Source organism: Gossypium hirsutum, chromosome D13, assembly GCF_007990345.1.
Source record: "Gossypium hirsutum isolate 1008001.06 chromosome D13, Gossypium_hirsutum_v2.1, whole genome shotgun sequence".
Taxonomy (NCBI): domain Eukaryota; kingdom Viridiplantae; phylum Streptophyta; class Magnoliopsida; order Malvales; family Malvaceae; genus Gossypium; species Gossypium hirsutum.
In genome coordinates this window covers 7,600,514-7,672,602 of record NC_053449.1, presented here as the reverse complement: position 1 = coordinate 7,672,602, position 72,089 = coordinate 7,600,514, and the positions used below count along the sequence as shown (strand labels likewise).

The 72,089-nt window shown below is 32.7% G+C and overlaps 4 protein-coding genes and 2 long non-coding RNA genes across 11 annotated transcripts; 4 read left to right on the top strand and 2 right to left on the bottom strand.

Annotated features, from left to right (window-relative positions):
- Positions 1-11,292: 11,292 nt before the first annotated feature.
- Positions 11,293-13,404, top strand: LOC107919408 (uncharacterized). Its single transcript, XM_016848880.2, has one exon. The coding sequence runs from the start codon at positions 11,293-11,295 to the stop codon at positions 13,402-13,404; it is 2,112 nt and encodes a 703-aa protein (XP_016704369.2).
- A 10,473-nt stretch (positions 13,405-23,877) lies between these two features.
- Positions 23,878-24,706, top strand: LOC121225739 (uncharacterized). The gene is made up of 2 exons (XR_005923610.1): positions 23,878-24,286; positions 24,377-24,706. It is a non-coding gene; the product is annotated as an uncharacterized lncRNA (long non-coding RNA).
- Positions 24,707-43,969: 19,263 nt separating this feature from the next.
- On the bottom strand, positions 43,970-45,854 carry LOC107919407 (uncharacterized). Its single transcript, XR_005923609.1, has 3 exons — positions 45,365-45,854; positions 44,923-44,949; positions 43,970-44,316 (listed from the first exon to the last, which is right to left on the bottom strand). It is a non-coding gene; the product is annotated as an uncharacterized lncRNA (long non-coding RNA).
- Positions 45,855-49,331: 3,477 nt separating this feature from the next.
- LOC107919406 (pollen receptor-like kinase 4) lies at positions 49,332-51,737 on the top strand. Its single transcript, XM_016848878.2, has 2 exons — positions 49,332-50,457; positions 51,076-51,737. Exons 1-2 carry the CDS (start codon positions 49,332-49,334, stop codon positions 51,735-51,737), a joined length of 1,788 nt encoding a protein of 595 aa, XP_016704367.2.
- A 791-nt stretch (positions 51,738-52,528) lies between these two features.
- Positions 52,529-57,544, top strand: LOC107920552 (uncharacterized CRM domain-containing protein At3g25440, chloroplastic). Of its 3 annotated transcripts, none has more exons than XM_016850311.2 (6): positions 52,529-52,962; positions 53,426-53,527; positions 54,496-54,598; positions 55,128-55,529; positions 56,058-56,198; positions 56,882-57,544. In XM_016850311.2, the coding sequence occupies exons 2-6, from the start codon at positions 53,478-53,480 to the stop codon at positions 56,912-56,914; spliced, it is 729 nt and encodes a 242-aa protein (XP_016705800.1). In that variant the 5' UTR covers positions 52,529-52,962; positions 53,426-53,477; the 3' UTR covers positions 56,915-57,544. The 3 variants fall into 3 exon arrangements, with proteins under 3 accessions (XP_016705800.1, XP_016705798.1, XP_016705799.1); XM_016850309.2 differs by having other exon boundaries at positions 54,496-54,922; XM_016850310.2 differs by having other exon boundaries at positions 52,567-53,037; positions 54,496-54,922.
- A 2,129-nt stretch (positions 57,545-59,673) lies between these two features.
- Positions 59,674-62,821, bottom strand: LOC107918493 (uncharacterized). 4 transcript variants are annotated; one of them, XM_016848063.2, is made up of 7 exons: positions 62,671-62,821; positions 61,825-61,928; positions 61,627-61,689; positions 61,380-61,427; positions 61,192-61,248; positions 60,064-60,121; positions 59,674-59,980 (listed from the first exon to the last, which is right to left on the bottom strand). In XM_016848063.2, exons 2-7 carry the CDS (start codon positions 61,888-61,890, stop codon positions 59,937-59,939), a joined length of 336 nt encoding a protein of 111 aa, XP_016703552.1. In that variant the 5' UTR covers positions 61,891-61,928; positions 62,671-62,821; the 3' UTR covers positions 59,674-59,936. The 4 variants fall into 4 exon arrangements, with proteins under 4 accessions (XP_016703552.1, XP_016703553.1, XP_016703551.2 ...); XM_016848064.2 differs by having other exon boundaries at positions 61,192-61,245; positions 62,671-62,819; XM_016848062.2 differs by lacking the exon at positions 62,671-62,821 and adding an exon at positions 62,218-62,412 and having other exon boundaries at positions 61,192-61,245.
- Positions 62,822-72,089: the final 9,268 nt, after the last annotated feature.

Below are 72,089 nucleotides of genomic sequence, written 5' to 3'. Positions count from 1 at the left end.
TCAAATCAGTAACTTGAAGAAATTTTTGAATAATTATCTTTATTTCACTTCCACCCAAGTCTTGAATGCAATCATTGAATGATTGTGGCATATTCGAAGGTGGTTCCAAACCCATTTCCATAAACTTTTTCGGATCTTCTCTATTTCTCTAATTATTAATCTTTTGCTTCTTCTTTTTGTTGCCGCTCGTCTTTTGATTCTTTAACTCCAACTTCATGACAAGATTTGAGACCCTCTTTCTCAACCATCCTCTTGTTCTTCATCTCCGTGACTAGACGAGCTGTAAATTTGGATAATACCATCTAAGTTAATTTCTATAGCTTCTCGCTTTCACTAGAAGTAGATGCTTCAACACTATTCAATAGCTCCAGCCATGGACGATCACTATCATCAACTTTCTCTTTACCCTTTAACTTGAACATCTTCGATTCTTCAAAACTTATTTCAACAATTGTAGGAGCCCAATTTTGCCCGGGCCCAATAATAAAAAAACCAAATAATAAAGTCCATTTACAAATAGCCCAAAATAAAACAAAAAAAATCTAATGGCCCAGTGGCCCACAACCTAAACTAAGTTTTCAAAAAATAAACAACAAAAAACCCTAGCCGCCGCTCCTCTCTCGTGTCTGAGGTCTGCCACCGCCAATTGCCCCTGTCCCATCGTTGACTCCAAAGACGCCTGCAAATACGGAAAAACAAGAACAACAAACACGCAATGGCAGCAAGAACAGTAGAAAAATAGAAAAAAATAACATTGTAAATCGGCTATAAAAAGCCTAAAAAATAGATTGTAAGGAGGTTTGTTTTTAAAAAAATCGAACAGAGATGAAAGCAATAAAAAATACAAAAAAGCTAATACAAAAAAAAGGTGATTTGTTTAATTTAATTAATTTTTTTTAAAACAAATAGAAAAAAAAAAGAAAAGGAGTTTTTTTTACCTGTTTCGGTCGTCGGAGGGATGCAGAAACCGAAAGGTCTCTTTACTTTCGGTCCGATTTTGTCGAGATTTTAGGTTTTTTTGTCCCAAAACGGAGTTCTTTGTAAAGAAAGGGTTAAAAATGGGTTTTGGTAATTTTTTAACCACCGGAGAAGGCGGTCACCATCGCTGCCGATCGACAGCCACGATGGAGGTCCGTCGTCCCCATGGCCGGCCTAAGAAAAAACTTTAGAAAAAAACGAAGGGTTTTTTTTTCAAAAACAAAGGAAAAATTAAATTTTTTGGGAAAATTTTAACTTAAATAGGGTATTGAAACGACGTCGTTTTGGCCTGGTTCCATAAACTCCAAAACGACATCGTTTTGGCCTGGTTCCATAAACCCCAAAACGACGTCGTTTCGGGCAAGATCTGCCAACCCGACCCCCTCAAGATCCACGCATTTTTAAAGGGGTCTAATTTTTGCTTTGGCCCTTTCGCTTTTTTGCTACTTTTCAATTTAGTCCTGTTCATTTTTATTTTTTTTAATTTTCTGCCCATAATTTAAATCCCTATGCAATTTAGTCTCCTAACCCACTATGAACCCCTTGGGGAGTGACGCGTGTCAATATGAGGGGGATAATTTCCATTTAACCCCCTAAAGTTTTTATCTTATTTTAATTTAATCCTTCAAGTTATTTTTCTTTATAATTTAGACTGTTAGTTTTGTTATATTTTAAATTTAGTCCTTTATTCACTTTTCTTTATTTATTTTACGATTTATGCGTCAAGTTTCTCTTAAATTTCAATTTAATCCCTTATTATTTATTTTAGTATTTAACATTTATGTTATTTATATTTTCTTTTATTTACACATTTATTTTTATGTTATCCTTGTTATTATTTTATTTACTCGTTTTATTATTATGATAATAGTTACGATATGATTATCGCTATTATTATAAACCGATATTCTTATTACTATTATAGTTGCATTATTATTTACCAACATGTTTCTTTTATTTTATTTTTTATTTTCTCATTCATTTTATTTCTTTTTATTTATTTATTTATTTTTGCTTATTATCCTAATATCGTCATTTCACTTTTTACCTACATGACTATTTCATTTTATTTCGCTATCACTATTCCATGGGTCATATCACAATGTATATATCATTTTTTACTTTGCCCAAATAAATGTATATCGTTTTAAAAGTTACATTCGTTTTACGTAATGCATAATAAATATTTAAAACTGAGGCAATGTTCATTATTTTTAGGATTCGAGGAGTTGTGTTCCTAACTTACGGAGTATGACATCTTTCTAAAACTAAAGTAATCGAATATCTATTTTATTTATTTATTTATTTATTTTTCTAAAAAAAGAATAAAAACAAGATTTAAAATAAGGCCTTTGTTCTGGTTTTCGAGGATTCCAAGCATCGTGCCCTAACTCACGGGGTACGATCTTTTCTCCTCGAATAACTCGTAATAGGGCCTTTTCGTAAAATTTAATTTAGCTAATTGGTTTTAAAGAACATCATGCAAACAAAGAGGGATCATGGTTTAATTTCTCTTTGAATTTTCAACTTCCAACATCAAAACATCAAGTAATCAACTAGGTACCAATTTTGGGTGTTATGAGGGTGTTAATCTTTCCTCATACGTAACCGACTCCCGAACCCTTTTTTTTGGATTTGTAAGACTAAATATTATCGTTTTAACAAATCTAATGTTTTATTAAAATGACCGAGTTTTGAGGTGATCCAATCACACCTAAGTAAAAAAGGTTGGTGGCGACTCCATCTTTGTTTTCAAAATAAAGTCGATTTCAAGAAGATTTCGACAACAATGATAGGTTTGCTAACAAAAAAACTTTAGTATGAATAAATTAGTGCCCGTTTATATATATATTCGGAGTTCTAATCCACACCTAACTTTGATTCCTATATCGTATTGAAGTGTAAAAAACTTTTTATCTTATCCAGACTATTCGGTTTTGTTTTTCTCTAACTATATAATATTTCCCATGATTTTTTAGTCTTCCAAGGCTTCCATTTTTTATTTTTTAAAAATATTTGTTAGGGATTTGAGGGGTTAATTGTAAATTTTCCTAAAAAGTTTTTTTTTTAATTTACGTGATCATTATATGGCCCAATATAAACTGATTCTTTGGATGAAATTTTTTGACCTTGTTCTCTTGACACTATAGATTGTAGGCAGAGTTTTTTCTTTTCCTTTTTTATTAATGATTATGGTTTAAAAAAAAAGTAAGAACATGTAGAAGAGCTATGATATAATTTCTCAAAGTGGGGGTCATAGCCCTCTAAAATTTTGGGAAAATATCATTATACCCTTTAAAAATTTTGAAAATATCATTAGAAAAATATATAATGTATGACCATAAAAATAACAATGTTCACGTTTTGTCATTTTGATGACTTTTCTAAAGATAATATTTTTATTATACTTTTTCAATTAATGTTAATCAGCTCTCACATGTTCAATATAATCTCAAACGATTTCATTGAACAATTATTGTTCACATATTGATCATAATCCCAAACGATCTCATTGAACAATGATCCTTCTTATTACATCATTGTAATCTCAAATGGTTGCTTCGCCTTCAAGGCAAACTTAATTTCAAACGGTTATTTTATCTTCACTATGAGCATAATTTTTGTTAGGATCGTCCCGATTAAGCAACAAACAAGTAAAAATAGTAGAAGAAATTGAGAAGATGAACACACAAATTTAACGTGGAAAAATCCCTCCAAAGAGGATAAAAAACCACAGGCAAATATAATTTTACTATAATAGCAAAAGAATGAAGAATACAAAAGATGGAGATAAAAACTAAACCCCGAAAACCCAAAAAACAAAGAACCCACAAAACGTAAACACAAAATTCTCTGAATGTGTTATGAGTTCTAATCTAATGGGTATGTATTTCTAATATTGTAAAAGAGCCTATTTATAGGCTAAATTAGTAAGTCAAATAAACTATACTAATAAATGCTAAATATATTATACTAATAAATACTAAATTTTCTAGAAAAAAAATATATTTTTGTTTAACTTGACTTGCGAGCAATCTCTTAAAATTTGGGTCACACAACTCTAACAATTTTAAATACTTACCAATGGTTGCAATGCTTACGATGTCAGTGTAATTCGAAATAGTTAATTACTGTAGAAATTTTATATAGAAATTGATATCATTGTTATACTCTGCTCGGTGTTTAGTGGATTGTTTCTGTTAGTGCAAAACATAGACAGTTACTAGGCTTCATTGTATCATCAAAGTTTATTTGCCAGTAACTCTTTTGCAAACCATATATAGGTGGGGGCAAATAGAACTTTAAAGAAAGTGGTATTGATTTACGCCTTGAAACATTCATTAATTTCTCATAAGTTTGTTTTTATCCCCATGCTCTAACAGATTTTGATATTAGTATCTAGAATTGTCGGAACCTATTTATAAGCATTATTGGCAATTATCAAGATTAATTTTGTTTAATTATAAATTTTAGCTTTTTTACTTTATTAAAATTGAGAGGGTAGTCTTTATATTTTAATTTTTCAAATTTTAGTTTTTATATTTTACGAAAATTAAAAAACATATAAAATTTAGCTTTTTCTTCTTTCTTTTTTCATTTAAATTATTGAATTATTGATTTTTTCCCCTAATTTTCTTATGTTAAATAGTTTCTTTTCTTTTAATTTTTATTTTTTTATTATAGAATTATTCATAATCTCTCTTTTAACTCTTAAATAAAACAATAAAAAGCAATCTTTAATTATATAATATATTAATGAATTTGAAAACAAAAATAGTTTAAAACATGCAATAGTACATATCATAATGCTTTTTTTATTTTCAAGATATAATTCTTTATTTTTTAGATTTAAAAATTTAAGGTGGATTGTTAATATTTTATGGATTTACAAAATTTTGAAAGTAAATACAAGTTTAATTTTATATTAATTTTTAAAGGCTTGAAAATACTTGCGAGAGACACTTGGATTTTGGTACTCAACTTAATTTGGGTCCCTGAGGTTAGTTACATATTTTTAGTTTCTTTTGAAACTTATACTTGTTTAATTTTATATTAATTTTTTTATTGGACAAGTATGTACCGTATGACAAAGGAAATGACAATGTTCACACTTTACCATTTTGTTATGAAATTTCTAAAGGTAATCAATCTTCACGTACTTAGTGTAATCTCGAATGATTTCATTAAACAATTATTCCTAGTGTAATAAGGCCCAATTGGCCTGGGTTTAAATACAAAAAGAAAACAGTACTGACCCAACAAATAAGTGGCCCAATAACCCCTAAACCTGGCAGCTAACAGCCCAACACATTAAAATTAAAAGAAAAACCCTAGCCGCAAGTGGTTCCCCCCGCCTCCAGCAACCTCTCCAAGCGCCGTAGGATTTGGAGATCAGCCCCTCCACGCGCGCCATTCGCACAACCACCTGCAAATAAAAACGGACTAAGAGTCCACAAAAGAAAAGGATTGTAAACTAATGTATTTTCGTAGGCTATAAAAGCCTAGATTTGTATGAAAAAAAGAGGGGATTGAAAAAGAAAAAGGAGAATACTGAGAATACAACACTTTTGAAGGTGAAATCGGGTTTCTAATCTTTTTTTCCCTCTTCGTTATTTTCTTTCTTTAGATTTTTTTTAAAAAAAATAATAAGATAACACAAAAAGGAAAAGGGGAAATCTAACCTCTTTCGTCGAAGACGCCGAACGGTGGCCGTCTCCGTCGCAATCGGAGCGCCGGCACTGGCTAAACGACGGCGCGAGGACGCTAGGGATTAAACCCTAGCAGAGCACCATAGAAGCTTTTTTTTTGTTTTTTTTCTTTTCAATCAGGTAAATGCTTTTTAGAGAAAAAAAATCTGTTTTAAATAACAGATCAAAACGGCGCCGTTTTAACCAAGTGCGACCCGCGCGGTGACCCGACCCGAAGGGGAGGATTCGCGCGCTCTGACGTCACATGGTCTATTTGCGCAATTGGCCCTTCCTTTTTGCGATGCACTTCAATTAAACTCATTTTGTTTTTTTTTTAAATTTAGCCGCATCTTTCATTTCTGTTTCAATTCGGTATTTCGTTGCGCATCGTTTTGGAGGGTGGGATTAATTTCCCTTTTAGTCCCCCATAGTTGCTCGCATGTTCAAGTTTGTCCTCTTTTATTTATTTTCGAATCTACCCCATTTTTTTGTTTTTAAGTTCAATTTAGTCCATTTTAGTTTTTTTCTATTTTTTTAAAATATTTATCATTATACCATTATTTATTATTGTTATATTATTTATTATTATGGTTATTATCATTATTTCTATATTCATGCACGCATGGTTTTTACAATATATATATATGCATTTTTTTATGTATTAAACACACATATTTTTATATATAATATATACGCATTTTTTTAAATATATATATATATATATTTTTAAGCTTTTATGAATACATTTTGTTCATACGTTTTTATGTATATTTTTATATTTTTTTAAAACTTTTATATACTTTATTTTGTAAATATATACACATATACATTTTTTTATCTTTATTTTATTTTCATGATTTTCGTACACATATATACATGCATTTATTATTAGTTTTTTTTATTTGATGTATCTCTTTTTCTTTGTAAATTTATTTGTATATTATACCTACTTGTATATATTTGTAAATGTTTATTCATATATGCTTGAAATTAGAATATTGATCTCATGTTATGCATTACCCCTTTTAGCATATCCTTTTTTTAAAAATGTGTATTTTGGTTTTATCGAAGCATTAAAATCATCCTATTTTTATAAATTTCCAAAATATTTGACATCCATGATTCTCGGGAAAGATTGTATCCTAACTTACTGGATTGCGATTATTTTTCGATGAATTTAGAAAGCCAAGTATTTGTTTTGCAATAAATTTGCAAATTTTAAATAAAAGCTTATTCTCGGGAATTCGAAATGTTGGGTCCTAACTTACTGGTCATGGCATTTTCTTCTCGAAATAAGAATTTTCAAAAGCAAAAGGCAATATTCGGGTATTTTGAAGATTTAAAAACATTGTGCCTTAACTTACTAGGTGTGGTATTTTATTTCTTTGAAATAAGAATGTCTTATCATTTTAATTCATTCATGAAATAAAAAAAGTTTCCTTTTAAAATCTTTTCAAGTTTTCGACACCAAGGCATAAATAAAATCAATTTGGTACAAATTTTGGGCGTTACGAGGGTGCTACTCCTTCCTCGTGCGTAACTGACTCCCGAACCTGTTTTTCTCAAATTTCGCAGACCAAAATTATTTTTAAGGTGCACCGATCACACCTTAATAAAGGATCGGTGGTGACTCCAGTTTTTATTTTTTTAAGTCGATAACCAAAATTTTTGTTTTCAAAAAAGAGGTTTCGACAGCTTGGCGACTCCGCTGGGGACATAGAGAATCGAGCCACAAATTGATCATATTTGTCTTTGTGTCGAAAATCAAAAGTTTTTAAAAAAATTCATGAGTTCCTTTGCATTCATTGATGTTTTATCATGGTATTTTGGTAACTTTGCATTTGCATTTTGCATTTTACCCTTAAGTGGGAGCGAGAAACTAGTCATTCGTGAGGTTTTCACCTCTGTGCAGGGTAGTGGACCGCTTCTGGGATACATCCGTACCTATTTCTTCGTGAGATTTTCATCTCCGTGCAGCCATAGGGAAATGTGTCCCCCTGAACTGAACTCGATCCGTATGAGCCTATAATGGGTGAGGATCGAGGAATCTGCTGGTTCGAGTACCCTTACTCTAGAAACTAAACCTCATATAGTGAGCTTTAGGAACTTGCCCTAGGTAGAACTATACCGAACCCTAGTAGATTCCTAAATAAGTGTTCTTATTATTTTATATTGGATTATATCTTTATATTTGATACTGACTTGGGTTTATTTTGTTTTGATTGCATGACATCATAATTGCATGACATTTCATTATAAGGGCATTGGTTCATATTCGGTAGCCATGTAGAAAGTTTATCATGGGAAATAGGTTTCTTGATAGAGTGGAAGACAATGCGGCTATCCGGACTTAGTCTGAGAAGATACAGCATGAAAAAGGTGATAGTTTGGCCGTGGGATACGTATCAGAGTTATGAGACTTCACTCGTGTTAGCGTAGCTCAGAACAACTTGCAGGAGTTGAAGGAGATTTGGGATCAATGGGATAATGAGGTTAGGCAGTTATTCTATTTGAATTATGGGGATTTGCCTTATTTACTTGACATGAAGGTAGACAAGCGTCTATTTCGAGCTCTTGCCCAGTTTTGGAATCCGGCCTACAGTTGCTTCACATTCGGGAAGGTTGATTTGGTGCCTACGATAGAGGAGTACACAGCTTTACTTCGGTGTTCGAAGGTTCAGGTAGATAGAATTTATTCGAAAGCGATAAATGTACCGACTTTCTTGAAGAAGCTGATAAATATAACAGGGATGAGTGAGCGGTGGGTTACGGCTCGGATTAAGTAAAAAGGGGATAGCAGGTGTATTCCCTGGAAAAGTTTGAGGGACCTCATTTTAGCACACCCAGATATGAGGAAGAAAGTAGACGTCTTTGCTTTGAGTATATATGGCTTAATTGTGTTTCCTAAGATTTTGGGACATATTGACGAGACGGTCACTGATTTATTTGATCAACTTGATAAGGGAGTTACGCTAGTTCCGATGATTTTGGCAGAAACTTTTATGTCATTAAATGCATGTCGAAGAACGGGAGAGGGCAGATTTATTGGATGTGCACAACTATTACTTGGGTGGTTCCATAACCACTTTTGAAAGGTTGATAAGGTTTCATATCAAGTCTTTTCTGAAAGTTATTCACCGTTGAAAGATATAGTGGCTACGTCAAGGAGAGATGATATTACAGAAGAGAAATGGATGGCAATCTTTCAGAATCTGCAAGAGGAGAACGTCGAGTGGAGAACTCCGTGGTTGCTTCCAGATGATATCCTATATCGGTGTGGGGATTTTGACTGGGTTCCGTTGCTCGGGATTTAGGGAGCTGTTGGTTATGCTCCATTGCTAGTATTAAGACAATACAGGTTAAGACAGTTTGTGCCTACCACTCAAGGACTAGCTGAGTGTGAATTTTCATATAAGGATGATGGCTACAAGAGGAAGGCTCGTGAGATGGCCAATGCATGGAATCAGACTCGCCGAATGAAGAGATTAGCCGTGGGTCCAATGACAACTTCTGAGTACAACGAATGGTGTGTTAGAAGGATTAATGACAACATTCCTGGGCCAAGTCCAGAAAATAGTCAGTCAATAGAGGAGCATTTGCGTGTCATCCCTTCTGAGCTGGAAATCATAAAGCAAGACTTCGAAAGAATAAATGCAACATTAGAGAAGAAAATAGAGCAAATAGAGGAAGAAAAGGTGAATTTAAAGTTGGACATAGATGTTCAGAAATTGGAAACCGAAGGCCTGAGAAAAGGGAAGCGCAAAGTCGAGGAAGATCTGAACAGCTTGAAGACGGATTATAAGAGACTACGTTTGTCAGTGAGAACTGCTGAGTCGGGAAAAACCTCAGAGCAGTGGCGTCAAGAGGTTCAAGAAGAAAAGGCCAAAGCTAGTAGATGGGAAGAAAGATTCCAGGAAGCCAAGATGCAAAATAGATCGCTTGAGAAGAGTTTGTTAGAAAATCAGGATGAAAGGGATCAACTAAATGCTAGAGTGGCCGAACTTGAGAAGATTGTTCATTAATACCAAAATCGTAATTCAGTGGTGGAACTGCAAGCAAGTTTAAGCAGGATCGAACAAATGAAGAAAACTATAGAAGAACTGAAGGTGGCATTGCAGAACTGTGAAGCCAGGATTGAGTATTTGGAGGCAAACGAAGATCATCAAAGCGAACAGCTTCATTATTTCCAGAATCAAGTCAGAAGCAGGGATCGTGTTATGGGAGAAGCTTTGGTTCAGATTCGGGAAGTAGCGAATCACCTAAAAACTCTGGCAATTCAAGCTGACACGTTGAGTGTAAAGTATGAATTAGAGTCAGACCGGGGACGGGAGTTAGTCTCGTTACTTCAAAAAATCAAGGTCTTAAGTATTAGGGCAAAGTCGTATTTGTAGTCTATTCTATGTAAAGGGATTTGTTTTCTAATAAAGTTTTCCAAGTGGAATTGAATCATAATTAACGACTTTCTTGCTTTCATCTCATGCTCCGCATCATATGCATTAAAAACCTTTAATTAATCCTAATTAATTAAAATTATTGTTCAGTTAACTTGGAAACCAACCAACCAATCCAACACCAATACGGCACTCGAGCAAAGACAAAGGTTACGGATCAGAGATTAGCAAAGCTCGAACAGTATCAGAAGGAGATGCAGGACCGACTTCAGCTACAGTTGCAGGAGCGGTTAGACAAGATGAAACAAGAGATGTCTGAGAAGATGCGAGAATCCCAAGAAGATATAGTGGCAAAGTTAACCCAACTGATAACCAAGGGAAGTGATAAAGGAAAGGGCCCCATGGCAAATATCGATGAGGGAAATGATGATGAACCTCTCTATCCTCCAGGTTTCACCCCTCCACATGTGCGAACTCAAGCTGAATACCCGCGTAAGTCAACTGTCACCATCATGCCTCAGCAGTTTCGGGCTGGTATTTCAAACTTCCAAACTGGGCCGGATTCTAATCCTGAAAATAATCCTGTTAACTCTGCGATTCCTGACTTTGATGAAGTGGTTGAGAATGAAAGAATGAAGGAGGAGTTACCGAAACAGTTAGAGGAAAGGTGTAGGTGGCTCGATGAGAAGTTCAAGGCGATGGAGGTCACTGAGGGTTATCGAGGCGTTGACGCAAAAGAGCTGAGTTTAGTTCCATATTTGGTACTCCCTCACAAGTTCAAGATGCCAGAATTCGAGAAGTACAATGGGACGACTTGCCCAGAGGCTCATATCACCATGTTTTGCATGTGAATGGCTGGATACGTTAACAATGACCAGCTATTAATACACTGTTTCCAAGATAGCCTAGCAGGGGCAGCATCTAAGTGGTACAATCAGCTGAGCTGTACCACGATTGGTTCATGGAGGGACTTGGCACAAGCATTCATGAAACAATATAGTCATGTGACAGACATGACTCCTGATAGAATCACCATTCAAAACATGGAGAAGAAGCCGAGCGAAAGCTTTAGGCAGTACGCACAGAGATGGAGGGAGGTCGCAGTCCAAGTTCAGCCACCGCTCCTGGAAAAGGAAATGACCATGTTGTTCATTAACACCCTGAAGGCACCGTTCATTACACATATGTTAGGAAGTGCCACAAAAAGCTTCCCTGACATAGTCATGAATGGCGAGATGATTGAGAATGCCATCAGGAGTGGGAAGATCGATTCTGGAGAGAGTAACAGAAGATCGGCTTCGAGGAGGAAGGAAAACGAGGTGAACAGCGCGAGCATGTACAACAAGGGTTACTCGAAGTCAGTAACAGTGAGTCAACCAGGAAAAGTGGCTGCCAATCAGCAAAGCTCGTCGAGACAAGAGGTCGGTACAAGGCGAAATACTGAGAGGCCCCAATTCAAACCAATTCCTATGTTGTACAGGGAACTATACCGAAATTTATTTGACGCACACGTAGTTTCCCCTTTCTATCTGAAGTCCTTGCAACCCCCGTATCCCAAATGGTACGATGCGAATGCACAGTGCGACTATCATGCGGGAACAACAGGGCATTCCATAGAAAGCTGTACGGCCTTTAAGAAGTTGGTTGAAAGGCTCATTGGTATGGGTGTCGTTAAATTTGATAACTCGACCAAGGCAGAAAACCCATTACCAAACCACACTGATGGTGGGGTAAATATGATGGGCGAAGACAGAAAAATCAAGGCAGACATTGCGGACGTGAAAACTCCTTTGAGATGGGTCTGGAAGGAGATGGTGAAAAGGGGACTAATCGTCTCAGAAGGAAGTTGTGAAAAGAGGAGGAACTATTGTGAGTTCCACCATGAAGTGGGGCATGAAATTCAAGAGTGTATGGAGTTTAGGGCCATGATACAAGGTATGATGGATAATAGGGAGATGGAATTCTGTGAAGGAGTTCAAGAGGAGAATCATGTATGCGCGTCAGAGTTTGCATTGGGAGTTTCGAAGGCTAACCATCCTGTGGTCATCATTTCGCGACCTCAGAACAGTGAGGTTGGGGCACGTATAACGCCAAAAGTAATCATTCAAAAACTGGCTGTGTTTGCATATAAGGATAATAGGAGGGTTCTTTGGAATTACGATTGTAATGTGACAATCCCGGGGAATGAGGATATAATCAGTAAAGAGGATCAGGATGAAGGAAGGCACTGCGAACAGATGAAAGATCGAGTAGAGCCAATAAGAGAAGAAAATTTGGTTGGAAAGAAGAAGAATGTGGTCGAACCTGAATTATTGGTCAATGAACCAATCAAAGAGGAGGAAGCTAGAGAGTTCTTGAAGTTCATAAAGCATAGCGAGTACAACGCTGTGGAACAGCTGCACAAACAACCAGCTCGCATATCTATGCTAGCTTTACTCCTGAACTCGGAGGGACATCGAAATGCACTATTGAATGTGCTAAATGAAACTTATGTGGCCGACGATATCTCTGTTAACAAGTTGGATCGACTGGTTGGCAATATAAGCGCTGATAACTTCATCTCCTTTAGCGATGATGAAATACCACATGGGGGTATGGGATCTACTAGAGCTTTACACATCACTGCAAGGTGTAAAGGGTGCATATTACCGGGAGTTCTGGTAGACAACGGGCCAGCACTGAATGTATTGCCTCTATCCACGCTCAACAGGCTACCTATTGATAGTTCACATATGAAGTCGTGGCAGAATGTGGTGAGAGCGTTTGATGGCATCGAGAGGAAGGTCATGGGAAGAATTGACATACCCTTGTTAATTGGCCCAACTATCTATGAGGTAGACTTCTTGGTTATGGACATCAAGCCTTCTTACAGTTGCCTATTAGGAATGCCATGGATTCATTCAGCAGGTGCGGTACCGTCATCGTTACATCAAAAACTGAAGCTGGTGTCAGAAGGCCGGGTAGTGACGATAAATGCTGTAGAAGATATTATTGCATCTGTGACTAATGATGCGCCTTATTTGGAAACAAATGACTATGCAATCGAGTGCTCTTTCCATTCCTTGGAGTTCGTAAATGCAATATTCATCCGTGAGGGAAACAAGATCCCGATACCGAGAATATCAAAGACCACAAAGGTGGGTTTGCAATTGACAGTTGGAAAGGGAGCTTTGCCGAGAAAAAGATTGAGGAAAAATCTTCAAGGCCGAGTTGAGACTCCAGTGTTGAAAGACAAACAGGACCGTTTTGGCTTAGGATACAAGCCAGATGCTAGGCAAAAGAGGATAGAGCAAGAAAAGAAGCAAGAGAGAAGAAAGGCTCGTTTGACAGGTGATGAAGTCAAATGAGAACCCATGACCTTTCCTCACCTATCTAAGACTTTTGTATCGGGAGGATTCGTCTATCAAGGAATGCTAGGAGTCAGAAGTGTTAACACGGAGTTAGAGAGTATTCATGCCGTGTATGAAGAAGCGACGGGAGGAAGAACTTTGCCGGATATTCGTCCTTAGGAGTCGGGAAGGGCACTAAACAACTGGACTGCAGAAGAAATACCTGTCGTTTTTAGGATTTCCTCAAAGTAATGTCCAAAACACCCTTATTGCTTTTAGCCTAGAAGTGATAAGGATTCCTTTGTGAAATAGGCTCATGTCTAAAAATTTTTATTTTAATAAAGTTCATCTTTGCAGTCATTTTTGGAGCAAATCTTTCTTTCCATAAGAGCAGTTATTTTGAATTTCTCCCAAACTACAATTGCATTTCATTCATGACTATATCGAACCAAACAAATTCCTGAATCCATATTATTTTTATAACAGGTCCTACGATATCAATGATACGAATGTCACTCTTACAAATTTAGAGTCTCCTTTTGAACGAAACATGTGTTTAGAGGGATCGCATGATTTTGAGGATGACGAAGATTGTGGTTTGTCTCCTGACTTGTTGAAGATGGTAGAAAGGGCCGAGAAGTAAATCCTACCTCATAGGGAATCAATAGAAAGTGTGAGCTTAGAGGACGGAAAAGAGGTGAAGATCGGATCTGACATCTCTGCAAAGACGAGACAAGACCTCATCAGACTACTCCAGGAATTCAAGGATATCTTTGCATGGTCATACCAAGATATGCCTGGGTTGAGTATTGACATTGTAGTCCATCGCCTTCCTATAAAAGAAAATTGCAGACCAGTGCAGCAAAAGCTCAGAAGGATGAGACCTGATATCGTGTTGAAGATAAAAGAAGAGGTCCAGAAACAGCTTGATGCCGGATTTTTGCAAGAAGTTAAGTATTCTGAGTGGGTGGCCAACGTCGTACCAGTTCCGAAGAAAAATGGAAAAGTACGAATGTGTGTGGATTACAGGGATTTGAACAAGGCTAGTCCAAAGGACAATTTTCCATTGCCCCACATTGACACATTGGTAGACAATACTGCAGGTTTTTCATTGTTTTCCTTCATGGATGGTTTTTCTGGGTATAATCAGATAAGGATGCATCCTGAAGACATGAGAAAGACTACGTTCATTACGTTATGGGGGACGTTTTGTTATAAAGTAATGTCGTTTGGGTTAAAGAATGCGGGAGCGACATACCAAAGAGCCATGGTAGCCTTATTCCATGATATGATGCATAAGTAGATCGATGTTTATGTTGACGATATGATCGTGAAATCTAGAATGGAGGAGGAACATGTGCAAGTCTTGAAAAAGTTATTCTTAAGATTGAGAAAGTTCCAGCTCAAGCTTAATCCAGCGAAGTACACTTTTGGGGCCAGGTCAGGAAAGTTGCTAGGCTTCATAGTCAGTGAAAAGGGAATCGAGATTGACCCAGACAAAGTCAAGGCAATACGAGATTTACCTCCACCTCGCACTCAAAAAGAAGTTCGAGGTTTCCTCGGAAGACTGAATTACATCGCTAGGTTCATTTCACAACTGACTGAGAAATGTGACCCTATATTTCGTCTTCTGAAGAAACATAATCCTGGTACTTGGGATGAAGAATGCGAAGAAGCTTTTAACAAGGTGAAGCAGTATTTGTCTAACACTCCAGTGCTGTCACCACCTAGCCCGGATAGACCGTTGATATTTATCTGACAGTATTTGATAATTCCATGGGGTGTGTGCTAAGCCAACATGATGAAACGGGGAGAAAAGAAAGGGCGATATATTATCTCAGCAAGAAATTCACTGACTGTGAAATGAGATATTCGCCTATTGAGAAGTTATGTTGTACCTTGATTTGGACAACCCGAAGATTAAGGCAGTACATGTTATACCATACAACTTGGCTAATCTCAAAGTTAGACCCGTTAAAGTATATGATGGAGTCAACTGCTTTGAATGGGAGGATGGCCCGATGACCGATCTTACTGTCTGAATTTGATATTGTCTATGTGAGCCAAAAAGCTGTAAAAGGGAGCGCAATAGCTGACTTTCTGGCTAGTAGGGCTTTGGAAGATTACGAACCGTTAAGTTTTGATTTTCCGAATGAAGACTTGTTGTATGTAGCCGCTACTGAAGAAAATCTCCAAAAAGGTCACAGTTGGAAGCTAAACTTTGATGGAGCCTCGAACGCTGTGGGCAATAGAATTGGGGCAGTCTTAGTATCCCCGAGTGGTGATAATTATCCTTTCACTTACAAATTGGATTTTGATTGTACAAACAACATGGCAGAATACGAAGCATGCATCATGGGTATTCGTGCAGCTATAGAATCAAAGTGCTAGAGGTCTATGGAGATTTAGCATTGGTGATATATTAGCTTAGGGGTGAATGGGAAACGAGAGATCCCAAATTAATCAGTTATCGAAAGTTGGTCCTCGAATTGATTAAGGAGTTTGAGGACATCACTTTTTGCTATCTCCCACGAGATGAGAACCGGATGGCTGATGCACTAGCTACTTTAGCCTCCATGATCAAGGTGAACAGACATGGGGATATGAAGCCTATCCAAATGAGCATCTATGAAGACCCGACTCATTGTTACAATATTGAAGAAGGAGAAATCGATGATAGTCCTTAGTATCAAGATATACTACGATATGTAAAAAATTGTGAGTATCCTGGCCAGGCAACGGAGAATGAAAAGAGAACTCTGAGAAGACTAGCCATCGATTATGTCTTAGATGGGGAGATCTTATACAGAAGGGGAAAAGATCAAGTACTGTTAAGATGTGTGGACGCCGTGGAAGCAAAGAAAATCCTGGATGAAGTCCATGAGGGCATCTGTGGAACGCATGCTAGTGGGTTCACAATGGCTAAACAGATTATGAGATCCGGGTATTACTGGTCCACCATGAAAAGGGATTGCATCAATTAATCCAAAAAGTGCCATAAATGTCAAATCTATGGTGATAAAATGCATGCACCTCCTTCGCCTCTGCATGTCATGACTTCTCCATGGCCTTTCTCCATGTGGGGTATGGATGTCATCGGGCCAATATCACCGAAGGCTTCAAATAGGCATCATTTCATATTTGTGGTTATTGACTACTTCACCAAATGGGTAGAAACTGCTTCGTATACTAACGTTACAAAGTCATCAGTTAGTAAGTTCTTGAAAAGGGAGATCATATGTCGATATGGAATGTCTGAAAGAATCATATCCGACAATGCGCTGAACCTGAACAACAGCTCAATAGCAAAAGTCTACAGTCAATTCAAGATCAGACATCACAATTCATCGCCGTATCGCCCAAAAATGAATGGTACAGTAGAAGCGGCTAATAAAAATATAAAGAAGATTGTGGGGAAGATGACGGAGACCTACAGGGACTGGTACGAGAAATTACCATTTGCCCTTCTTGCTTATCGAACGTCAATCAGGACCTCTACCGGGGCAACGCCTTTCTCCTTAGTTTATGGCATGGAGGCAGTCTTGCCCATAAAAGTTGAAATCCCTTCTCTCCGGGTTTTGACTAAGCTACAATTGGATAAAGCAGAATGGGTTCAATCTCGATACGATCAGTTGAACTTGATAGAGGAAAAAGGCTAAAGGCTATTCAGCATGGTCAGATGTACCAAAAAAGAATGATGTGAGCCTACAACAAAAAGGTTCGACCTAGAGAATTTCACGAGGGGGACTTGGTGTTGAGAAAAATTCTTCCTTTACAAAAAGATTTTAGGGGGAAATGGATGCCGAATTGGGAAGGTCCTTATGTCGTAAAAAAGGCCTTTTCTGGAGGAGCCCTGATCCTGGCTGAAATGGATGGAAGAAACTTGCCTAATCCAGTAAATTCAGATTCGGTCAAGAGATACTTTACTTGAAGAAAGGAAGGAACCAAGGTGAAAACCCGCAAAGGGCGCTTTGATTCCAAAAAAAAATGGAGAGGCTAGGGTGAAAACCAGTAAAGGGCACCTTAAGACCAAAGGGGTTTGAGTTGAAAACCTGAAAAGGACGGCTCAAATTTTGATTGTCACGTGGTAGTCTTGTTGTACCTAAATCGGCAGAAAGGAATAGATGACATCTTGGGGCATCAACAAAATACTGTGAATCTCCTAAACACGTGTTGAATTCAGAAGGGTCTTCGGAAAGCTGTATAGAGAAATTCAAGCAGAGATATTTGGGGCACCTATTCATAGTATTTGTATTGAATTCGTTGTTTTAGAATATTTCATTCTTTTTCAATATAAATGTACCCAGACAATTCCTCTATCATTGACAATCCATTGCGAGCTATGCTCTCAAATTAATTTTGTTATGATCTTTTCGCAAGCATGTTGCGTTAGAATGACGATTAATGGACTAATAAAACTCTCACAAGGGAAGTTTTTCATATTACTCTAGAAATTTCTAAATAATACAGGAGCTTGAAGCATGACTATTGTTTAGACTTCACCGGGTTAAAAGGTCGAAGATATCTAGGGGTCAAGAGTCAAGATTAAGATTTCCAAGTTTTGACGAAGCGTTGTTGTCACAAAGGAAGCCTTAATGAGCAATAATAACTTTAAACATTCATTTTTCATGACATAACATTCAAATGTCATTCATACATGTCTAGTCAGGAGCATTTGATTCATTTGATCATGACATCCTAATCACTAGGCATAATTAGGCTCATCATATAGTTCACGTTCCACAGAGAACAGGTCGGTGGAATCATAAAACCTTATCTCCCTGAGCAGCAGTGGAGTAGGTTGAAAGATAACAGATCTTGTCTTCATGTACTGGCGTGAAGTAGATCAGAGATACCAGATCTTGCCTTCTCATACCGGTGGCGAAGCAGATCAAAGAAAACAGATCTTGCCTTCATGTACTAGCGTGAAATAGATCAGAAATACTAGATCTTGCCTTCCTATACCGGTGGCGAAGCAGATCAAAGAAAACAGATCTTGTCTTCATGTACTGGCGTGAAGTAGATCAAAGAAACAGATCTTGTCTCCCCATACTGGTGGTGGAGTAGATCGAAGAAAACAAATCTTGTCTTCATGTACTGGCGTGAAGTAGATCAAAGAAACAGATCTTGTCTCCCCATACTGGTGGTGGAGTAGATCGAAGAAAACAGATCTTGTCTTCATGTACTGGCGTGAAGTAGATCAAAGATACCAGATCTTGCCTTCTCATACTGGTGGCGAAGCAGATCAAAGAAACAGATCTTGTCTCCCCATACTGGTGGTGGAGTAGATCGAAGAAAATAGATCTTATCTTCATGTACTGGCGTGGAGTAGATCAAAGATAGCAGGTCCTGTCTTCCTATATCGGTAGCGAAGTGGATCGAATATACAGATTTTATCTTCTCATAGTGGTGGCGAAGTAGATTGAAGATTACAGATCTTATCTCCCTAAGCACTAGTGGAGCAGATCAAAGATGGCAGATTTTACCTCCCTGAGGTTGCAGTGGAGTATATTGAAGCCAGTAATTTTATTCCCCCGGTCGGCAGTGGAATCGATCGAAGAAAGCAGATTTTGTCTTCATGTATTGGCGTGAAGTAGATCGGAAAGAGCAGATCTTGTCTTCCCATACTGGTGGTGAAGTAGATTGAAGATACAAGTCTTATCCCCCTGAAGTTGCAGTGGAGCAGACAAAATTAACCAATCCTATCTCCTTGAAGTTGCAATGGAGTGGGTTAAAACCACAGGTCTTATCTCTCTGAAGTTGCAGTAGAGCAGATCGCATCAAGATTTATCTTTTGGTTGTAGCAGAACAAATTGAAGCTATAAGTCTTATCTCCCTGAAGTTGCATTGGAACAGATTAAAGATAGTAAATTTTGTTCTTTTGAGAAGCTACAACATATGAATCCTATCCCCCCCGACATTCCAGTGGAGTAGATTGGAGCACCAGTTCCTATACCTCAGAAGATGCAGTAGGAAGGAACAAGGCTACTTAAAGAAGAGAAGCATTAAAGAAGCTGAGGCTCAATAAGACCAGACACAATTGGGCCTTGTAGTCTTTGCTCTATTCCCGTTACACGACAATGAGCAAAGAGGGGCAGCTGTAATAAGGCCCAATTGGCTTGGGTTTAAATACAAAAAGAAAACAGTACTGACCCAACAAATAAGTGGCCCAATAACCCCTAAACCTGGCAGCTAACAGCCCAACACATTAAAATTAAAAGAAAAACCCTAGTCGCAAGTGGTTCCCCCCGCCTCCAGCAACCTCTCCAAGCGCCGTAGGATTCGGAGATCAGCCCCTCCACGCGCGCCATTCGCACAACCACCTGCAAATAAAAACGGACTAAGAGTCCACAAAACAAAAGGATTGTAAACTAATGTATTTTCGTAGGCTATAAAAGCCTAGATTTGTATGAAAAAGGGGGGATTGAAAAAGAAAAAGGAGAATACTGAGAATACAGTACTTTTGAAGGTGAAATCGGGTTTCTAATCTTTTTTTTCCCTCTTCGTTATTTTCTTTCTTTAGATTTTTTTTAAAAAATAATAAGATAACACAAAAAGGAAAAGGGGAAATCTAACCTCTTTCGTCGAAGACGCCGAACGGTGGTCGTCTCCGTCGCAATCGGAGCGCCGGCACTGGCTAAACGGCGGCGCGAGGACGCTACGGATTAAACCCTAGCAGAGTACCATAGAAGCTTTTTTTGTTTTTTCTTTTCAATCAGGTAAATGCTTTTAGAGAAAAAAATATGTTTTAAATAACAGATCAAAACGGCGTCGTTTTAACCAGGTGCGACCCTCGCGGTGACCCGACCCGAAGGGGAGGATCCGCGCACTCTGACGTCACATGATCTATTTGCGCAATTGGCCCTTCCTTTTTGCGATGCACTTCAATTAAACTCATTTTGTTTTTTTTTTAAATTTAGCCGCATCTTTCATTTCTGTTTCAATTCGGTCTTTCGTTGCGCAGAGTTTTGGAGGGTGGGATTAATTTCCCTTTTAGTCCCCCATAGTTGCTCGCATGTTCAAGTTTGTCCTCTTTTATTTATTTTCGAATCTACTCCATTTTTTTGTTTTTAAGTTCAATTTAGTCCATTTTAGTTTTTTTCTATTTTTTTAAAAATATTTATCATTATACCATTATTTATTATTGTTATATTATTTATTATTATGGTTATTATCATTATTTCTATATTCATGCACGCATGGTTTTTACAATATATATATGCATTTTTTTTATGTATTAAACACACATATTTTTATATATAATATATACGCATTTTTTTAAAATATATATATATATTTAAAGCTTTTATGAATACATGCATATCTTTTGTTCATACGTTTTTATGTATATTTTTATATTTTTTTAAAACTTTTATATACTTTATTTTGTAAATATATACACATATACATTTTTTATCTTTATTTTATTTTCATGATTTTCGTACACATATATACATGCATTTATTATTAGTTTTTTTTATTTGATGTATCTCTTTTTCTTTGTAAATTTATTTGTATATTATACCTACTTGTATATATTTGTAAATGTTTATTCATATATGCTTGAAATTAGAATATTGATCTCATGTTATGCATTACCGCTTTTAGCATATCCTTTTTTAAAAAATGTGTATTTTGGTTTTATCGAAGCATTAAAATCATCATATTTTTACAAATTTCTAAAATATTTGGCATCCATGATTCTCGGGAAAGATTGTGCCCTAACTTACTGGATTGCAATTATTTTTCGATGAATTTAGAAAGCCAAGTATTTGTTTTGCAATAAATTCGCAAATTTTAAATAAAAGCTTATTCTCGGGAATTCGAAATGTTGGGTCCTAACTTACTGGTCATGACATTTTCTTCTCGAAATAAGAATTTTCAAAAGCAAAAGGCAATATTCGGGTATTTTGAAGATTTAAAAACATTGTTCCCTAACTTATTGGGTGTGGTGTTTTATTTCTTTGAAATAAGAATGTCTTATCATTTTAATTCATTCATGAAATAAAAAAAGTTTCCTTTTAAAATCTTTTCAAGTTTTCGACACCAAGGCATAAATAAAATCAATTTGGTACCAATTTTGGGCGTTACGAGGGTGCTAATCCTTTCTCGTGCATAACTGACTCCCGAACCTGTTTTTCTCAAATTCCGCGGACCAAAATTATTTTTAAGGTGCGCCGATCACACCTTAATAAAGGATCGGTGGTGACTCTAGTTTTTGTTTTTTTAAGTCGATAACCAAAATTTTTGTTTTCAAAAAAGCGGTTTCGACACCTAGCATACTTATAATTATCCTAAATGATTTCAATGAACAATGACTCGCCTTACTTATATTAATGTAATCTTTAATGACTGCTTTACCTTCAAGGTAAATTTAATTATTAATATTTAAACTTATCTTATCTCGTTAGAATAAATAATAAATTTAAAGCTTAAAAACATTTATTTTATTGAGAATATTTTAATATTTATTGTTCTAATTATAAAATTTCTCAATATAAAGGTAAAAGAGAGAAGTTATTTAGTTGGATTTCATTAGATTTATAGAATTAATTGATTCAAATGACACCAACTTGATTAGGTAATTTTCAATCAAAACAAAAAACTTTAATTGATATTTTTTTTAGTATCTTTTTGATTAATTTAAAAATTAATATATAATAAAATGAGATATTTCAGTGTGAAAACCTTTATATTGTTCAATTTGATTTGTATAATATTTAATATTAAAATTTTGATTTATATACATTCTGTGCTTTTTAAAAATGAGTTCCTTAATTTTTTTTAAAAATAATCATTAACGCCTCTAATTTTAATTTTAATTTATTTTTTAAAAGTTAACTTTGATAATGATATAAATAAATTGATGAGTTGGATTTTGCGATAAATGTAACACTCAAAAAATAGGAGGTTAGAATTTTAAAATTTACATCAATTAAATCCTAACCTGGTTAAGAGCTTAGAAGAATTTTATCTACTTTTTTCCTTTTTATTTTTCTGCATTAAGGAACCAAGGTAAAAATAGATTATGTATTAATTGTTGTAGAAAATGACCATAAAATGGGCATTAGCTTAAAGGTCAAGCATGGCTTATTCTACTTTTCTTGCCCAATATCGATTCACGCCTCTTCCTTTATATTTCCTTTTAAATTCGGTCAACGTAAGGAAATTGCAGGTGGCGCCCCAATTTTGGTAAAATTTCAATAACGCCCTCAACTTTGGAAAAATTACAAAGTTATTGCTTTAGACTATCCCTATTGTTATTCAACACCTTACAGCTTGTTTGGTTTGGTGTATTGGCTAAGCCAATACACCCCTAATCGGTGGGCCCCACCTAATACCTCTCTAACACGTCGTTTGGTTTGATGTATTGGTAATACGCATCTAATCCATTACCTTCTTAATCGGTGAAAACCACCGATTTCTATTCCCCCCTCTTTGCCCAGATTAGCTACCGATTGAGCATCACCTCCCTGATTTGCCCTCCCCCCATCCCCTTGTTTCTCTTCTGTTCCTTCATCCGATTTCCTTCCTTATTTCTTTGCTTTTGTTTTCTGCCGATTTCCTCCTAGTCCATTATGCCTCTTTGCTGCCGATTTGTTCCCTCCGTTTCCTTTCTTTTCTTTTTCGCTCTGCCACTCTTTCGATTGCCTTCTCAACCAGTCGACCTTCTTCTTCTCAACCAGTGAAACCAAAAAAGCCGACGATATCCCCACTGTCACCGTAGCCATCGCTGGTTCTATCATCGACAACGCTCAGTCTCTCGAGCTCGCCACTCGAGTAATGGAAAATCCCTCTGTTTCTCTTCACTCTTTCTACCCTATGTTACAAATTTTCATTTAATTTCTCCTTTTTCTTTCAGTTGGCGAGTCAAATTGCTCATGCTGCTACTATTTTTCGGATCAATGAGTTTTTTTAACCTAATTTCTTATTTGTTTAATGGTCTAATTATTGTTTTAGGCCATCTATTATGCTGAAATTTGGGATGTTGCCTCCACTTGATGCTCCACATCATCTGCGTAAGCATGAGTGGGCTCCCTACCGGGAAGGTAAAGTTTGGCTGCTGCCTTTTGTGATTGTTATAGGTTTCTTACTAGGTCTATAATTGTTAAAAGGTGAATTGTAGGAAGGATAAATGCGGACAGATAAATTGGATTATTTTCACTTTTTTGTTGAATTATTTTCACTCTTGAATTATAAACTTCATCTTGTTTCCTTGTTCTTGCTGGTAATTCACAATTAGTTCTTATGTAGCCCTGTATATGGTTGCTGTAGAAAGACAAAGACAGAACAGAGATCAAATGATGGCAGAAAGTTTAAAGGCCATGGAATCAGAAGGTAGTGGTGAGCGAGTTTGAGCATTGACATGTTTAAATGTTCATAGGTTACTTATAACAAACTTGCTAATGAGCTTCCCCAACACTTCCTTGTGTTCTTACCTTTTGTGTGGAAGTCTTGTGATGTATGGGTTGCAAAGATTTTTTTCACCTATGGTAAATGGTAATAATTTGTTTGTTGTTGAGTTTCGATGGATGAATATCTAAGACTGATGATGAATGTTCCGCTTTGAGAACGAAAAATAAATGATCATCTGCCCCCTTTGTTGGGCTATCGATCTTTTGCATCTTGGTATTGCATAGAATTGTTAGAAACTCTCAAAGAATACAAACTCGTAATGTGGCAATGAAAATAAAAACCAGTATCTTTTGAGATGATCCTATCCCTTCTGCTGAAAACGAGGAACAAGTAAGCTTTTGATTTCTTCTGCTGAATGCTTGCTTTATATTGTAGTTGAACTAAGATCTTGAGGCAGTACTGCAACTTGTCAACAAATATGTCTTCTGGTTTTTGGTGCTTTAGAGGAAACATGTGCTCTTGGCAATTTAGCCTTCCTGGAGAGGTAAATTACTTTTGATTCATTGTGATTTTTTAGCAACCATACCTCATGGCCTTCTATTTACTGATTTATCAATGCATCATATAAATCCAGAATTGGCAGAGATTGCTTTTTCCCTTAACTTGTGGAATGGACACATGAAGTTGGAGGTTATTTTCAATGGCAACTTTGGACAGTATTCGTTTTCCTGCTAGATTGGTGAGCTATTTTGTTTGAAGTGAAGAATCGGTTTCATGGAAGGCCAATTGGAGTTGAGAGCAAGGTGAAAGAGATATTGTATCGGCTTGAATTTCTTCTATTGAATGCTTGCTTTATATTTTTAGTTGAAAGTGAGATATTGAGGCAGTACTTCCGTTTAATTCAGAATTGTTGTAAATTCAATCGAGTTCTTGATGATAATTCGATATGGTTATGTTTTTTTTATTTTTTAGAGTTCAATTCTTACTTATTAAATTTTATTAGTTATAATTATTTTAAATTTTATTAAATCATATATTTTAATTAAAATATATTTAATATTAATTATTTCAAATTATCTTTTATAGTATCATATAATATATTATGATTTGAGTAAATTCATATAAGAATATTAATTATTAAGAATTTTATTAAATTATATATTTTAAGTATAATATATTTAATAATAATTATGTTTAAATATGATTAAATTATTTATTATTCATATTAATAATCTTATCAAAATTTAAATAACAATAACAATAATAATTTACCAAAACAAATTTCTGGTAATTATTAAGAATTTTATTAAATTATATATTTTAATTAAAATATGTTTAATAATAATTATGTTTAAATATGATTAAAATATTTATTATTGATAATAATAATCTTATTAAAATTTAAATAACAATAACAATAATCATTTACCAAAATAAATTTATGCTAAGGGTATTCTAGTCATTTTAGTTTTTTCCACTATGCTATTACACCTCTATTCCATTCAACCAAACACAAGATTACTATTACGCATCTATTCCATTACATTCAACCAAACAGTTAATTTGCTATTACACCTCTAATCCAATACACCTCTAATCCAATACACTTCTAATCCAATACATCTCTAATCCAATACAGCGAACCAAACGCACTCTTAATTTCCATTTATGATATTGTAATACCCATTTTTGCACGGCCCATAAACCAATCATAAACCTAATAAAAAATAGTCCAATTACAATGGCCAAATTCGTATTGAAGCCCAATCACTAAATCCAATTACAATACCCACATAACCCAATATCCAGAAAACCCAATCAGCCCAAACCTAAACCCAACTACATCTAGCCCAAAACAGAAAAAGAACCAGAAACCCTAGCAGCAATGGCTGGCCTCCAGCGACGCAGCCACCAGGGCTTTCCCTCGGCCTCACGCGCACCTCTGTACGTGCCACGTCCACCTCCGTACTCCAATACCTGCAGCAAACAAAACAAGCCAAAGCAGCAAAAACGGAAGAAGACAAAAATAGCGAAAAGGGAATGAGATTTTGATATTTTTCTCTTTTTATTACTGAGTATTTTCGATATAAAAAGGGATGAAACCGAACGAAAGAGGGTTGGGACGAATATTGTATGAAATCCTTGAAAGAAAAGCAATAAAAAACAGTTCTTAAAGGTGATTTCAAAGTTGTTATTTTTCTCTCTTCAATCTGTTCTTCGTTTTGATGTATATATATAAGTAATAAAATAAAGAGAGGAAAGGAGAAGGAGTTTTACCTTCGTGGGTGCGCCGATGAAGCCTTCTTCTCCTCTGGGCGAGTCGAAGTTGAATGGGCGGAGGCCTAGGATTTGAAACGGCAAAGAGCGAGGGAAAACGGAGAGTTTCTAGATTCCCGACCACCACGTACGGCGGTGCCGTCGCTGGCGACCGACGGCTGACGCAGTGGTTTGGTGAGCTGGCCAGCCGGATTTTGGGTTTTGAAAGAGAGAGAGAGAGAGGTTTCTCTGTTTTTTTTTTTTTGGAAAATAAGGGAAGAAATGAAATTTTTAAGAAAAAATCTGGTTTTATAGAGGACCTAAACGGCGCCGTTTTGAGCCTCAACCTCAATGGCCAAAAACGACGCTATTTGCCCATAGCGACTCGCGCGGTGACCCGACCAGGGGAGGATCCACGCATTTTTGTTGCGTGGTCTATTTGCGCCTTCGATCCCTCCACTTTGCTCCATCTTTTTAATTTCATCTTTGTTTTTTTGTAATTTTCCCGCACGAATTTTGAATTTATTTCAATTCGGTCTTCATTTAAATGCTGCGTTTTGAGGGCACGGGATTATTTCCCTTTTTGGTCCCCAATATTACGCGCGTATTCTAATACGACCCTTAGACATTTCTAATTGCATTTTCTTTCCCTTAAATTTGGATTTAACTTTCGATTTAGTCCCCCTTGCGCTTTTTAAAATTACTTAACTATTATTATTATTATTATTAATATTATTATTTGTATTAGTTTATGTGTTTATTTATTTATGTACATATATCATTATTTTGTTATTTATATTATTACCTTAAGTTTTGAATTATTATCATATATTAATAGTTAGTTTTATTACGTATTTTTTATGTAGTATTATTTTATATTATAAATAAAATTGCATTACCACTTTGGATTTATTATACATTTGTTTCAAAATTTATTGCGTATTATTGTTTAATCTTCATTATATATTGTTATTATAAATATACGTACATATATGTATTATTTAATGTACTTTGATCTATTTTTATATAATACTTACTTTAAAATTTATTTGGACATTATTATTTTATGTAGTATTTATCTTTAACCGTATTTTTAATTTATTTCAAATTTTCATTTATGTATTACTTATTTTAAATTTATTTTAATATATAATTTCCTTTCTTTCATATTTTTTAGTTATTTCAAACTTGTACATTGGGTTGGTGTTTGTATTAATTCACTTGTTTCTTAGTATTTTTTATTACTATTAGCTTTTAAATGTTAATGTTGATACCTACATGTGATGTGAAATTATTGTCTTTATGCGTATGGTATTTGTTTATTGGCATTCATTTATTATTAGTGTTTATTAACTTATATTGTGGTTTATGAATTATCGCCTCACGTCGTGCATTGTTATTCCATTGTGCTTTATTCGTTCAAAAAGTCGTGTTTAATATGGTTTATTCAAAAACTTTCAAGATAATGCAAAGTTCGGTATTTGGAATCTTCGAAAGAATTGAGCCCTAACGTATTGGGTTCCAATTTTCCTCGTTGAATCTAAATAATCGAAGATTTTCTTTAATTAAAACATAGATAAAAAGCTCATTCTCGGGAATTCGATACGTGGTGTCCTAACGCATTGGATGTTACATATTGTTTTCTCGAGACGAGGATTTTTCTAACAAATGAAAATAATGGCAATATTCGATATTTAGGAATTTTGTGAAATCGAACCCTAACTTACTGGGTTTTGATTTTCTCATTTGACCCAAATAATCAAATACCCTTCTTAAAATGCATAGGTTTTGAAAATCGAGAGATAGACTTAATTTTGAGGATTTAAAATGTTGCACTCTAACTTATTGAGTGCAACAATTTATTGCTTTGAAATAAGTGAGTCTCATCATCCAATTTATTTCATTCAAATTTTCTTTTCAAAGGATCCTATCCTAAAATCGTTTCAAATTCTTGACACTAAGACATTAAATAATCAATTCGGTACCAATTTTGGGCGTTACGAGGGTGCTAACCCTTCCTCGTGCGTAACCGACTCCCGAACCTATTTTCTCAAGATTCGTAGACCTAAAATCGTTTTCAAGGTGATCTGATCACACCTCATTACAGATCGGTGGCGACTCCCATTTGCATTTTCAAAGTCGATTCTCGTTTTTTTTCAAATTTTTAAAATGGTTTCGACAGATATATGACAGGCTCAATCCAATGCTCCACTTGGTCAAGTTCACCATAGATACACTAAGACATAGCTCTACAAAAGTTATTGCCATTTGTCTTTTGGCATTAAGCATTCTCTCTTCATCTTCATTTGGCATTACCCCTCTAAAATTTTGGGAAAATATCTTTACACCCTTTAAAAATTTTGAAAATGTCATTAGACAAATATGTAATGTATGACTATGAAAATGACAATATTCACACTTTGTCATTTTTTATGAATTTTTTAAAGATAATATCTTTATTACACTTTTTCAATCAATGTTAATCAGTTCTCACATATTCAATATAATCTCAAACGATTTCATTGAATAATTATTCTACACATATTGATCATAATCCCAAACGATCTCATTGAACAATTATTCTACACATATTGATCATAATCCCAAACGATCTCATTGAACAATGATTCGCCTTATTACATCAATGTAATCCCAAATGGTTGCTCCATCTTCGAGGCAAACTTAATTTTAAACGATTGTTTTATCTTCACTATGAGCATAATTTTAAATACTTACCAATGGTTGCAATACTTGCGGATTACCATAGTTTTTGTAAGAAGAAATATATGTAAATTTTCTTAAATCAAATTGACCTCATCCGCAAGAAAAAAATTTTACTGTTGCTTTTATCTCAAGAAAAAATCACATTATAATGTTTCCTTCAATTAGAAGAATTGTTATCATAAACATCTTAGTCACATTGTGGGTCTCATCAGGGACATCTTTATATACATTTTTCAAAATTAGGCAAAGGGAATCCAATCACCATACACATATTTGGGCCCATTCTCTCATCAAGGGAACTCTTCAATACTTTTCTTCCTCATTCCAATCATGGATGGATCTATGCCTTACACTGGTGAATCATTCTAAAACCTCATTACCTTCTCTACCTCATTGAAACTTTACATCAACATTAAGCCTAATCCACATCAAACTTGGTTTACTAAATCATAGTTTTGTGCAAAAAGACTTATTTTATTCAAATTGATTTGAAAATAATAATATTTAATACTAATTCAGAAGATATTTGATCCATTATCCATATGGGTTTTATGCACCATTAGTGAATAATAACATGGCATTTCATCATTGAATAAAATAAAAATAAAACTTATAAATAAAAATAGTAATAACTTTATTTAAATATAATTTAATATTAATTTATTATAAATAAATGCAAAAGTAATCCTAAATTCAAGACCCTAAACTTCAAATTTAACACCTTAAATCTTAAACCCAAACTTTAAACATGCGGATTCATAGAACTTCACAATCATAGTGGATTCATACAAGCGGACTTTGCCGCGAACTTCATTTGGCGAAATCTCATATTTAACTTTAACATAAAGCATATAAAATAAGTCCAATAGACTTTCATATCTTTCACAACTTTCATATGCCTTGAGCATGGACTTACTTACACATATGTGGCTTATAGCCTTAGACTCCACAGAGTCTCATACGTACATAAAACCCACATTGGTTTATCATAATTATTTGCGAATATATCTCCATATAATCCAACCGAACCTCTGCAAAGCCTAAAACCATGCATATACATTATTCGTACTATCTATCCGAACCTCCACAAAACCAAATAACATGTGACAAAGAGTGTTCAACATGACATTTCTTCATCTTCCATCCGCCAAAATAGCCCTCCATATCATTCATAATTTAAACAGGCTTGTAGCAAGCATTCAACTGATCATTTTATCGAAAACACAACACATCATACCAAAACATAGCATCATGTGAACCATGAAGAAGATAACGTCATCAATAATTATTTTTCCCAATGAAAGTTTATCAAACAGTGATCTGAAAAGTATAATCGAACATGCAACTGTAAAACAATACTTTACATAAACCATCCATGGTAATACAACTCATCATTAGCAGAGCATGAAAACAACCACAACATGGAATTACAATACTATATAGATTTATATAAAATAACCATGGAAAGTTTGAGTTTAGAAACTCACCAACAAAATACCTAGGTTGACACAGTTTACACCTGCTTAGCCTTCCCTTTATCACTTGAACCTCCTCTTTCTTGGTTGGCTAAATATAACAATTATATAAAGATCAAAACGAAGATATATATATGTAAGAAACTTTAATCCATATGCATGCAAAAGAATTATAATTGATAACTACGACTTTAACATCACAGTTCAAAATTATTTATGTTGAAACCCCCAGACTTTTCTTCTTTTTCCTTAAATCGAAACGTACATAAGAGTTAGAAGGATTACCAGATTGCTAAATTCTCAAGTATTTATGCTAACAGCTCAGATTCTTCCTTTCATGCAACTCGTTTCTTAGTTTTTTTAACTTGCAGAATGAACCAGAGAAGAAGAAGATAGAAGAATAAGAGAAAAAATGAATATCAACATGAATAATCCTTCTTATATATAGTCTTTCACCACCGCTTCCTTTAATCCCAGGTCAGACAGTATAATTAATACCATTAATCATAATTTTTTCCACTAACAAAAACTTTTAGTTCTAATTTAACAAAACTAAATTTTAAGATCTAACTATTTACCCAACCAACCCACAAAGTTCACATAATTACTCTAGAACCCGCTTGAATAGAAAATTTTCTAATTAAGTATTTAGAATTTGAAGTACTAAGTACAATTGTAAGTTGAAAATTCTTGAATATAAACAAACTTGAAGGACTTTTATGAAAATATAACTTGCAAAATGCCATTAAAAATTATATTACATAGATATATAATAAATGATATGCTATATATGATAAACTAATAGTGTAACTTTTTAATTTTACAAGGCTTCCAAGTTTTATATTTTTAAATACTCCTTAGGGATTAGGGGGTTAATTGTATATTTAAAAAATAGTAATTTTTTTAATTTACCTGTTCTATATATGGGTCTAATTTTAGTTTTAGACTTTTAATCATGACATTTAGATTTAACCTTTCTATTTTAATTTGGTATAATTTATTTATTTTTATTTTATAATGTTATTAGAAAGTTTAAATTGATAAAAATATTAGTTACTGTCATTAAAGTGATGACATGATATTCATTATTTTATTAATTTGGATATGCTCACAATCTTAAATAAGTAAACGATGAAGATGAAATCATATGCATGGTTTTTTAAACTGGACTAGTGGTCAAATAAGTTAGGCCATTAGTTCCTGATTCGATCGGTCTGATTGTCGATCTGATTTCAATTAAAAAATTATAAAATTTGGTTCATTTGATTTTATCACTGACTCAAGCAATTTTTATTCTGATTTATACTAATTTATAAGTCAATTGTTTCTTTTTCTTATTTTAAATTGATATACCAATTGATCCGATCTGATTCCAACTATTATGATTATATGTGAAAAGTAAAGTAGAGAATTAAATAAACAAAATCTCTTCTATTACAAGGGAATGCAGAATTTATGGGGATTTTTCTTTAAAACATTTTAGCTAGATTTTGATATTAGTATCTGGAATTATCCGAGTTATTTATAAGCATTATTTGCAATTATCAAAATTTATTTTGTTTAATTATAAATTTTGGTTATTTTATTTTATTAAAATTGAGAGGGTAGTCTTTATATTTAACGGAAATTAAGAAATTAGTTCAATTTTTAACAAACACAATAATTTTAGCTTTTCTTTTCTTTTCTTTCTTTCTTTCTTTTTCTTTTTTTTTTTGCTTTTTTTTCATTCAAATTGTTGAATTATTGATTTTTCCCCTAATATTCTTCTGTTAAAAGAGTTTATTTCTGTATTAATGATTTAATGGTAAAGTTTAAGACTGTTATTCAATTAAATCCACTTTTTAGTTTTCATAAGTTACAAGAATTAAATTTTGACAATTAAAGTAAAAAAATTAATTATTTGATTTTCATAAAACAGTAGAGTGAAATTTTAGAGTGATTTACCAGAAAAGGCCCATTTTTTTAAAAAATTATGGAAATGAGTCATTTTTGTTGAAATTTACGAAAATGGGCTGATTATACAAAAACGCGCCAAGCTGGTGTCGTTTTCAGGGGAAAATTAGAAAAGTGCATCCAACTCATCACTTTTTCCCCCTGACCAGTAAAACGCATCCAAGCCAGCGCGTTCCCCCCTACGGTCACTTGCAATGGCTATAATAATTTTTTATTAAAAATTTGTTCGTGTTCAATATAATTTAGCAATGGCTAGTTCTCTAATCCATCTTGATAACAAGCACATCTTCGTCAACCAATTGCAAATGGTAAGAAAAAAATTTAATAATTTTTAATCTTTTTTAAATTTTTTATTTCATTGTTATATTTTAACTTAATATTTTTTATATTTTTTACGTAAATAGTTGGAAGATCGAATTTTACAATGTCATATTCGTAATCTACCTAGTCCTCCATCACCGTTGATCGAAACATACTAGAGGGAAGTCGATTTTTGGCACGTAGCTCTTATAGGCTAGGGGTGTAAGTTGGATCCAAAACTCATAAGTGCATTGGTGGAGAGGTGGAGACCCGAGACGCACACATTTCATCTTTCATACGGCGAGTGTACTATCACTTTAGAAGGCATGTATTTATAGTTGGGGTTACCCGTAGACGGGTCAGTAGTCATTGGCTCTATTCAGTTTGCTGATTGGGGAGTCGTATGTTAAATCTTTTGGGTGTAATTCCGGAGATGATTTACAGAGGTTGGATCAAAATGGCTTGGATACGAAAAATTTTGCGGAGCTGGTTGAGGATTCGACTGAAGTCTAAAGAGAACGATGCGCTTGGGCGTATATCCTTCAGATCATCGGGGGTATCCTGATGCTGGATAAGTCACGAAATCTTGTCCATCTAAGGTGGTTGCTGAAACTCGTTGATTTTAGAAGAGCAGGCGAACTCAGTTGGGGATCCACCATGTTGGCGACATTGTACCGGGAGATGTGTTGAGCTGAGTAACCAGCGGAAATCAAAATTGGTGGTTACCTTTTACTACTACAGTCATGGGCAATCGAGCGAACTAACCGTATACATTCCTATTCGTAACAAGGTAAAATTCAGTAGATATCCCCATGATTAAATTGATTTAAATTTAAATTATTATGCTAATAAGTTATTTAAATAGGTGGAACCATGCGTCGAGTCACGTGGGATTACCTACCGAGCTTCAATATATACGCCTTCTATTAGACCAATGATCGGAAGCGGAGGTATGTATTTATTTAATTTTAAACTATATACAAATAACGTAGTCGATTTTGTATTTAATAGTATATATATAAATAATATTTTTTATCACGTTAATACAGTTTGAATAGACACCATATGAGGATCTGACAATTTGAGCAGTAATCCTCGAGGAATTCTTTGTGGTAGTGTACGCAACCGTTGAGATGCACGAGACTGATAAAGTGTTGCGACAGTTCAGATTCTAACAGTCGATACCCATGGTACCTCAAGAGCTTGATGATCTGCATCGTATCGACTTACGATGACTAGATGAGAATTGGCCGGTATTCCGCTCGCAATATATCAACATGTAAAATAATCGATATGATTTTTTTACCTACTCACAAACCTATTATTATTTTGGAGTTAGCATGCAATCTGGAGTACATGCCATGGTTTAGGATCCATAACAAGCCATATTTGTACAGGGAAGAGGCAAGGTGTCAGCATCTCCATATGAGTAGGCCACGACGGGGCCCTTTAAATCCAAGGGGTGGCAAGGCGAACCCATCATCAACGCCCACGCAAGAACTGGCCCCGACGGCCTCAACATCGATGCCCACACCACCCCCCGTTCAGTATGTACCATCTTATTCTAGTGCGTATCCTAACCCTTTTATTTTCACACAAGTATAATATATTGCACCACATTTTTTTACTTCTAATCCTATGTCAGGTTGGACTGTTGGTCATCCATCCCCGATGTGGCACACGCCCGAGCCATCTCATTTCTTGATGATGCTGATGCTTACGATAATGTATAGGCTATCTATGAATGAGGCACCAACGAAGAGTCCACTTGTTATCCCATTGGTTTATGGAACTCAACATAGTTACGCACATTCGTCGTTTATGACGCAAACACCTCCAGAATCTTTGTTCTAGCAATGTGAGTCATCTTTCCAAACACCTATTTATAGACCGGAGGATACATGATGGCAACCGATAATGTAAGGATTGTAATTGACCGAAGGCGAAGAAAAGGAACAACTAAGACCACAACCCCACCCAGAAGTTAAACCCAGAAAGAATTCAGTGCGTAACCGTCAACTACCCCTATGTGGCACAAATTCTAACTGGAATATGCATTGATTAATTTTATATTGTATCATTTAAGAAAATAGAAGTTATTTTGAATCTTTTTGTACACTGTCTGATTTTTGTACCATTCACATTTAGTCAAAATGGAAATTTACTTTGATTTTTTTCACATATTATAGCAAAATGAAAATTTACTTTGATTCTTTTCACATATCAAATCATTCGAATCAAACGAATGACTTGCACGGCCAAGCCTCTTGTGTGGTAGTTCTGCAAACTCCAACCCATCCTCTGTCGATAGATCGACATTATGCATGTGGGCTGGAGAAGAGTACGCCGTGAATCATGTATATTCTTCTTCTTCTTCTTCACCCCCTTCACCATCTTCGGTTTAGTTAGAATAGGCTCTGTTTCAGAAAATAATGCAACTTCTGAACCGTTGGCATTGGGCTCCCGGGGTGGATCCATATCAGATTCATTGTCATCTTCATTCTCGAACCTACCAACATCTGCCATGTTGGAGGTCCCTTCGTCGATGGACATCGTAGGGAGTACATCATCCCTTCTCGTGTACATGTCAGAACGTCTAAAATTACATGTCAATTACCAATCACTGGAAGTTACTGCCATTCCCCAACAAGTATTCTCAGCGTTGAACATTAATCCACCGAGGTTCATGTCCCATCCACTAACTGAGTGTCGTGCAGGGGTCATATATTTCGTTCTACCACCAAAACCCGATAGTTCGAGGTTCTACCTCCCACGATTGAAATCTAAGGCCGAGATAGATGAATGTTTTCTTATTGATGATTCTGAGATATCATAATGGGAACTTTCTAACAAAGTGGTTAGATTATCGACATTTTCAACCATTCTCACCTCTCGAACAGGAAAAGATGTTGAAGTCGCAAGTCCTTCAACTGGCCTTGAAAATTCCACATATAACTCAAGAAACGATGATCCACTGTCGATATGCATCTGCACCATCGCCTCCAAGCTCCGAGCACCTTTGATAGCGAATGCATCATATCTCGCAGGATCGACCGAAGCACAAAATCGATACTTATGAGACAATACTCTCATTGTCGTAGATCCGACGATTTTTTGCCTAATTCTTTTCTGAGGTTCTAGCAACTCTATGTTCTGGTTAAAATCCAGTTGTGTTGTGTTCTCCCATAAAAAAACCATGCCATTCTCGGTGTTACGGACTTCACTGTCGTAATAAATAATAACACTAATCTGTCCACTCATTTTTAACCAAATCATTTGTTGAGAGAATTTCGAAACAAAAAAATTATGCAAAAAATATAATGCTTCAAATAAATATTAACACGAAAAATCAATGCTTATGCTTGCTTTTTTTTACAAATAGTATCATTGCTCCAACTTATACATTCCCTACGAACTTATATTCTTCTGAACTTCTTCAAATTCTATTGCTCCAACTTATGCCGCCAGAGGCTGAAATATGAGTCATTTATAGCCCAAGGGATAACATCCCATTCGTTTCTGTAAAAATGCCCCGAATAGTAGGGGTTAAAATTTGTAGAGAAAAAACGCTCCAAGTAAGATGCATTATCAGCAGCAATACTAAAAAGGGCATCCAACTGGAAGTGTTTTCAGTACTTTTGCTGATAGTGCATCCTTCTTGGAGCATTTTTCTCTACAAACCTCAACCCCCACTATCCGGGGCATTTTTTAGAAATGTTTCAGATATCTCGGGATTCCCGGGATATTTTTTGAAAACTCATCTCGTCAAAATTTTTTTTCATAACCCTTAAACCCTAATTTTTGAACATTAAAAATCCTAACAATAAATTCCTAAACCCTAATTAACACACACCCAAAACCCTAATAATAAAATTATTTTTCCTAAAACCTTAAAACACTAATTAATAAACATTTAAAATTAAATAAAACACTAAAATCCTAATTTAATAAACCCTAAACCCTAATTAAACAATTAAAACCCTAAAAACACAGGGAAAAACGTGCTAACCTAGATGCGCTTTTCTTTAGCAGCTGACCTGGACGCATTTTATTGGTCAGGGGGAAAAAAGCTCTGAGCTGGACACGCTTTTTTTTTATTTTCCCCTAAAAATGGCACCAGTTGAGCGTGCTTTTGTATAATCGGCTTATTTCCGTAAATTTTAACAAAAGTGGCCCATTTTCATTTTTTTTTTAAAAAAATGAGCCTGGTAAATCACTCAAAATTTTATAATTAAATCAATTGATTTTATTTGAATTCTAAGAGTTATTTATTTTTGCTAACATTAATATATGTTTTCAATATCTACTTATAGGGATTAATTACTAGCTTCTCTTCTTTTGATTTTTTAGCTTTTCATAAAATTATTCATAATTTTTCTCTATCCTTCAAATAAAAATATAAAAGCATGTTTAATTATATAATATATTAATAAATTTGAAAACAAAAACAGCTAAAATATGCAATCTTACCATTCGTAATGCATTTTTATTTTGAAGATAATTTTTTTATTTTTCATATTTAAAAATTTAAATTGAATTGTTAATATTATAAAAGTGAAAGGTTTTAAATGTAGAAATTTAAAACATGTTTTAACCAAAAATTTACAATGGAAATGATGAGGACAATGGAAAATTAAGAGAGATATATTTTTTACATGTGGTTAGATTTGTGGCTTGGCCTGAAAGTTCGCCTGAAATAATAGGGTTTGGATTAAAATATAGGCTCGAAAAATGAGTATGGAAAAAATGATGTCTGCTTTCTAAATAGATCGGGTCTCGGGTAAGCTTTTTTTGTCCGGACCAGTCTGGCTCAACCCAAATTTGTAAAAAGAAACTGTTTTTTTTTACTCACTATTTTTTCATTATTTTGCTATCATTTTGCTATTATATTGCTATTATTTTGTTGTTATTGTTTGGATATTATATAACTCTTTTTTTATTATTGGTTTTGGTACTATTTTAGAGGTATTTGCTTTCTAAGTTGCACTTATTTTAATGTTATTTAAGTTTTTTTTTTCATTTGTTAGGAAACATTTATTTTAATGTTTTTAGTATATTTGATGTCTTATATTTTTTAAATTTATTTTTCTATAAAAATTTTAATACAGGTAGACCAGACTAGAATTTTAACATTTTTATCTCCATCGAACTTGAAAAAAAGTTTAGGCCCATTTTTTAAACTAAACCCAAACCTAGAAAATGGACCTAAAATTTTTACTTGACCATAAACAACAGTAATAATTCATATTAAAATTAAATATAGATTCCTCTTTTCCCATTTCAATCTAAAGCCTTTAAGAAGAAAATTAAGTAGGCAATAAAAATCATATCAATCCTCCAATTAACCAAAGAAAACTAGAAACACAAATGAGAAACATATATATATATATTTATAATTTGAATTGGTTCCAATATTATTTGAAAATCCATTTAATAATTAGATTTTGATGTAATTATTTGTAATTACATATGTTTAAAAAACTATTATAATTGGTGGGTTTCACCGAATTAAATGTAATTGGAACACTCTAATTGCACTATTCGATTTTTAGGAGGAGTCTAAGAACCAGAGAGTAATTATGCAGGTAATTATAAGAAATTATCAATTACCCTGTGATTTTTCAAACACATATATTATTTAAGTTTAAGAAATTAGTTTTATACAAATTTATAAAAGTTATTTTATACACTAATAAAAAAATTTTAATTATAGGATATATTTCATTTTTTAAAAATAGAATTATATATTTATTATTGGACCAATATACTTTGTTATTGAACATATCAAATACAAATATTTCACACAACTTTTTATCTAATAAAAAATTAAGTTTATAAAAGCTATATTATAAATTCTATATTATTCTTGTATAAATACGTATTTGAGCACCCTAGCATAAGTCAATTGCTATATTGTAATCTACAAAGTTGGTTATGCATATGCAAAAAGTTATATTGCACCATATCATGGGGTACAATACCCTTTGAGATAGTGGAGCTAGACACAGGCATTAAAGACGGCTTGTGAGCTATTTAATTTGAAACATTCAAAGTTCCGAAATGTAGATAAGAAGATATTTGTTATTCTAAAGGGAATACATATTAACACCCTTGTCGAAACCATTTTTTGAAAAGGGGTCGACTTTTTATTTAAAACGAAAATGGAGATGGGAGTCGCCACAAATCCTTTTAGATGATGTGTGATCGGGTCACCTCGAAAAGTGGTTATTTTTAATAAACGACTTGATTTATTAAAAAAACAGTTTTGGTCCACGCAATTCATAAAGATGGGTTTGGGAGTAGGTTACGTACGAGGAATGATTAGCACCCTCGTAACGCCTAAAATTGGTACCTAGCTGATTAATTAGTGTCTTAGTGTCGAAAATTGAAAACTCAAAAAGAATTTAAAATACAATTCTTTGTTAAAATATCGCTTAATTGAATTTTTTTTAGAAAACGACATATTTCACGTTAATCGAGAAAAAGAACTATATCTCGTAAGTTAGGACACAATGTCTTAAATCCTCGAAATGAGACTAAATAGCAAAGGCTTTATTTATTTTAAAAGATATTTGATTATCTCGGTTTTATAAAGAAACCATATCCGTAAGTTGAAACACGAGCTCTTTAATTCCCGAGATTATTAAAAAACTTATGTTAAAAAAAGTTCCTGTATTCGAATTTATCAAGAAGATCGAAACCCCGTAAGTTAGGTAACGACTTTTCGGATTCCCAAAATACGAAACATTGCTTATTTAGAACAACATTTTTAATGTATTGGGTAAAATGTGATACTATTTTGTAATAAAACGTGAAATGAATTACGGTGTCGATATGCATAGCAGAATAACAATAAATGAATTAATGTGAACGATAATATGAAGAATAAAATAAAATAAAATAAACAAGCCAAAAATAAAAAAACAAATAATAAGGATAATGAACTAAAAATTTAAAGCTAAAGACATAATATTGTATAAAACAATTTAAGAATAATATTAACAATAATAATGATGGTATTAATAATAATAATAACAATAATAAAAATCTAAAAATTAAAAAATTATATGAAAGGATATAAAAAGATAAAATGACATAATAAAATAAATGTATTTAAAATATTTAGATAAATAAATAAAAGGAAATATAATAATGCAAAACTAATTAATTTAACAATATAGTAATAATAATAAGTAAATAAATAAAAGGAAAATAATAATGATGATAATAGTTAATTAATTAATTTAATAATAACATAGCAAAAATAACAAAAAGGACAAAATTCAAACTTTAAAAAAAATTGGGGCAAATCAGAAATAAATAAAAGGAAAAGGACCAAGTTGAACGCGCGGATAACAAGGAGGGACTAAATGGGCAATAATCCCCACCCTCCAAAACACACAGCTTCAAGGTGGACTAAATTGTAAATTGAAATAAATTATAGGGCACAAATAAAAAAATGAAAGGAACTTAATTGCAAAATAATTAAAAAGCGAAAGGGCTAAAGGTGCAATTAGCCCTTCCGTTAAAAACACGCAGATCCTTGGCCGGAGCGGGTCAGGACTTGGGTCAAAAGCCAAAACGACGCCGTTTTGGCGCCTAGAGCACTGGCCCAAAACGACGTCGTTTCATAAGGCTTATTTAACTCAATTTTTTTTTAAATAGTTTCATTTCTGCACTTTTCAAAAAAAAAACCAAAATTTTCCCTCCAAAACCCTCTCCCCTTTTCTAGAATCCGGCCATCCTCCGGTGAACTACCGCCGTGTTGGCTATCGATCATCGGCGACAGCTCCGCCGTATACGGCGGCCGGAAGGCCAAAAGTCGCTCTTTTTTTTGTGAAATCGAAGAGAAAGGGGTAAGTTTCTAAAAAAAGTCGCTTTTTTTAGTCTTTGAGAAAGGATAAGCATTTTAAATGTGAATTAAGTATTTGGAGAGAAAGTGTGAATAATGAAAGTTAGTAAGGACTCAATTGAAAATTTTTTAAAGTTGAAGGATTAAAAGTGAAAATTGACCATTTTTAATAAATAGTATTATGACTGTGATATGGATATGTATTGATATGTGGAGTTGGAAAATTATGATAGGAATTAAATTGAATAAAGTGGAAAAGTACAAGGACTAAAGTGTAATGTTCTCATTTTATGGAGGAGGGACCTAAAAGCAATTTTTTCATCTTTAATTGTTATTTAGAGACAAAATGATGAGATTAAAATCTCATATCTGATCAGGTGAAAAGTTTGTGAAAATTTATGGAACTTAAGGTTGAAAAGTGTTGAAAGTTGATTGGTTGATGGAATATATGGACTAAATTTATATATATATATATATTTCTACAAAGGTTGAACAGAAGTTGGGCAGCAAAAATAAAAGGGAGGGAAAGAAAGAAAAGGGAGAGAGTGTGTTTGTTAATTTTAGTCATGGAAACAACTTGAATGAAGTTGAAAATGAAAGGAAAGTTAGGAAAAGTGAAGAGAAAGGTTAATTTCAAGTGAGGAATAAGTAAGTACTTAATTAAATTCAACTCATTATTTTAATTTAAATATTTGAGTATTTAAATTTTAATATGATATAACTAAATAAGATACGATTAAGATTATTGAATATATATATATTAAATTTAGTAGTGAATATGTAATTAAAAGTATGTTAGTAATGTAAGAAATGATAAAGTGATAGTTTAGTGATTAGTAAATTTTATGAAACTAAGGATTGAATTATAAAGATTGAAAGTTATTTTTTTGTCATTGATTAATAAGTGAATAGATGTAGAATAATGAAATCATTATAGAGAGGACAAAATTGTAAAGAGTTTAAAATTTGGTTTGAAATAAATATTGTGATTAAAGGTTTAAATGAAGTGAAAAGTTATATTAAAGTTTTATATAAATAAATATTGAACTTTCATGAATTTAGAGATTAAATTGTAAAATATTCAAAAGTTACTATGTGTACTAAAATAGTGAAATAACTATTTAAGTAAGTGTTTTATGAAAGCAAAGTGTTATATGAAAGTGAATTAAAATCTTAAATGTAAAAGTATTGTAAATATGTGATATTTTAGTGTCTATGCGAATTAATGTATGAAGTGAGGATGTAGTGCATGTGGTTATGTAAGTCAAAGTGAATAAGTAATTTGATACTAAGTGATATATGTGATATGTCAGGTATGTTATATGAAAGTGATTAATGCCTTAGTGAACTCAGAGGAAATATGATATATGATAATGAAATGATTTTGGAGTTGAGAGGGGTTGGGGGTTAGGATAGGAACTGAGTTGGGGATACGGGGGTTCGAATGGGATTAGGAGAGAAGTATTGGGTTATGTGACGTGTTTACTGGAGTTCCTATATATTTTTCTAGAGTTCCCGTTATCAGAGTTTCGTTATAGGTCAGGAGTTCGTGTTTGGCCTGGATCTCTTCAATGTATCAAATGTTTTGAATTTCTCTAAGATTCACTGAGGACTGTAAAAGTGATATGTGGAAGTAAAAGTGTTATTGAGATATATGTGTTTTAGTAATACACGTGAATTAAGTGTTAAATGAAATATGTGAATTAAGGCTCCGTTTGTTTCACTGAAAATGACTTTCGAAAAATGATTTACTTTTCTGGAAAAGCTAATATTTTTTTATGTTTGGATGAATTTGTGTAAAATATTTTCTGTTGTTTGGTAGATTTCTTAAAAATATTTCATAAAAGTTGTTTTAAATGAAACAAACATACATTTGAGATTTTTTTTATTTTTTCATTGTTTAATTGAATTTATTTTTATCTACAATTTTATATTTTACATTATTTTTGCATATATTAAATATATTATGTTAAATTCAGATTCATTACAACGTCATTTTTTAATTACATGACTACCAAGAAAGTATTTTTTATTTAAAAATGTGACATCAACAAAATTGACAAAAAAGTTTAACGATGTCAATAATTGGACTTGATTTTCAAATTTGAAAAGTAATGGGACTAAATTCTTGAAAATAAAAGTATAAAGACTAAATTGTAAATCTGTGAAGTGTACATAGACTTATGACATATTTTAACATTTATACTATAAAACATTTATTATTAATATATTTATAATTCTAATAAATATTTATTGTTAAAATATTGATATTGAATATTTTCAATAATATGTGAATAATATTATTTAAAATTATTATTTTTAAATTTTATTATTAAAATAAAATTGAAATATTAAATTATTTATTAAAATAATAAATTATATTTATTATATTAATAATTTATTATATGAGTAAATATAAATAATTAAATATGTATGTTTAATAATGTTGAAAAATATAATATTTTAATAATTTTAAACATTTTTAAAAATAAAATAAAATTTATTATCAATATAATAATATTAAGCTTGAATTAAATTAACTTTTATATAAAAATAAATTATCTATAGAGGAGCTCTTTTTTGGAAAATAACTTACACTTTTCAAAAAGGTAAGTCATTTTATAGGAAAAAGAGCTGATTTTACATTGACCTGTAAGTCATTTTATGTTGACCAAGTTATTTTCTGTGAAGCAAACACAGGAAATGCAGAAAATATTTTCCGTAAAATCTTTTACATGTAAACAAACGGACCCTAAGTGTTTATGTTATGTTTTTCATATGAGAAAAAAAACTTTGATATATGAATGTGAAAGTTAATTAGTGACTGTATGTGTTAAAGTAAAAACAATAAGTTATAAAGTTAATTAAATGATTTTACGTTTTGGAGATAAATTAAAAGTTTGAGATATTAGTGAAAGAAATTGGGTGAATAAATATTATTAAAATTAATTAAATTATATATATAATATGGTAATTAATATTGAATTCAGTTGAATACTTACACTTAAGCTATTCACATAGCTTAACGCAAACAAACAAGTAGGTGAAGAAAAGTAGATAGAAGACACGAGAAGAACTTCACGAGCATCACATCAACTCTTAAGGCTTCAAGAATCTTTTGATATATGATTTTGGACTTGGAAATGACATGTACATAAGGTGATTATAGTCTTTATATGTATAGAAAAATTAGTGAAAGGTACCCAAAAAAGTTGAGAGTTATGAAATTTTAATTTACTTTGTTGAGCCAAGTTTTAATTTTACGATATTAAATGTAGTATTTAGAGATGTTTAATGCTTAAAATGAGCTTAATAACATTAAAAAGAAGTGTCAAATGTGAACTAGCCATTGATGTGATTTAGTGGCCAAATGTGATATTCGTTGCTTGGGTTACCGGTTTAACCCAAGTAAATGGTGCTACAAAATTGCATATGATCCTTATTTTTCTTGTTAATTTCATTTGCAATTAAATATTATCAACAATTTTCTTGGACTAACATATTACATATGATGATTTAATTTTAATTTTGTTACTTTTTTTTTCTCAATTATTATTAATAATTTTATAATAATTAATATTTTTTTTAAAATTTAAATTATGTAAATGTATATAATTAAATTTTTATCGTTAAACACGACATAAAAAATTACTATATAAAAGAAAAATTGTCCTCCAAGTTGAATCAAACTCTAGATTTACTCAAGGTCACATACCAAACAATGTAAATAATACTTATTATCTATTGTATAAAGTTGAAACGAAGTTCGAATTAAACCTACAAAAGGGAAACTAGATGATCACCAACATTCTAAACATCAAAATGGTCTCTCATATGATAACATTTCACTTTAATACCCTGTGAATAACATAAATATGAAACCTATAACAAGAGATCCCATTGAAACAGAAAGCAATGGCGAGCCTGATCCACTAGAAGCCGGTGGCGGTAGCACTGCTCTTCCACCTCCTGAGACCGTCTTTGGCGCACCTGCTAATGTCGATGGTTGCACACCTACAAATTTGGTAGCAAATTTTAGAATAGGTCTAACTATGGCGTTGTAGTGTCTTTACTAAGCTGAAATTTTCAAATAACAATTAATACATTTTTAACATTTTCAATATACAATATAGTTTTACTTTATATAATTAATGCAAAATAATACTATTTAAAATAATTAACTTTAATATTGATTAAGTTTGATGATTAATGTGATTGAAATTTTATTTAAGTAATAACTCTATTTTAAAAGCAGCATAATTTTTTTAACTAGTAAAAATTTTAATTATTTTTAAATATTTAATTATCACAACTTTCATTAAACAGTATAATTATGAATTAATACGATGGAAATTAAATAGTATTCACGTCAGTTCAAAAGATTTTCCAAACACATGTTTTTATATATATTATAGATATAATATCCAAAAATATCAAGTTATTATAAACAGACTGTCCGAGTAACCATCCAAGTAACCATCAAGTAGAAGTTATAAAAAATAGAGCTCTATTTAAAAAAAATAGAGAAATTAAATTAGTTCAAACTAAAATAAAAAGATTAAATTTTAGAATAGTAGAGGGACTAAAACAACAATTAAACCTTTAAAGTGAAGAACATACCTGGCGCACCAGCAGGTGTAAGAGATACTGCCAAAGAAAACAAAAAGTAAATACCCAGGTTATTAGCCATCAATTCTAAAACTCAAATTCCATTGTTTTCTTTTTAATAAGTTTCATAAAATTTAAGTTTTGGAGTGTTTTGTCTCGATTAGAGATTCAACCTTTAGATTTAGTCAAATATTCAAATATCATTAGTTTAGTTTAGGGTTGTTTATTTACTTTGTCATTGTTGATGAATGCATGCATGCTTAATTTCTTTTGCAAAAAGAAAACGAAGGAAAATTAACATAGATCGAACTCAAATTCATTCTTTGCATGGAAGGAAAATTAATTTTACATTAAAAAAATGTCAATGGAATAGAAATTCCCACTTCCCAAACAAAAACTAACCAAATTTTCCCATCAAAATATTTGTTTTAAAAGAAAAGGAAAAACCACTCACAAGCGCATTTAGGGACAGAAGAAGTGGAGATTTTGCAGAGGGCCGGCAAAGTGAAAGCCTTAGTGAGATTCAACGGAACGCCGAGAGAAGCACTTTCTTAAAAGCCTCACACAAGCACTCGCCGTTTGTATCGAGAACAGTTTTCAAGCCAGAACAGCAGTTTCCTTCTGGCTTTGCAACCTGGCTCCCGCTCGACACAAACGACAAGCAATCGGCCATGTTGATAAACAGGAACGTGCAGTCCCCGGTGGAGGAGAAGGAAGGCGACGGCGCCGCCGTATCCACGTGGATGTGGGCGCCGCCGACGGCGTAGATTGAGAGAACGGAAAGGATTAAAGTGAGAGAGAATTTTGAGACTACCATTATAGAGAGAGGAAACGAACGGGGATTTTTCGTTAGTAAAAAGAGAGAACTAAGTGGGGGATTCGATGACAGAGAGAAAAATGAGAAGCATGCCCTAGTGAAATATCATTAGTCAAGTCAAACACAAATTTATAACCCGAGTTGAGACTTATCTCGATCGGAATGGTTGTTGTTGCGGTAAACAACTTATAGGTAGTGGGCTCAAGAATGAGGCTTTAATATTAGTGATAAAGGTTGAGGTTTTGAGCTTTAAATTTACATGTTCAAATCTCGTCATGCGTTATTGTTATATGTATATCTTGAATCCCACTAAATCTTGTTGTTTTAGATGAGTTTTGTTTAGTTATATTTTGATTTTATATTCAATTATACTTTGTATTAATTTAATTTTACGATATAGTTGATTGATTATGTATTTATGATCATTGTAAACCCTAAATAAAAATGTAAAATTGTAAATTCAAGTGCGTTTTAAGTAGGTAATCTTTTATTTTTGAAGTTGGTACGATTTAATAAGTATATTGATAACACAATTAAGTTATTTTTAAAACTTTTAAGTATGAAGGCTAATCTAGAACATCATTCAAGTATAAAGATTAACCACATATTTTGTTTTATTTATATGAATATTTTTAAAAATTGCTATTATTTTAGATATTTATATCTTTTAAATATTATAACCTATGTGTATAAAAATCAAATATAGTATGGTGTTTACATGATTTTAAAAAATATTTAGAATAATCAATATAGTAAGATATTTATATAATTTTTTAAAAAAAATTAATCTCGCGAGTAAAAATACGGTTTTATCTATTATCTTCCACATTTGGCAATGAAATCTACCATTTATGTTATAAGAAAAACGTATCTACTGGACCTGTCATACCATACATGACAAGATTTTGAAACCATATCGTTTAAATGCCAGATAAGAGCTCTAATCAGTTTCAAACGAATCTTAGCAACATATTTATAGATTATAAGAGGGTTTTGATTTGTTTTGATCCAAATTGACAATAATTCTCAAATCATATAAGAAGGCTCCAATTATCTACCTTTGATATTTCACCAAGTATATATCAAATATAACCACTATCTAGAGGTGCTCATGGGCTAGGCCGGGTCAGGCCTAGAAATTTTTTTGGCCCACGTCCTAGGCCCGAGCCCAGCCCGAAATATGAGCCTAAAATTTTATCTAGACCCGGCTCGGGAAAAAATTCCTAAGCCCGAACCTTGCCCGGCCCAGCCCATTTTTTAATAAACACCAAAAAATTATTTTAAAAATAAAAAAAAGTATTTTAAAAATATTTTAAATTAAAAAAATAAAATATATATTTATTATCAAAACAAAATGTCTAATTTCATTGAATTCTTGTATTTTACAAATATAACACGAACCTATATTTATAGTGTACCAATTGATACATCAATATATTTACCACTAAACATCAATTTTCAATTCAGTAATTATTCCACCGAAAGGACACAACTTTATGACCTTCTTAAATCTTACGAAATTAAAAAAAAAGTATTTATTGACAAATAAAATTTCGTCACTGATTTTAAATATAAAACTACCAATTGGATACAACGACGAAATGTACATTGTCGCTATAGTGTCGTGTTGATAGAAATCTTTATCGACGGTAGTTTTTGTGTCGACATCTTAATTTATATTTGACAATCATTTTGTCACTAAAAATATCATCAATTATTTTATCCCGTTAACCTTTTTTTACCGACAATTTTGTTACCAAGTAAATTGCCAAGCAGAAAATGACCAAATGTCGTATCTTTTTTTGCAAAAAAAAATAAAAAAAAAATGCCTCACGCCATTGATGGCTAAAGTGCCACCACTTTCTCTTCTACAAAATGGCCATTTGTCATTTTCCTTCTTTCTTTCTTTTAATTATGATAATATATATATCCATGTTTTGCATTTTAAAATTTATTTAAAATTATGTATTATTTTAATTAAACACTTAGAATTATCAATTCATAAATTGTATTTTAAATAACATAAAAAAAATTCATACAACAAAATGATATAATTAGTTAACTTGTATAACCGAAGACCGACAGTTGCAATTTGTAGGGGCGCCATAGAATCATTCTTGTTTCAACTTTAATCTTAAAGCATGCATCATAGTGATAAACCACTATTCTTCCTTTGTCCACAATATATTAAATTCTCATATGAAAGGCACTTTTTAAAGCCTTTAAGATTGTTAGAAAAACAAATAATAAAGATTGAAACAAGAAATTATGAGGCAAGGTGAAGTGAGGTGTAGTGACTGCTTACCATTAACCGTGAGGTTGAGGGTTTGATCCATGTTCGTGGGAATAAAGTACATTTCATGATCAGATGTTTATCAAGTTCTTCTATTATAAAGACCAGCTCAAATTAGTCCATCTATTATTAAATGGATCGAAAAATGACTTGAAGATTATTTTTTCATTTGTAGCTCAACTCCAAACAAATTACTTCATTTGCAAAATCATAAAACCTTAGAAAATGTTATCTAAATGACATTTTTAAAACAACAGATGCTAACTCTATTAGAATTTGACATTATTTGATTTTTTTTACTAATACAATAATTTAATTAATCTATTTAATAGTATAGAATTAATTTAAATCACTCCCTATAGAGGACTTGCATGGTACTTTCATCATATATAAAAGGCATAACGATAAATTTAGCACCTAATTAAGATTGATATCTTTGGTCATTTTATCCTTAATTTTTTTTCATCTTTTACCTTTAAATTTTAATCAAATTGCATTTTATTTGGATGGAAAAGTGATTCAACCATTGAAATTTAAGCGCTATTGAATTGATTGTTTGCGTGGCAATTAATCCACGTGTTCTCAAAAAATGTATAAAGATCATTAAACTATTAGTATATTTATATTTTGGTTATTCAACTTCAAAAAGTTATAAAATGATCATTGAATTATTTGAAAGTTTTCATTAAGTCACTGGGTTGTCAAAATCATTGCTGCATGGCCTTATCTATTCGTACCGCCTACATAAAGCTCTCATCTTCTTTTCTACAATTTAATTTTTTTTAAACAACTTTGGATATCACAAATTTACAAACAAAATTCTAAACAATTTTTTTTCCAATCTCCGACACTGACCATCATATCGACTTGGATCTAAGATATGTTCTTTTACTTGATGAGTGCTGATCTACCATACCGATTATCGAGCTGTCTCTCAGATCTTGCAGGCTGAATTTTAAATAATAATAAAAAACTGGACAACATAGTAATTTAAATAAAAATTTTCGAATAATTCAATAATTTAAATCAAAACTTAAAAGAAAATTTGATACGATCTAAACAACAACAAAAAAAAAAAACCGTAAACCTTAGGGCTAATTTAACAACGTAAGATTGCCTCCCTTGAGATTTCCTAAGCAATAAAAATCCAAAAGCAAAACGGTTCAAAAATCGTCCTTGTTTTTGCCTTTCATAGCTGTAATGGCATTTCTCGAGAATAAATATTTATATATTGACTTTCAATATATACGTTATATGTTTTATACCTATTAAGATTAAATCCAACACAAATTTCACTAAGTACACTCACCTATGGAGTCTCCATTGCTTCCCAAATACCTTCTCATTGTGATTCTTTTCTCGCATTACAGCACCACCATAGCTCAATACGGGCAAGAAAGGGACACCCTTTATGCTCTCAAGCACACATTCAACGACCCTTTCTTAAACGATAACTGGAACGGCCTTCACTGCTACGAAAACACCTCTTTCTGGTACGGTATTCAGTGCATCAATGGCCGAATCACGTCGATATTGCTGGAAAATAGGGGGTTATCAGGGAACCCAAGTGCTGTTTCATTGGTTGTGCTTTCTGAATTGGTCACCCTTAGCTTCAAGAACAATTTAGTACATGGGAACATAATGGATTTCTGTTACAATCACAAGTTGAAAGACATTGATCTGTCGGAAAACATGTTGGAAGGACCGATCCCACCTTGTTCGATCAATCTCGAGTTGTTGCGGTCATTGCAGCTTCAACAGAACCATTTGAGTGGCATGATACCAGAGTTCAACCAAGCTGGTTTAACAGTTTTTAATGTCTCCTACAACAATATCAGCGGCCCGATCCCCGGAACGACCACTTTGAGGTCTTTCACCGCCGATTCGTACGCTAACAACGGCCCTAACATGTGCGATCCATTGTGCCATTTCAGCGAAATTAACACACCAACACCAACAGAATCCAAGAAGGAATCAATTGCAATCGCATTCATGGTTCTCGAAATAATCGGTCTAGTCACCGTGATTTTGCTTTTGGTTCTCTACTGTAAGAGATCTAGCAAGTTCAAGAACCTGATCAAAAGACGCCATTTTGAGGAAACCAGCGATGGTGATGGAATGAAGCTGGTTTTCATGGCGGATGATGGAGGTTTCGAGCTGAACAAGTTGATGGGGGCCGCTGCTGAAGGGTTAGGGAAAGGAGTTTGCGGGGATAGTTATAAGGCTACTTTGAATGATGGGGTGGCTGTTGTTGTGAAACAGTTGAGGGGGTTGAAGCCATTGATGAGCAAGGAGGAGTTCATGAAGATGGTGAGAATGATTGCAGATCAAAAGCATCCCAATTTGCTTCCTTTAATGGCGTATTGGTGTTCCGAGGATGTGAAGTTGTTGGTCTACAGATATGCCAAAAATGGAAACCTCTTCAACCGCCTTCATGGTGATCAAATTATCAATTATGTCTTCTTCACCTTCTCTATAGATAGGGATAAATTAATATTTAGTCCCTTTGCTAACTTTTTTATCCACATTAGTATTTGAAAGTATGATGACCTGTGATTTTTTAAATTGTGTCATCTCATCATTTTTATTTTCTTAAAATATATAATTATTTATATTTATTAAGTTTTTAAGTGATAGACATATCATAATCTTAAAAGCATCACACTATTCTACTTTAATAGAATTCAAATTTTAATATTAAATTAAAAAAATTATTAAATTTTAAGACTAATGTGAATAAAAAAAGTTTCAAAATTAAGATTAAAAACTATTTTATATATTTTATTATTTTTTAATATAATCTAAAAATACTTAATAACAAAGAGTATTTATGGATTGAGTCGAGGAGTGGTTCCAAAATTTAAGCTCAAGGCCACCCAAAAGACTCGTTTAGTGTTAAAAAATAATAAAACTTCATTTTCCTTTATTTAATTATTATTATATTAATATAATTTTTATTTTATTATTTTATTATTATTTTTAAACAGTAAAGCTGGCACCCGGCCCATGACCCCTAATAGTAATTTCCTGACCAAGACACATAATGAAAATGCAGGCGGGAGAGGCAGCCGGGAGCGGATTTCTTTCAAATGGAGCTCACGATTGACCGTCGCTCGAAGCGTGGCACGAGCGTTGGAGCATCTTCACCTCAATTCGAACCCCTCCCAATGCACCGTCCCTCATGGCAACCTGAAATCAACCAACATTCTCCTCGACGACGACGGCGAAACGGTTCTCGTCTCCGATTATGGGCTCGCTTCATCCATGGCCCTTCCCGTCGCAGCTCAACATATGGTCTCATATAAGTCACCGGAATACCAGACATGGAAAAGGGTTTCGAGGAAATCCGACGTGTGGAGCTACGGCTGCCTCCTTTTGGAATTACTGACGAGAAGAGTCTCGGTTCACTCGGCTCCGCCGGGCATCAATGGCGTGGATCTTTGCAAATGGGTCAAACGAGCTTTTAGAGAAGAATGGATTGCTGAGGTATTTGATATGGAGATATCTATGGAGAAAAACGGTACTAAGGGGATGGAGAAATTGCTGGAGATTGCTCTCCGTTGCTGCGATGAGTCGCCGGAGAAACGGCCTGAAATGGCGGACATTGCAGCGGAGATAGATGCCATAGAGGCGGTTGAAGCGGATCACGGAGCTGACTTATCGGCGGTGCAATCGTTAACTGAGGAGGGTTTCTCTATGCATGCTTCGTCGCGATAGTGGATAGCAGCGACGAGATAAGTTGATAGGATTTTTTTAAATGGTCAAATTCTGATATTGGTCCTTTAACTATATTCAAATATGAGATTTAGTCCTTATATAATTTTTTAGCATTATGATAAACTTAGCTCCTAATATTTACTTTTTTTCATTTTGGTTCTAATCTTTTTTCCTTTTATCATTTTGGCCCCCGCCATCAACTTTTACTCAAATTGCTTTTTTAGATGAAAAAGTTGAACGGACCATTAATATATTAACAACACTAACATGGCTACGTGTATGGCAGTCATGTGTACTTCATAAATTTAAAAATATAATAATAATTTGAAAAAAAACCAACAATTGTCTATAAATTTTAAAATTTTTATGAACTTCTTTTAATTTTGTTGATTTTTTTTTATTTTTTAACAATTTATGAAGTAGGTATAGCTTGCCACACATGGTACCACATTAGTGTTGTTAAAATTTTAACAATTTAGAGCACTTTTTCATCTAAAAATAATAATTTAACTAAATTTTAAATGTTGAGGACTAAAGTGATCTCACAAAAAAATTTAAGGGCCAAAATAATAAAATAAGTAAACACTAATGCTAGTATAAACACATGTTTTAAATAGTTAGATATAGAGTAAAGAATAATTAATACAAATTTAAACTTAAAATTGAAAGGACTACACCTATGGCCCCTCCGAAATAAAGTTTATCATATTTTTTCTCAATTTAATCCATCTAAATCTATTAAAAATCTCCTTTTCCACTAAGGAATTGCATAGTCAGCAATTCACGTTTTTTTTTCCACCTAAGAAAAGCTTGAGAAACCATATGAAAATTCCAAAAAAATCATAAACCCCCTAGAAAATACTGCAAGGAAAAGCAATCACAGGCAGATAAGAGTGAACACAAAAAGAAAGCATGAAGGAGGTTTTCAACCTAGGGCTATCTTCAAGAGTTTGAGTCTTTTGCTCAAAGATGAGAGATAGGCCCAACCAAAACTATAGTTAGATCGGACAGCCAGAGAAGTGAGTCCAAGAAGGTTACGGGTTTAGACTTTAGGTTTGGATTCGTGAAATCCAACACCTTTTCGAGATAAAATATTTGGGGATCAGAGAAAAGGACATAGAGCCGACCCGAGCAATGCCATTTTGTGCTCGAGAGCAGTGATGACAGTGATAGCGATGGTGTTGCCGTTCAAAAATCGAAGGGAAAGAGAAAGCCATTCATCTTGGTAGGAGTGACTATTATAACTGTGAATCTTTTCCATTCTTTTTCCCTTTAATTGAAGGTTTAGAGATTTTAAAAAGTAAGATTGCTTAATGACAAATTCTTTCCGTTCCTTTCTTCTACTATTTCTTATCTTCCTTGTAAAATGAAGTTTGATAACAAGAAAAGTGGTGTCTGATAATCAACCCCCCCCCAAGGTTTTCAATTGTTTCAAACAAAAAAGAAAAAGAAAAACGATTTTCAAACCTTTCTGGCTTCAGTCATTCACAAATGGGGTTTGGTTACAAGAAATTTCTTCAAAATATGGTTGTGTTTGATTTTTTATCGAAATGAAGGAAACTTTTGGAATTTTGTCTGAATGGATTAGAGTTAATCTAAGTTTAGTCAATCCGGTTTTTAGTTTTTGTTATCTTTTATTTTTTTTTATTTTTCATTTATTTTAGCTTAATTATTACATTGGAAATCAGGTGAAGCGACTGGTGCCTGACATGGATTGTTGAAACGGTAGTGACTATAATAATGGCAACTTTTGCTTCAATTCGACAAATTAGCCGGCAATTTGTCAAAAGGTTTGCTCCATTTTCTCCTCTTTCTCTTTTTTTTAAAGGTTTAATTTAGTTTACTGCTTGCTTAAAAATGTATGAATTGAAGGAAAAGGAACATTTTGATTCTTAACCAATTTTCTTTTAACCTTGAACCTTTCTTATGTTTATCAATTTTTCTTTTTCAGTTTTTTGTTTTTGATGATTTTGTGAACCTTTTATAGTTAGTGTTAGAGAACTTGAATGCTAAGCTTTACATGAAGTTTTCTTTCATTTGCTGCAATTAAGAGACAGAAAAAAAAAGGAATTTGAAATTCTAAGTAATGTTACGTTCTTTATTAACATTCAAGAGATATAAATTCTAGGTTTGAGAGAGGGACTATAAATCTATGATGTAACTTCTATTATATATATATATACACCTTTGACTAAGGAGACACCTTGTGAGCTAGGACGCCTGCGAGTCCAACAATTCGCGAGCTCAAAGACCTTGTGAACGTGAATTGATGAGACCGTATGTCTGACACGGATAGGATATCTGTCATTCAGATGGCGCACATATCCATTGGCAGCCTATATCTATGACTAGTCATTAGACATGATAGCCCATACCTATGGCAATAAGTCATTAATAGATTGGCTAAATTCCAGGGAGTTCGGAACCAATATACAAGTGAAACACGACATCTTGAGAACTATCAGAAACAACCCCTTGAAAGTTTATTGGCATAAAAAAAAGGGGCTAAGAGCCTAAGACATTCTTCCCTCTAGCACTCTCAACTCTCTCCTCTCTTCTCCAATTTTTTCTTGACATCCACATTCCGATTATCTCAACCCTCTCACAGCTTTCCCCCAGTGGGTGAACCATCACAAACTGCCGCAACCTCCTCCTTGTATCAACTATATATATAATAGGATTTTTTTTTCTTAGATAGAAATTGTAAACTCTAATCTGTCAAAGTTTGTCACAGATATTATTTTGCTTGATATTGCAGGGAACCTTTACTCAAGTTCTGTTGTTTTGTCCAAAATGAGTCCTTTTTTCCTAGTCCATGCCTTGATTGTATCACATTTGCGAGCCAGAGAAGCTACAGTGCTGTGAGTCCTTCATTACATGCACTATGTGTAACCTCTCCTGATTTTTCATTGTTGGCAAAGCAGAATGTACTTCAGCATCACAACATATTTGGTAAATGGTTGATTGCAAGATATTTGAGTAATGCATCAATTGAGCTAAAGACAGATGAGGATGTTATCAGGTTTTCTTTTAATAAGTCAGTCGGTAGATTAGCCTCTACAAACAGAAAGAGAAAAATGTCTAAAAAGGCAAAAGTGAATGAGCTTCGTTTCTATCGTCTAAAGGCCAAAAAGAAGATGAATTCGCCAAATCCAGAAGTTAGGATTAGATATAAACTCGAGAAGGTTAGATAGCTTCTCATTTTAACTATAGTTCAGATTTTTGTTAAGAATTGTTATCATTTTCTTGGATATGAGCTTTCTTAGTAGTCACTAGTAAAGTCTAACATGTTGGGTCTTTCCTCCCTTGTTCTCTCTTTTCAAGTTCATCGTAACTTAGTTATATGAATTTATTCCAAAAAGATATGTCTTTGATTGTTAAATACTCCAGGCCAAAAGAAAGGAAGCATGGTTGATCGAAAAGTTGAGAAAATATGAGGTTCTCAAGGCCCCAGCTGAAGCATATGATCCTGAAATTTTAACCGAGGAAGAGATACACTACCTAAAGCGTACTGGTGAGAAGAAAAAAAACTATGTTCAAGTTGGAAGACGAGGAGTATTTGGAGGTGTTGTTCTCAATATGCATCTTCATTGGAAGAAACATGAAACTGTGAAGGTCATTTGCAAGCCTTGCAAGCTAGGGCAGGTTCTTGAATATGCTGAAGAACTTGCTCGACTTAGCAAAGGCATTGTGATTGACATCAAACCTAACAATACTATAATTTTTTACCGTGGAAGGAATTACGTGCAACCAAATATTATGTCTCCAGCAGATACCCTGTCTAAAAGCAAAGTAATATTCCTTGGCTTTCTTTGATTATCTGTTTATTGCGCATATATTTGATGTTTCCTAAATTTTCCTCCTTGAGAATTAGTTGGCGGTATTTTGTGTGATTTCTCGTTTCCATTCATTCATGCTAGCATCAATGCATAGAACTACTAATGCATCAGGTTTTTTTTATTTTATTTTATGTTTTGTGTGTGTACAAAGAAAAAAGGTAGTTCGGCTCTGTTTGTCTTTGTGGGTATTTATGCTTCAAAGTTATGACTGGAATTTTAGGCTGGTTTAGCATCTTAAGACCTGTAGTAGTTGGGGGTTTATTTGTACTATAGTGGTAAACACAATTCAGTGTTACTCTCATTGTCATATTGTAATGCATCTAAATAAATATTCTCTCTTTAGTGAAGTTGTTTTCTGTTCGACAAGGATACTGTAGTTTACTTGTGGCTCACTCATTAAGGAGAGTTCAACAGTTCATCAGTCTTTTATTCGGATACGTGATATCAATACAGGTTACCTTTTTCTATGCAAATATTGCAGGCTCTGGAAAAATACAAGTACGAACAATCCCTAGATCATACAAGTGAATTCATTGAGAATTTGGAGAAAGAGCTGGAAGAGTATCTTAAGCATAAAGCTCGGTGCCATAAAGCAAAAGAGAGTGAGCCACAGGATTTCGCAGTAAGTATATTACAGCATCAATTACAAAATTATTGCCAGATTTCGGTTTCCCGAAAGCATCCTTATGAGTAGATTTGGACTTTTGCTTTCTAATCATTTTATGTTGTTGCAGTTATGCATTTAAAACCCCTTTTCCAAAGTTACATGATCTCAGTGTATGTTCATCAGCATCTATCTGTTTCACTTGTGTCTCATGGGACGAGTAATACTTTTTCTGTGTATCTGTGAAACTGGGTAATAAGCAGACATAAGGATCATAGAAGATTGCAAATAATGACTTTAAGAAAATTCATTTGGGTTTTGTTACAAAGAAAAAGAAAATTGCAAATGTATACATCCTCCCATTGTTGCCACCAAAGCCTTACTGTTTTCTCATTGCTTTGACCACAAAAGGAAATTGATTGAGCTTATGGATTCTATAATTCTAAAATAACTCCTGATTATATAGTTTGGTGAAGGAAAGTATGTTGATTAAGTCCGGTCATATAGTCTCTTTCGGCCTATTGGATCTCCTGGCTTAGTATTTGTTATGATATGTTCATTCTCCCATTTTTTTAGGATTATATCTACTTGTTATTGTTTCGAACGTGATTGATATATTTGACACATCATGAATCTGTTTGTTCAGTTCAATGCTTTCTTTTATCCCCCTCTTTGATCAAGGCTTGTCTATTTCAATGCAGGACGATAATGGATGCAACTCAACTTTGAGTTAAATAATCATCCTGGATGGTACAGGCCGCAATCGAAACATCGATAAGTGTTTTATTCGGTTCATGAGATCAGCTTATTTCTCATGCCGTAAGCATTCAGTCAACTACATAAAATGCATAGGGAAGTCCATGCTTGAAATATGCATATTACTTAGCTCCGTATATTTATAATAGCTAAGGACATTGATTGGAGCAAAGCAATGGGGTTTCTTCCATGGGGTACGGAAACAGTCCCATCATCTTGGACATCCGGCAACTCCCGTTTGTGTTCTTTTCTGTTGGTGACCCCAAGAATTGCTTTGCATGGATGATTTTGCATACAGCTTTTCCATCTTGGAGAACTGTCAGCCATGGTACTTTAGGGTTTTTATATTTTCAGTTGAACTGAGATGGAGCTTCACTAAAGATTTTAATTCACAAGTTTTGGCTGAAATGGATTGTCACCTAATCTCTTTTTACTTGCAGTTACTTCTATCAATGGAAACACACATTTATGTATATAGGGTTAGTATTTGAAACAACACTGCCTATTTTCCACAAACAGGCTCAAATGCTATTGATCTCTCTTTCTTTCTTTCTTTTTTTAAATAATTTTGTATTATTTTATACCTTTCATCGAATTAACCTTACTTATTTGAGTTTTTGAATTCAAATTCTACTAGCAATGTATGTAGTAATTTTTCACATATCTATACTTCTAAAAACTATATTATTATAAGTGATTTTATTTTTTATATTTTTATATAAATTTGATATAATGTATATATTATAAGTTATTATAATTTTTAAAACTTAAACCTTATATATATAATCTATATCTATTTATTCGATTATTTAAGTTATTTATTGAGTTTGTGTCACTTATCTATCATGTCGCAATTCAGTTAGGGAATTATCCAAAAAAAAATTATTTTATTTGCCAAGTTATGTGATTATTTGAGTGTTTGCATTTTTATATTTTTATAAAAAAATTATTTATAATAGGATTTGAACTAAAGATATTATGCATAAATTTTTTTTTCATTTATCATTTGAAACCAAGTAGTTTTTTTTGTTTTTATACGAAATTCTAATAGATATATTTGTTATGTACATTTTTATATATTTATATATTTGTGTATATTAATAATCTTGTTAGTTGAGTTAATGTCACAAATTAACTCGACACCAACTTAGAATTGATAATAAAATAATGATAAATAATTGTAGTAATTTAGTCTTCTTAATTTGTGTGCTATTATGCTTAAATTTTGTTTTTACTCACAATTTGATTTTTTTTCTTAATTTTAATATTGTACATAATTAATGTGTTGCTATTAATTAATTCTCAATTATATTTTTTTATTATTTATTGTGTATTATTTTTAAACATACATTTCACTAGTATATATATATATGCATGTGATATTTTTAGTTATATATTGAACTCTTAGTTGATTTGGTAACTCAATAACAACTTAAAATATCATTGTTTTACATTTTACAAAGTTTTGAGAATGTTTTTATCTTTTTAAATAAAAATAAAAAATAGGCATTCAATGATGATTTAATTTAGGACAAAAGCATCATTTATAAATGTAATATATTCTAATACATATATATACATGCTTTGCATTTACGTGCGCATTCACTGAATCAACCCTCCTTTCATTTCCTCTAAATTAAAAAATAAATAAACTCAACCGACGAAAAAGAAATTTCAAGAAATTAAAAATTAATTAAATTAATTAAATTAATTTGAATTTGAGTGTTTAAATCGTTTATGAAATATAAGTTAAAAATTACAAGTATCTTACCCAATCCTTTTAGATGTAAAAATAAATATTTTATAGTTAAAATAATAAAAAATTAACTTAAAAGTTTTATATAAAAATATTGTTTTAAAAGACGCCATATAAAAGCAAAACTTATTTTGTCAAAATAAATATAAAAAATTAATAAGAAAAACCGAAAATCATACCAAATTATGAACAATTTAAAAAATCCAAAAAGAATCCATATTGAACTGATCTCATCCCATGACTTTCTTTTTTCTTCTGAAAAGAATTTCAATTCAACCTATTAACTCAATTTTTGAACGGTACTCAATATTTGAACTAAAGCATAAAATATCAATAAAAGGCTTATATAATATCAAATTAAAATATGAAACTTCTTTCATATCCAAATAAATATGTTTATATGTATGTAAGTATGCTCATGCTGCATATGGAGAGAAAAATACATGCAAAAAGGGAATATGCCTTGTGATATTAAAAATAAAGCTAAATGTTCAGATTAAGGTAAAACTTTCCAATAGATGCTCACATAAACACCAAGCTTTTTCAAATGTGCTCAAATAACACTTCACCCCAATTAGTAGTACAAAATTAAACGAATGCTGACGTGTTTAAAATAAAACAGATGATAACCGAATCATATGTTACTCGAAAATTAAAACATAATTTTGAAACTTGAAATACAAGAAAAACCCTTATTTGTTAACTTCCAAATAGATTAACCCTATTTGAGGGTTTAGCCTAAAAACAAATCAATTGCTTTGGAAAAACAGACAAAACTTGAACAAAGTGGCACCAAAGCCAAGTAGATTACCATAAACCTTTTGCATAATACAAGCTACTGGGTTAATTTAGAATATATAATGGAAAGGAAACAAAGCAAAAAAGTGTATGTACCCTTTAAAATGCCATGTAAATGTGAAATGACTGGTTCACTTTCCATAGAACAAAGAAGCAAAAAACCTAACATAGGAGCATACTATGAGAATAAAAGGGGAAGATTACTCATATCACGAAGAATAATGTTCCACATTAGTTTAAAAAAAAAACATTGGAACAATAGACATTTTCAGTTCCCACCATTCTCAAACTGCATAAATGTTGTATCTTGTCGAACTTAACTAAAATTGAAACATCTTTCATCAAGTTTTTATTCATGGAAACAGTTTAAAATTATTCATTACCTATCTGGGTATTAGAGTAGCAACCAATAGTCCTCACAAGATCAGACGATTAAGGGTAGTTTCTCATTCGTCGGCAGTCCCACCCTCTGGTTGAGCACTCCCTCCACCTACATAATGCCATGATCGATAGAATTTTGATTAAGCGCCATGCCCCTAGGAGTTTGCTATGTCAATAACTAGGCATAAATACCTGCACCATCTGCTGGGGCACAAGGAGATTTCCTGTATCGTGTTTGTTGTTGTGTTGGCTGAAAAAAGAGCAAAAATAATCATTAGCATTGTAAGAGGACTATACAAATTGTGTGAAAAGAGAATAACTCGCAGAACACGGATATAGGATATAAGAACTAATACGATTTATCACTGCTATACTTCCAAAACATGTATCAGGAATAAAAAGAACAGGAAGAAAAAGCAACCTACAAGTCTACAACCAATATATCATCCTCAAACCCTTTCATTTTTCTCTTTCCTAAAAGTGAAGGATAGAAATTGCAAACATGAACTGCATAAAAATCGTCATTACAACATGGTTCTGGATATATCTTGTATAAGAAATCATAAATTTGCTCAAGGAAAAAATCACCAGACAGATGCTCAGCATGATGTACGAGCCAAATTAATTATGTAGAAGTAACAACCAATATCCTCGTGTCAATAAAGTACCAAATAAAGGACATAATAAAGGTATTGGCTGAACGTAAAAATTTAGGTCATGTTAATGCAAATGCTAGGTTACAAAATTTCTTACATCATCATAAATATTAAATCATAAAGCAAATAATCCAAAAATCCAAATGACACAATTGCCAGTGACTTAGTTTAACATGACGTGGAAAGACCTAGCACATGCAGAACCAATAAAAGAAAGCACTTTGCTCCAGTAGTTAAAGGTCTTAGAGGGTCTACATATTGCAAACCCTTTTGCTCCTCCATACATGTAAAAGTTCTAGTAAAGCTTGTTCACTATTTCCAAAACAACTAGGCCTATATGTGACAAAATTAAAGCCTTATTAAAGAACATTGAATTGATTTTAACTTTTGGCTGACTAGAGAATCCTACAAAAGTGTACCAGATTGATTTAAGCTTTCATCGAACAGACCCATCTTGCAGCATTAGCAAAGAAGTAGCTACTGGGTTTCTCTCCCTAATCAGAGAAGTTTACAACAATTCTTAAACTGCATAACTATATAAAAAATTCTTGCCATGTTTTTTCCATGAGATCTGGACCAAAGTATCTAGTTCAAGACGTCAAATTCGATTACACAAGGAGGGAATATTATATTAAATATTTTTTTACAAGCATAGAATTAATACCTGTAATTTGGGACGGAGGGCTTCAAGTGGTCCTTTGGGCTTCTCAACACCTTGCTGCTAGCATCCGAAAGCATTAAAAGATATTGAAAACTTCAGGTTAATCTGGATTCATTACCACTGCCATGCTAAAATAAAAAGACATAAAAAAGAAAGGATTTGCAGCAGGGTGGAGGGAATCATTAAAATACCTTTCCAAGTGCCCAATCAGCAGAATCGAAGTAGGCACGTTCATGGTCCTGACATCAAAATGAAAAACTTAGATGAGAAACAGCAACGGCCAACAGCATAAGGAAGTAGTGGTTAAGGCTCTTGTTGGCACCCCAATGATCAAGGTTCAACCCTTGTTGTTGGCATCCCCTCCCCCAATTTGTAATATACCCCAAAAAAAAAGCATGATCCAGAAACCCAAAACTTTTCAATTTTCCAGGAGTTTACCTTGGAGATTAGTGGTGGTTTCTTGGGAATAATCCCTCCATATTTTTTCTTTATAGCTGCCTCCTAAAATATACATAAAATGAAATAAGTAAATCAAAAGCAACTATAGAACTCCTGAGAATAAAATTTTAATCCTGTACGTAAATAAGATCTTTAACCAATCAAATATTCCACAATGAACCAAGATAAGAACACAACCTCATCTTGAGATGGTAGCGTGGAATTTTTGGACTCCTGTACAATTTGCTCTTTGGCACCCTCCATGCCTGACGTAGCTCCTTGTAAACCCCAGCCAATAGCACCTATGATAGCACACAAGTAATTTGCATAAAAACTTCACTAATGCTAGAAGTTCGACAAATTAGGCAGCATGAAAAAAAAAACTAGGTAGAAAACAAAATACAAAATCTTTGTAAACACAAGGCAAACATCATAAAAAAGGCTATGATGCAAGCAAAAAAAATTCTCAGAGAATATCCATATCTACTCAATACCAATTCGTAACATAACAAGCCCCAAATAATTACTAAAGGAGTTCACCAAAATTCAAGAAAAAAATTGAACAAAAATTCTAAGCAGTATTTATTCAACCTATTAATGACTTTCCAGGCTTAAAATACAAGTATCCCATCCCTAAATATTTACTTGCTGAAGCATATATGTTCTGCATCAAAACCAATTATATAATTGCAGTAACAATGAAAAACCCCCAAATACCAAATATTTTACAATTAATAACATGCCAAAAATCAACAGTGAAAAAATTACATTACATTAAATTTAATTAATTTGAGGCAGAAGAAATGAGGTCCTTACTTAAGCTAGAAATGCGAATTAAAAACCCTATGAATATCAAAACCTAACAGACAACCAAACCACAATATATTCTCCAACTAAAATTAAAAGCAACCCTACATAAAAAAAAAAAACCCTAGGTGCTAACAATTAATTTACAAGTTAATTCAGCAAATAAATGACGATAAATTGGAACTAAATTCAAAGATCGGAGGAAATAAAATGCGAAATTGAAAAATAACTAAGTACCTGAATATTTTTCAGCACTCTGAAGGGATCGGAAATTCAAAGGAAAAGATTTGAAAAATGGCGTTTGAAAAAGAAATACAAATATAAAAAGACTGTTGAAATTTTCGGTGGAGTTGTTTTATTTTAATCTATTTATGATAATACATGAATATTTTAGATTCTTTTTAATTTTGCCACCAATATTTATCTATTTGTTTCAAATTACCCCTTTTATATGTACAAATAATTTATGTTTTTATGGAGTAATTAAATGATTTGCAACTACATATATGTATTCGGAAGGCCCACAGGGAATTTAGGAGGATTTGAATAAAAATATTATATTTAAACAATAGGTTGGGGAAAAAATAAACCAATTTAAAAATATTAAGTTTAACATTTAAGACTTGAGCCCGTTCGACCCATTTTTTATGTTTGTAATATACTATATAATTTATAACACAAAAACTAAAACTATAGTAATATATAATAGGGCAAACTACACTCAAGGTTACTAAACTATTAGTTAATATACATTTTGGTCACTTAACTTCAAAAAGATACAAAATAATCATTGAACTATTCAAAAAATTTCATTCAAGTCACTAAATTATTCGAAAGTTTTTATGTGAGTCATTAGACTGTTAAGTTTCTTTTTAAAAATAAAAAAATTCAACTACTGAGCTCCAAGTGGCTATTCGACGATTGTTACGGTAGATCAATACCTATCAACAAGTAGAACATACCTTAGATCGAAGTCAATATGACGATTAGTGTCGGGGTTCAAAGAAAAAAATTGTTTGGATTTTAGTTCACAAATTCGTGATATTCAAAGTTATTTCATAAAAAGAAAACTGAACAATAGAAGAGAAAGGGAAAGAGAGCTTTTGATTAGTGTAGGTGGTGCAAGCAAAGAATGTCATATAACAATGAATTTAATAGCCCAGTGACTTAAATAAAAACTTTTGAGTAGTTTAGTGACCATTTTATAACTTTTTGAAGTTAGGTGACCAAAACATAAGCTTGCTAATAGTTTAGTGATCTTGGGTGTAGTTTACCCTATATAATACCATAACATAACTAAAAATTAAAAACTAAAAATAGAATTAAATATAATAAATAAAAAGAAATATCATTCGCCAAATCTATTAGACACTGTTCTCAAAGGACTTTATCATGATAGATTATAGTGATGATGATAGATCCGAAATAATAAGGAGGATAGACTATCTGATATTTCAGTTATTTGATCAAGTTGATAAATCTCTGATTTGTTTCTACATTATTCTAGTATTGCAGTTACTGTCATTTTGTCTTTATCTTTTTTTGAGATTATTCTGCAGGCATGACATTTGTTAATTAGTTTGTACTAAGTGTCACGTCTTTATATTATTATTGTTCACGGTTCCTATTAATAATAATATTTTTTTAAAATAATTATTAAATATTAAATTAAAATAATATAAATATTTTTTTAAAAATTCAAAAAAATAATATGAACGAACCTAAAATGAGCTTGAGTTAACTATTTACAAATATAAACAGATTTGGATAAAATTTTAGACTCATTATATAAATCAAATTAAATTCGAACAAGTATAAATTACGTTAATATCATACTTAAACCTAACTCAAATCCAACTTCACTTATAAACACGAGACTACATGAAATTGATTAATTGTAAGGATACGTCTTAATTTTGATGAATTAAATTCAGATAATTTTATTAGTTTTTTATAAAAGCAATTTTTGTTCATTTTTTTGAGGGAAAATAATTTTATTCATGCTAGAAGTTTAATTTATTAAAATATTTAATTAGTACAACTTTATTGCTGTACTTTTAATTTTGAAACCGTTAATTTTAGTCTATATATTTTTTGAATTGATCCATTTTAGTTCTTATATTTTTCAAATTCTAAAATTTTAGTCAGACCTAAATATTATCAGTTAATTGTTTAGTTAAACTATGCTATTAATCTTGTAATATGCGTAAAGTTGTAGATTTGGTCAATGCTTTCCATTTTGATCATTCTTAATCCCTGTATTTTTTGAATTTTGAAATTTTAGTCTCAAGATAAATGACAATTGTTAAAGTCATTAACTAGCTTTTTTTTTTGTGTGAGTATTATGTGGAATAACAAGCTAACATGGTATTAAACATGTGATAATGTTTGCGACATAATAGTTTAGAAATAATAGGACTTAATTTAATAAATTTAACATCCATCCTCTGATCAAGATTGAAATTTTAAAATTTGAATAGTACAAAGATTAAAATGACTAAATTAAAACATATGAACTAAATTCACAACTTATACATAATACATAAGCTAATAACAAAATTTAACCTAACATAATGCACAAATCAAACGAATGATATTATATAAATTTATCTATGGCCTAACCATTTGTCCAAATTCGAAGATCAAGCTGAAATTTTGAAGAGTTTTAATGAAAATATTAAACTTGAAAATAAGTTTCCATAAAGTTCGAGTAATCATATTTAAAATTTGGATTGAGCTCGAGCTCTAATATTAAAAGAAAAAAGTCTAAATTTGGTTTGCCTCATTTACGATATAGGCTAAGCTTTGTCTAAATTTTACTCACATGTATGTGTACAAACAAGTTTAAGTTAACTATTTATAAAAATGGATAGAATTGAATAAAATTTGAAACCTATATTTTGAGTTAAAATGGGTTAGATAATTATGTATAATATTAATATCATATAAAGGCCTAACCTAAACTTAATCCGATCCAACCCAAAAATAATTTTATATAAAATATATAAAATGCATATTAATATTTTAACTAATTAGTTGATATAATTATTTTTAAAATAAATTGATCTATAGATTTAAGATTTAAATCTTAATATTAGGGTACTCACCTAGCTTATAATATACTTATATATTAAAGTAGTGTTCATGTTGATGTCCATTTGCTTAAATTTTATATTTAATCTCTAGACTTTAATTTCTAATATAACTTGGTCTCTAAATTTTTATAATGTTATTAATTAGTCCAAATAGTTAAGATCATGAACTTTTCAATTAAAATATGACTTGATTACATATAATTTGAAAGTCTTAAAGTCTTAGAGATTGATACATGGTTTCCCGTTTCCCATTTCTTTTAAGGTTGCATTGCCTTTTTTTGGCATAATTGCATAAAATACCCTCAACGTTTGGGAGTTTTTGGTTTTGTGCCCTTGACCTTTTTTTTATTGAGGCCATAAACATAAAGATTTTTTCACAAATCAACCCATTTTTAACAGGAAACATCAGTTGACTATTAGTCAAGTACCGGTTAACATAGTTGTCTATATGGCCTGCCAGGTTGAAGGATGACGTCTAAAAAATAGAATTAAATATAATAAATAAAAAGAAATAAATAATTCGAAATAACCCCAAATCATCCTAAAAAACTAAAATTCCTAATTTTTAAAAACCCTAAATTATGAAATCCCTAAAAATTGTAATTCACAAATCATCGTTGAATCCCTAAAATTGTTACGATAAAAAAAGCTTCAACAATCTCCAATCTTCAAAAAATCTGCGATAGCAAAAAAGTTTGATTGCAAAATAAATCTTAGGGGAAAGAGAGGGAGCCAAAGATTGATATGATTAGGGCAGAATCCGTGTGACACCCCAAACATGACCGGGATGGACCGACCCAAATTTGAAGCGTTACATTAGCCACCTAAGTGACAATCCGACTAACGACCCACCCAGACCTTATAACACATCAATCTTATCTAAATATTAGTTATCTATTAATGCGGAAGCAGATTATGAGTCAATTTTAAAATTTTCCTATGTAATTTAACCTAATGGCATTTTTGTCATTTTACTACCTATGGTAAAACTAACCTGATTTTAGATCTAAATGTTTACCGACCTTCTTTTAATCAAAATTATGCAAGCCTAAAAATTTCAGCTTAAATTGAGTTCGTTTGCTATGTCTAATTCAAGTTTCATTATTGTGGACTAATTTGTAACAAATACAAACCATCAGGATATATTCTGAGTTACAAATTAAGTGTGTTTCTATCAAATTTTACCCATCAAGAGACTAAACATAAAATTTAACCAAGTTTCCTTATCATCTAGGGCTCTAATTAGACTAATCAATTATCAGAACTAAATTGTAACAAAAACAAATTAGAATACTAATTTAAAAAGACAAAAATTTAAAACCCCAAAAACCCACACGACCGTGTGTCATCAAATGCCCATGTTTGCGTCGTGAAAAACTTTTTGGCAGGTCGCACACACCCGTGTGGAAATCCCACACGCCCGTGTGTGATAGCTCCAGTTTCCACACGCTCGTGTCACTTATTCGCACGCTCGTGTTCAACCCCTCACATGCCCGTGTGAAAACCACTGCACCTATTTTTGCGAAAAACTCGTTTTAGAACCCTGTTTTGCATAATTAAATGGCCAATTTAACCCGGATTTAACTACGATTAACTAACATACATATACACACAACTTCAATTGAATTTATTTACATCAATTAAGCCTTACTTAAATAGAATTAAGCAATTAATTTCATTCACATCAAACACCGAATAAATCAAACAAGTGGCGTACCTTAGTCGCTAGTAACCCACTCCATGGAAGCTTCAATTAAACAATCGTTAGTATAAATTTCATGCTTCACACACCATGTTATCAATCACCGTGTTATCAAGCAACAATACACCCTAAATCATTTAATAATTAAACTCAAACATGTGTCAAAATTATTATAAAACCATCCAAAATAAATGCCCAAAGTCCAATTACAACCGAAATCAACTAATTCTCGGGAGTTCCACAATGCCTGACTACAGTTTCTAAAATGTGCAATAAAATCTCTATCAAGCCTAAATCTCTTGGAACTCTCTTGCTCGGCTCCTCAGCTCCTCAAGCAGGTCGATTATCTGCACGAATTGTGAGTGTGTGAGCTTTAAAAAGCTCAGTGAATGTTAATAAAAACACAAGTAAATTAACATCCAATTCATGCTTAATTCACACACAATCATTCACCAATTGTCAGCCAAAATAATTAAACATGTTAATTTAATTTCCATAAGTATTTTCAATACCAAAAATCAATTATTCATGGCTTTCAATCATCAATTGATATAGCAACAATCACACAAAAATATATTGTCATACACTTCTCATGTTTAAACTCCCACAAATATCAAATACAGTTCACCGAGTTAAGCGGGCCGAAGCACACGCTCCCTTATAGCGCCTCAAATAACCCATTGAATGGAGACTCATGCTCAACACTCCCTTATCTACTCCAAACAAATCAGTCCACCTAGAGCCATATGCTCACAATGTCACAAATAAATGTGAGTACCCACAAATCCTATGGCATGCCAACTATATCCAATGGATCCACCATGCATGTTGCCAATATATTCTGTCAAACATAGCATATAAATCAGTCATTATTGTACTCGATTTAATATGATAAAATGATTATGTATAACTTGTAACATAGCCATTTAACATCCAATTAAATCAAACAATTCATTCATCAATTTCCCATATTCAGTTACCAATTGTAACACCAACATGTCATGATTAAAAATTTTAGTACACATGCTTAAAATCATCCTTAAAATTATTCTAATTAAATAGCATAAGACCACCAAAAAACTCACTTACTATTTTTTTCAATACAAATTCAATTTTTGCACAATTAATACCAATCTTACAAAATCAACCATTTATCCATAATTAATTAGGGTACTAATGAAGCATAATTGAGGGTCAATTTACAAAATCATCCTTAGAAACACTCACCACACAATTTTATTCTATCACAACAAGTGATCAACTAGGCAATTCCAAGCTTCAATTTCGGTTATCTCGGTCCTCTTCAAGATTCGAAGCTTAAACAGAGGTAAAGTAGACATTACCACCTTTCCAAAGCTAAATTAAACACGAACTTTAATTAAGTATGCTAATCAAAATCATTTCACAAAGATACCTTATCGGATTTGTAACATCAAGTTGAAAACTCGATTCCTCACAAAATCATTCTTTCCAGTCCTCCTAATCACTTCCAAACATCAATACTAAACCAAATACACATAACCTAAGCATCAATTTCACATTTAAATCAATTTTACAAAAATCCAAAAAATCGATTCATGAAGATGATGAAATTCAGATTTCTTCAAATTACCTCACAAATCATATTTAATCTTGATAAATAAGACCAAAAACCTTTTAATAGATCCATTTTTAGTTGGAACATCCATTGATTTGTGGATTTCCTCTCAAAATTCAAGATCCATCATTCAAGAACCATGTGTTCTTGAAAGAAGATGACATTGATAAAGAATCCTTTAATTGACTCTCAAATCACGTAAAATTGTTTCTAGTCTTCATAATAACAAGTTTAAGATTGAATTTTACCTTTGATTCGCTTTAAATTTGTTGACTGAAAATCTTGATTTAAGAAGCTTGAGAAATTTCAGAATATTTTTGGCTACTTTTGAGGATAATTTCGAGAATATTTTGAAAAGAAAATTAATTGGATTTATTCTCTGATGATAGATCTTTAAAACCATGCAAAGAAAAACGAATTTAATAGCTCTCTAATATGATGTAAATGGTGTGAAAAATAGGCTAGATGCATTGTGTTTAAAACTGAAACAACCCACCAGAATTTAAAAATTGGGAAATTTGCCTAATGGCCACTCCTACATTTCCCTTGTTTTGCCATTTAATCAATTCCCTCCAAAATTCTAAATTTTAAGGTTTATTTGCCAAATAAGTACTCCAAAATTTCCCTTATTTTACAATTAAATTTAATTTAATTAATATTTAAATTTAACTCAAATTAACCCCGAATAAAAATTATTTTAAATTTTTTTTTCAACCCAAATTAATTATTTTCACTAATAATTATTTAAGTACTTTAAAATTAATTTTCCAAAAATATTTTTATTTTTTCAGATTATTGTTTAATCAATTTTAGATGAAATTAACCTCCTAAATTAAATTAAAATTACTAAAAACCCCATAAATTCCTAGTTTCACACTCGAAACTTGAAAAATATACCCGAAACTACTAGACTCGATTTAGGGATATTACACTCCGTAACCCAAATCGAAAGGTAGGTGATTTCTGATTGGGTTTTTGGGAAAATGTTATGGTTCTTTTTTTAATTTGGTATAGTGTAGATACCCAAAATCGAAGGGTTAATGACGACAATCTAGAGTTGTTGTCTGTTGTAGTTTCAATTGCCACAAAAATGGGTTTTTAACAGTAATGGTGGTTGAAATTTGTTAGTGTTGTCGATTTTTTATGCGATAGTGGGTATAAGATGTAGGGACCGAACTAAATAGAAAAGTAATAATTCCAAGTAAAAAGCTTTTGAAATATGTTTGAATATCAAAAAAGGTGGATGCCTACTATGTTCTGTTGTTTACTTTTAGTAATGTCTTAGTGTTTGTTGTGTATTCAAAGAAGTGGTCCCTACATTATTTTGAATTTTGTTTTTTTGCTAGTTTTGTTGAGTAAATTGTTTGTTTATGCTTGCAGATGTCGTGGGATGAGGAAAATTACCTTATTTTGCACGTGGGTGGGCACTTTATAAAGGATCCATATGGTAGATATGTAGGTGGAGAAGTGATTAGGCTTAAAGAGGACCTAGACACAATATCTTATTTTGAATTATGTAATATAGTGAAAATTAAGTTAGGGTTTCACACTGTCATATTAGTATATTTTCATGAGCCTGGTACAGTAGGGTTACAAAATAATCTAAGGGTGATTTCTGATGACATTTTCACAATAAATATATTAGACTTTTAGGTCAAGTTTAAGGAGATTCACCTATATGCTGAACATGAGGTGGATAACCTTATAATTGTAGATGATATATTATTATTGACTGTTGGGGAAAGTGATGTTGAAGGAGTAGAAGCTGATGAGAAGGGTGATGTTGAAAGGGTAGATTTAGATGAAGATGGCGTTGTAGAAGGAGTACAAGTTGTTATGGAGGGTGATGTTGAAGGGGTAAATTTAGATAGGGATGGCGTTGTAGAAGGTGTACAAGCTATTGGGGAATGTGATGTTGAAGGGGTAGAAGTTTATGGGGAAGGTGATATAGAAGAGATACAAGCTGATGGGGAGGGTGATGTAGAAGGTGTACAAGCTGAGGCAGATGAGTATGGTGGTGGGAAAAGTGGTAGGCAAATTAGTTTAGTATCAACTGTTGGAGAAGACAATGATAGTGGTTTTGGATCATCTGTTGGTGATGAAAATGCTGTCGATTTTGCAACATCAGATGGAGTGGACAATGTTGCTACTGCATTTAATGGAGGAGAGGAGGATGGGAATGAGACTAAGGTATGAGACTTAAATGAACATGGCAATTTGGTTGGGTCCAATGAAGATGAAGAGCATGAAGATGGTGAGAGAAGGAGAAACAAGTTTCCCTTATACAATGACTGGTTTGATTTGTTAAAATTTAGTTTGGAAATGTTGTTTAAGGATAGCAAACAATTTAAGAGTACAATTCGAAACTACTCCAAAGAATGTAGAAGACAATTGAAGTTTCTTAAGAATGAACCGAAAAAGGGTTGTTGTGAGGTGCATTGCTTCCCTTAACTGTCTATGGAGAATTTTGGCTAGCTACAGTCTTGTTGCCAAATGCTTGCAAATTATAAATTTTTAATAGGAGCACCATTGTATGGTTAGTTTTAAGAAGAAAATAGTGACTACTGCTATGATTGCCCAACATTTTGAAGCAACTATCAAGGATCAACCTAAGATGAAGCTGAGGGAAATTCAAATAATATGTGCTTTAGAGATGCATATAAATGTAAGCATTGATTGTTGTTATAGAGCTAAGAAAATAGTGAAGGATAAAATGGTTGAGAAACATAAGGAGGAATTTGGTCAGTTATGGGACTATGTTCATGAGTTAAGGTTAAAGATGCCAGGCAGCATAATAAAAATGGTTGTTCAAAGGGTGACAGTAGACTTCCCTCTTCATTTTAAGAGGTTTTATGTGTGCTTTGATGCACTAAAGAAAGGCTGGAAAGCTGGGTGTAGGCCACTTATTGGGCTAGATGGTTGCTTTCTAAAAGGCCCATTTAAGAGTGAATTTCTCACAGCTGTTAGAAGGGACTTAAAAAACCAGATGTTCCCTATTGCATAGGTTGTGGTTGAAGTGGAGTGCACTTATTCATGGGCCTAGTTTCTCAGTCTTCTATTAATTGATTTGGGCTTGGAAAATAGGTATGGGTACACAATTATCAGTGACCAACAAAAGGTTAGTGAATTAACTAATTTAGGCTTGGTCTTGTCTTTTTATTCTTTTAAGTATAATTAACTATATTTTTCTAATAATCTATCTTGTTCATGATTTCTAGTAAATTGTGAAGTCCACGATTGAGAGGGAGTGGGAGGAACTATG

Bases quoted from the DNA above. Each gene is read 5' to 3' on its own strand.
- LOC107919406 (XM_016848878.2), top strand. From the start codon at position 49,332: ATGGAGTCTCCATTGCTTCCCAAATACCTTCTCATTGTGATTCTTTTC. The intron at 50,458-51,075 runs GTGATCAAATTA...ATGAAAATGCAG, and splicing joins CCTCTTCAACCGCCTTCATG to GCGGGAGAGGCAGCCGGGAG.
- LOC107920552 (XM_016850309.2), top strand. From the start codon at position 53,478: ATGGCAACTTTTGCTTCAATTCGACAAATTAGCCGGCAATTTGTCAAA. The intron at 53,528-54,495 runs GTTTGCTCCATT...TTGATATTGCAG, and splicing joins AGCCGGCAATTTGTCAAAAG to GGAACCTTTACTCAAGTTCT. The intron at 54,923-55,127 runs GTTAGATAGCTT...TAAATACTCCAG, and splicing joins TTAGATATAAACTCGAGAAG to GCCAAAAGAAAGGAAGCATG.
- LOC107918493 (XM_016848061.2), bottom strand. From the start codon at position 62,296: ATGCAGAACATATATGCTTCAGCAAGTAAATATTTAGGGATGGGATAC. The intron at 61,929-62,217 runs GTTGAATAAATA...GTGCTATCATAG, and splicing joins GCCTGGAAAGTCATTAATAG to GTGCTATTGGCTGGGGTTTA. The intron at 60,122-61,191 runs GTATTAATTCTA...CTCTTTTTTCAG, and splicing joins CCCTCCGTCCCAAATTACAG to CCAACACAACAACAAACACG.
- LOC107919408 (XM_016848880.2), top strand. From the start codon at position 11,293: ATGATTGAGAATGCCATCAGGAGTGGGAAGATCGATTCTGGAGAGAGT.